The 72089-nt window shown below is 34.6% G+C and overlaps 1 protein-coding gene across 1 annotated transcript; it reads left to right on the top strand.

Annotated features, from left to right (window-relative positions):
• The first annotated feature begins 40593 nt into the window (after positions 1-40593).
• On the top strand, positions 40594-41179 carry LOC109277913 (interferon-induced transmembrane protein 1-like). The gene has a single exon (XM_053896130.1). The coding sequence runs from the start codon at positions 40643-40645 to the stop codon at positions 41021-41023; it is 381 nt and encodes a 126-aa protein (XP_053752105.1). The 5' UTR covers positions 40594-40642; the 3' UTR covers positions 41024-41179.
• Positions 41180-72089: the final 30910 nt, after the last annotated feature.

The raw sequence follows: 72089 nt of genomic DNA, 5'->3' as shown, positions 1-72089 counted from the left end.
GAATGCAGGCGCACACACATAATCACACAAGAATAGAAATATCATTATCTTATTTTTGTAGAAAGAAACCAAGCCATAGACAAGTAAGTGATTTGCCAAAGATAAAAAGATACATAAATGGAGAACAAAAGTCCAAACAGTACATTCTTGTTACCAAAATGGGCACCCTTTCTGTTACAGAAAACTGTTTTTGCTTTGGGAGAAAAACCCAGAGACCAGGGTGAAGCATATTATATATGATCCAGAATGGTTTGAAAAGAGTTTGTAAACAGGATTAAGGAAATCTTTGAGGCTTATGTGTGACTTCAAAGTGGCTTGTAAGTGACAGGGATACCTATGAAAGATTTGCACATCTGAAAGAGATACTGGCCATGAAATGGCCAGAATGCAGACTATTCCAATAGACCATAAAATAAAGGCATAAGATCATACTCATTGTATAATCACATGCATAGAGAAGGGAGAATGAATTCCAGAAAGTGCATCATCTTTCCTGAGACATGAGGGCAAAGGGGAGAGAGAAAAAGGTATAATATTCAGTTCCAAATTATGAAATTGGGAGACTTAGGGGATATGTTATCAAGATCAAAACCAGAGTCGGTTTGGATTTTTAAAAAATGGTGGGGCTATCTTAAAAATAGTTTTATAACATAGACAAATATTTAAAACATAAGAATGGAAGTCAGGAGACGGATCCTAATGGTAAATGCAACTTAAGATGTCATGTGCATGAAATTAATATCCATTAATTAATTCATTCAGAAATATTTCATCATCTGCTCTCCTGTGAGCAGAGTCAGGTATAGCAAGTATAGGATTGAAATAGATAGAGACCTAGTCTGCTCTCAGCAGTTTTACTGCAAAATAAAAAATATATATAAATGCATAAACAAGTAATTAAAATACATTGTGGTAGGGCACCTGGGTGGCTCAGTTGGTTGACCGTTTGACTTTTCATTTTGGCTCAGGTCATGATCTCACAGTTTGTGAGCAGCATGGAGCCTGCTTAAGAGATTCTTTCTTTCTCCCTCTCCGTCTGCCCCTGCAATGCCAGCTCACACACACTCTCTCTCTCTCTTAAGTCAATCAAACAAGCAAGCAAGCAATAAAATTGTGGTAATTGCTAAAAAACCAAGGTAGATATTGTATTACTGTATGTGAGAGGCCCTAATCTAAATTTGAAGATGAACACCAGGGAAGGCTTTCAGAGTACATAAAATTTTCATGAGAGAAACAAGAAAATGTTCAAAATATAGAAATTTGGAAAACATCTGAAAATAATGACAAGAGAGTCAAAGAAGTAACACTTTCCTAGATAGAAGCCAAGCCAATGTATAGATTCTTTTTTTTTTTTTTTTTGGTAAGAACTTTCAAATAGTTATTTAAGAGGAGATGTTTAACAATTTCCAGCTAAAGCTTTCTGATATAAAACTAAAAGAATGCATATGACTTGTAACTGAGTAGCTCGTCTCAGACAGAGGGAAGACAGCTCTCTGAACATGTTAAATTAAAGAACATAGGTCTATTTAGCAAGCAAAGACAGGAAACAAGGGCTGACACCCTCAGAAAGGAGAAAGGGAAAGCACAATAGTGAGAGAAAAATATAAAGATTTTGGCATGCAGGCAGAGAGATTTCTTATACTGATCAGAATCTAACAGACCAAGATAAAGCCAGTCCCTGAACACTGAATGAATGTAAATACAGGGAAGGGTTAGTGAACACAAGCATCAAACATCAGAAGGAATTTCAAATGTGTGTCATTCTGTTTTTGTTCTTGTTTCTTTTCTTTTCTTTTCTTTTCTTTTCTTTTCTTTTCTTTTTTCTTTTCTTTTCTTTTTTCTTTTCTTTTCTTTCTTTTCTTTTTCCTGATGTCTCTTCAATTGCATGATTTTCCATTATATTGGACAAAGACTTCTGGCCCCTTTCCAATGGACAGGAGTCACCTAGATAAGTGATCTGTTATACAGATAATTCCACCTTCTCCCTTTCCTCTCGTTCACGTCCATAGTTTCTCAAAATCTAACAAATGCTGATTTACAGTGTCTACAGTCTGTCCGTTCACAGTCAAAGGACCTATGTTTGGAACCAGAAAGAAACAATGTGCCAGTCCATGAGAGACCTCATGCTTGCTTTCAACTATCATGCAGTGTTTTTTGTTCTATGACCAGCTTATTTCACTTAGCATAATAATGTCCTTCAGGTTCATCAATGTTGCAAATGGCAGGATTTCCTTCATTTTTAAGGCTGAGTAATACTCCATTGTATGCATATTCTGTTCATCTCTTGGTGGATACTTTGGTTGTTTCCATATCTTGGCTATTGTGAATAGTGCTGCTATGAACATGGGAATACAAATATCTTGTTGAGATTCTAATTTCAATTTTATTTGGATCCAAGTATAGTTTGGGATTGCTGGATCATTTGGCGATTCTATTTTTAACTTTTTGAGAAATTGCTATACTGTTTTCTATAGCTGTTGCACCATTTTACAATCCCATCAACATGAATTCTTACATGCTATTGGTTGAAGTTTCATTTGCAAAAAGTTGCTGTGTGGAACTTTTGACTTCTCTTTCAACATCTTCAGTTTGCAGCAAACCCTCTCATCTCTATTTGGGCATTTCTTACCACCTCCATCGTTTCATCTTCAGACCAAACTGCCAATGTCTCTTACCCTAATTTTCCCCCAGCTGTCTCCAATTGGCTTTTCCTTCTTCCACCCCTTTATTTTCCTTTTATTCTCCACAGTAGGTAGAGTGATCCTGTTAAATGAAAAATATATCATTGTAGTCTTCTCCAAAATTTGCAATGCCTTCACATCTCATTCAAAATAAAGTTGAAGTTCTTATAATAGTAGATACCTTTCTATGAGACCATAACACCTGCCCCTTCCTCATCTTTCTCATCTGATTCAAGCATAATCCCATTTCTGAGCCTTTTATTCATTGTCCTTTATGACAGGTGTACTCTTCACCCAAATTTCATTATGTTTAATTTCTTCCCCCATATCCTTCAGACTGTTATTTACATGTCATCTTCCCTGTGTGGCCAGCGCACGCACACACACACACACACACACCCCCTTCCATTAGCTTTCAGAACTTTACTGGTTGTCTTCCTATGCGCTAGTCACATCAGATATATCACTTGTTTAGTCTTTTTGTCTTTCCTATAAAAAGTAAGCCCTATATGGACAAGGATGTTTGGTTTTGGTCATCGATGTATTCCCAGTGTCATAAAAGTGTTGGACACATAGAAAGTACTTCGTAACTATATATTGAATTATAAATGTTACATTAAATTATATATATATATATAATATCTACTTTATAATATGTATTTATATTACATATATTTAATTTATATGTATTACATATTAAACGTTATAATTGTACTGAGCACATTAAAATGTTACATTACGGGGTGCCTGGGTGGCTCAATCAGTTGAGCATTCGACTTCGACTCAGATCATGATCTCGCAGTACATGAGTTCAAGCTCTGTTTGATACCTGTTCAAGCCCCACAGCAGGCTCTGTGCTGACAGCTCAGAGCCTGGAGGCTGCTTCAGATTCTGTGTCTTCCTTTCTCTCTGCCCCTCCCCCACTTGCACTGTGTCTCTCTCAAAAATAAATAAAAATTTAAAACAATTAAAGTGTTTACATTAAAAGTGATGAATAGAATTGTGGTTCAGAATTGCCTATACTGCTTATATTGTTCTCTCCTGTTTCTAAACTTCTCTCCCACTCACTTTTGTTCTCTCTGTCTTCCAATGTGAATTATTAACGTATGATAGTCCTTAATTTTACCCCTTTAGTAGTCATGAGAAATAGATCGCTTCTTTACCTGCTCCAATATATTTTCTTCTCCCCTATCCTCTTAGCTCTATTCTCAGTTGTGATACCTGTTCATATGGACTATTGTGATACGGGATTAGGAAGAAAAAATAAACATATAGGAGAATGAGAGGTACTGGATTTATTCCACGACTTAACTTGTTCTTTTAAGTATTTAGTTGCAGTTGACCCATTTTTTGTTTTCATACCAGCATTTTAATCATATTCAAGGGGCAGTCTATAATTATACAATATCATAAGAATGATTATTACTGAAGATATACATATAAGAATACATTCAAAATATATTCTATTTTATACATTTGTAAGATAAACTCCACAAGAAAATATCAATAAAATGGATATAAAATCTGAATATTTATTATATTCTATTAGTAAAGTACTTAATATTATATAAATACATTAATTTTAATAAATACATTTTTTCTATTCAGAGAAATGCATTCCTCCTTCAGATAAAATAGCTCAAACTGTTATATATATATATGGAAGTATAATATTTTTTAATAAATTACAAATTAATTTTTAATGTTTTAATGTAAAGTATTTTTCATCCTACATGGCATTGATAAAGTTATGGCTTTTTTTTTTTTTGCTAGAAATAGAAAACAAATATGGTTTAAAGAGAGAGCTGTTTACTTCAGAGTGTCCAAAAACTATGTATACAGCTATCCCTGTGAGTTCTTCTCTTGAACATTCATACTTTTTACATATTTCTTGACATTAAGTAAAAGACACAGGAAATCTCCCAGAAGTTACTAAGCTTGCCTTCATTTGCCTTTTGATGAACTATTCATATATTTTGTAAGAGCAGAAGAAAAATAAAATATGAGAATTTCACTTTTATAAAACAGATGATCTGTGGAAAAAATGCGGCATACCTATAAATGTAGATCTTTTTCAGGCATATGTAAGTCTATGTGATTGAACATATGGGTTTATGGTTGAGAACAAGTCATAACAATTTTTTTCAGAGTAGTGCATGCTCTCATAATATTAAAAATTTGTATTTTCTGGTTCTGATGAGTAATACTATCAAGATAAACAGTAGACAAAAATGTAGTATTTGATTGGAGGTCATAAGTTAATCTGCCTACTATATTGGAAACTCCTTGTAGTTTTTTTTTTTTTTTTTTTTTTTCCCCTGGGAAAGGAATGCAATAGAGATAATATCTTTTCAAATCCATAATGTCCCTGATTTGTAAAGGTATCATAAAGGATTGTCTTGAATATGTTCTGCTTATCAGAAAATTAAAAAACCTGGAAGGAAAATATAGAATTTCCTGTTTTATCCAAATAAAGAAAAAACAATACTTATATTTATTTTTATAGCTCTAGCATTCTGTGGCATATTAAGAACTGAGGCATTTTGGGGCGCCTGAGTGGCTAAGTTGGTTAAGCGTCCAACTTCATCTCAGGTGATGATCTTGCAGTCCATGAGTTTGAGCCCCATGTCGGGATCTGTGCTGACAGTTCAGAGCCTGGAGCCTGTTTCAGATTCTGTGTCTCCTTCTCTCTCTTCCCCTCCCCCAGTCACACTCTGGCTCTGTCTCTTAAAAAATGAATAAATGTTAAAAAAAATTTTTTTAAAGAACTGAGGCATTTTAACAAATAAGAAGATGAGTGTTAAATGTATCAGGTAAAAATTCCTATATTTCACCAATGATTTAAAAAGTGAAATTTTCTTTGTGTATAGACCATGAAGGCTTAAAAAAAATTATAAAAGATGAGAAATGCTAAGAAATCTGTCTGAATACAATAAATAGTTTGGCCTTCACTAACATGTATTTGATTTGGTTAAGTTATGTATTCATTGAGTCTGGTAATTTCTTCATCTGTAAAATATAAACAACTTTGATCTTTGTGTTGGCCACTAATATTTTAATCACAAGCATCAGCATACAATCCAAAATATCTCAAGGGAAGAAAGGAGATGTTGATTTTTATAATTGGCAGGTACAATCAGAGAAGCTGGATTCATGCACAACTGGATTCATACATTCAAATGTGACCAGCTATCTGTCTTCTTTTATTGATCACTTATTTTTATTCTTAAATAGACTTTCTCCATGCAACGCAAATATTGGTTCTTGGAATTCCAAGCTTACTTAATCTATCCTTAACATGAATTAGTGATGCATATTGAAATTGAAAGATATATAGGTATCTGTATGTGTATATACATATATCTCTCTCCAAAGTTTAGGTCAGTTCCAGGAAAACAAAAACAAAATACGCTGATTGTTTGACTATATGTTAAATTCATGCATTTTGGATAATATAAAATATATTGATTGGGAAGCATATGTTTAAAGTTTTTTAATGTTTATTTATTTTTGAGAGAGAGAGACAGAGCATGAGCAGGGGAGGAGCAAAGAGAGAGGGAGCTACAGAATCTACAGCAGGCGCCAGTCTCTGAGCTGTCAGCACAGAACTTGACATGGGGCTCGAACTCAGGAACTGTGAGATCATGACCTGAGCCAAAGTCAGGTGCTCAACCGACTAAGTCAACCAGGCACCCCTAGTGGGAGGCATATGTTAGCACCATAGTTCTAATAGAGAAGTTAAAAACGAAAGGAAGGTGGAGCACCTGGGTGGCTGTCGGTTGAGCATCGGACTCTTGATTTCAGTTCACGTCATGATCCTAGGGTCGTGGGATCAGGCCCCATGTCCATCTCTGTCCTGAGGGTGGAGTCCACTTGGGATTCTCTCTCTCCTCTCTCTGTTTCTCCCCCAGTCAGATGCATGTGCTCTCATTCACTCTCTCTCTGAAATAAAAAATAATAAAAATAAATGTATAAATCAATTAGATAAAAATGAAAGAAAAGCTCTATTTGTGTATATATTTTCTTTTTCTACTAAGAATAAAATTCAAATTTATACTTGTGTTTCCTTAGCTAAAATTCCTGGACATGGAGATTATCCTTTTAAAAGAGATACCATTATTATTTTCATATTTTTTGACAATGCTGAATAAATAAAAATAACATTGTTTCAGTTATGTAGTAAATAAATAAAAATATGAATGCCCAAACCATTTGACCTTTAAACATACCTTTTTTGGGGGCGCCTGGTGGCTGCGTCAAATAAGTGTACAACTTCGCTTGGGTCATGGTCTTATGAGTCGATTCGTGGGTTCAAGCCCTGCTTCGGGCTCTATGCTGACAGCTCAGAGCCTGGACCCTGCTTCTGATTCTGTGTCTGCCTCTCTCTCTGTCACCCCCATCCCCCACCGTGTACTCTCTGTCTCTCAAAGGTGAATTAATGTTAAATTTTTTTTTAAATACCTTTTTAAAAAAATAAATTACCCTCTAAAAATTTAATACTCAGTTATAACATTACTGTTTTGTACATTAATATATTTGTATAATATTTCTTTAATCCAGTCATCCAAACAACTAATTATGATTATAAGTGTAATTTTTTAAATAATACCTTATATATTCTCCTGTATGATGGTTAGAATTGAATAAATCCAAATATATACAGTGTCATTCTAATATACTACTATTATTTGTTTTAACTCATTAGCTGTTCTTTTTTTCCTAATAACTTAATGCATGAGAACAAGGCTTAGAAGGCTGTTCTCAGTCACACAGCAGTGTTATATCCTGTAAGGCATTCAATTATTGATTCTTGAACATGATATATCAACAGATATATTTTTATTCACAATCCTCAGAAATAGTGTGTACTCTTCTTTGTCAGAACCCATTCACTGCTTTGGTGATAGAAGTTATGCCTGAAATTATGTTTGTGAACACTGTAGCATTTGCCTATGAATTGGCTTATGTAAAATTATTTAACGAAATGATAATACTTAGATAACAATGCCCTTATTAATTATTACATTATGTCTTCGGAGACTTGTCAGGATTTTAGTTACCTTGTATTTTTCTTGGAAATAGCATCCTAATTATAAATGAAAATTTAAAATTTTAATACCATTTTGCAAAGTATCAAATTGTAACTGTTGCAAAAATCAGTGCTTTTTAAAATACCTCTGGACTAATAAATTTAAATTTATTGTATAAAACAATATCTTTAAATCCTAAAGTTTCTATTTAGATTGTACATTTTCTTTTTGGCACCCCTGAGTAAAAACAAAACAATTTATAAACATTATGACTCTGAAATCTGTGTAACTTAAGAAGGACCCAATTATTCTGGTTAAAAGTTTATAATGGAAAAATAAAGAAAGTTCATAAGCTGGTGTATAAGATCTACTAAGGATTTATTGGCCATGCCCTATTACACTTGAGAAAAATTGCTACTGTCAGTTTTATAAAAAACAACAAAAAAAGTGATGTGAACCATCCTCATGCTATATTTCTGGATGAATGCCTAATTTTAAAAGCATAGCACAAAAGCTAGGAGAATTATTTGTGTTGTCTGCAGCATTGACATTGAGTTTTATTTATGTAAGTAATTTCAAATAAAGGGTGAATAATTCAAAATAGACACAAGGAAAAAACTGAGATTTTAAAACAATTGAATATCAAAATGCAATTAAAACTTCATGAATCCCTCATATTCCCCATTGATCATATTCCTATCATCTCTCTTTGGATTTGGTGTCTTTTTAACTGCTCTCCCTCTTCCTCTTCTCTCTTTCTCTCCTTCCCTCTTTCTTCTCTCTGATAAAGGATGTAATCCAGATCTTAAAAAAAAAAATCTATCTCAAATCATAAAGACAAAAAAGCAAGCTAATAGAAGCGAGGCAAAAGTTACAATAGACAATTCACTGATATTTTACAGCATTTAGAAATTATAATATAGAAACCATAAAGATATTATCCTATATATTCTTATAATATTTTAAATTATTGTTTAATCTCCATTGAATTAATTTATACATTGTATCTACATAGATGATTTTTATAAATTGTGTTAGATAAGAATCGAATTTTATCTTGTTTTATATGGATTATCTATCATTCCACAACCAAGTATTAAGTAGTTGGTAACTTCCAAAAGAGTATCAATTTTATCTGTACCATACACCATGCATGAAATTTCTATATTGGTGTTGGTATTTTCTGGAATCTTCATTTTATTCTGTTGGTCCATTTGACTTGTTCATGTGCCAGTACCACATTTTCTTCAGTTATATAATTATACATAATTTTCTAAAATGTCATGGATGTGTCTTTGCACATCGTCTATTCACTTATTTCTGTCTCATATATGTGTGTATATAATATATACATATGCATGTTTTATATAATTATTAAATGCATAATATATGTGCTGTATGTATATATACCCACATATATGCATATATTATATATTTACATTATATGTGTGTGTGTGTATAGGACACGCACACACATCTCTCCTTATTCAAATATATTCTATTCAGTATCCTTGTTGGCTTTTAAAACACATAGTGACAAGTTGATTCTAAAATTTTAACGAAATACAAATGTCTTAGGACTGCTGGAACTACTTGGAAAATGAGAATAAAATAGAAACTTTAAAATCATTGTTTTCAAGTTTTACAACAAAGCTATACTTATCAAAACAGTGCAATATTGGCTTAAGAATTTGTTTTTTATTTTGGGGCACCTGGGTGGCTCAGTTGGTTAAGCATCCGACATCGGCTCAGGTCATGATCTCACAGTTCATGGGTTTGAACCCCACTTCAGGCTCTGTGCTGATGGCTCAGAGCCTGGAGCCTGCTTGGGATTCTGTGTCTCTCTCTCTCTCTGCCCCTTCCCCACCCTGCTTTCACTCTCTTCTCTCTGTGTCTCTCAAAACCAAATACAATATTTAAAACATTTTTAATTAAAAAATTATTTTATATTTTTAAGTTTTATTTATTTATTTTCAGAGAGAGAGAACATGAGTGTGGAAGGGGCAGAGACAGAGTGAGAGAGAATTCTAAGCAGGCTCTGTGCTGTCAGTGCAGAGCTCAGCATGGGGCTCAATCCCACAAACCATGAGATCATGACCTAAGAATTGCATGCTCAACTGACTGGGCCACCCACTGGCCCCATTCAGAATTTTTTTTTAATAATTTGGCTCTTGTTGAAAGTGCTGCTATAAACTTTGGGGTACAAGTGCCCCTATGCATCAGCACTCCTGTATCCCTTGGGTAAATTCCTAGCAGTGCTATTGCTGGGTCATAGACTAGATCTATTTTTAATTTTTTGAGAGCCTAAATGTCCATCAACTGATGAATGGATACAGAAATTGTGGTTTATATACACAATGGAATACTATGTGGCAATGAGAAAGAATGAAATATAGCCTTTTGTAGCAACGTGGATGGAACTGGAGAGTGTTATGCTAAGTGAAATAAGTCATACAAAGAAAGACAGATACCATATGTTTTCACTCTTATGTGGATCCTGAGAAACTTAACAGAAGACCATGGGGGAGGGAAGGAAAAAAAAAAGGTTAAGAAAGGAAAGGAGCCAAACCATAAGAGACTCTTAAAAACTGAGAACACACTGAGGGTTTATGGGGGGTGGGAGGGAAAGGAGGGGTGGTGATGGGTATTGAGGAGGGCACCTGTTGGGTTGAGCACTGGGTGCTGTATGGAAACCAATTTGATAATAAATTTCATATTAAAAAAAAAGAATTATTTTTAAATGCAGTAAGATAGGTCTAAACACACATCCACTTACAAAGTTGTTTTACTTAATTTTTAGCACGCTACTGAAATAAATCAAAGGGAAGGTAAAATTATTTTCAAGAAATGAGATAGGAAAACTGAGTAAGTACATGGAAATAGTAAATCCAGAATTTACTTCATACCATACAACAAAACTATTTTGAGATGGCTCACAGTCCTAAACCTAAAAATTAAACCTACAAGCTACTAGAAGAAAACTTCCAATAATTTTCTTTTAAATATTGTGTCAGTGGTTTCTTGTAACAACTGAAAAATCTGAACCATGACTTTAAAAATTAATAAAACTTTCTTCATTAAAATTAAAACCATGTAGTTCACAAAAGACACATTTAAGAACATGAAAATACCATTAAAAAGCTGAGATAAATTTTAAAATAATATGTAACGGCAAAAGGTTTACTCCAAGTAAGAATTTCTATAACAATAATAAAAAGAACATCTCAATGAAAAAAAAATCTTTAAAAAGAATAGATAAATGGCCAATATGCATGTGAAAAGGTATTCATTATTATGAGTAAACATGGAAATGTACATAAAAATTATCACTTCACACCATTTGAATGATTAAAATTAAAAAGTCTGACATTGATTGCCAATTATCATTAAAAATATGGAGAAACTGGAAGTCTTAATACGTTGCTGTATGTAGTATAAAATTATTGAACCATTTGGGGATACAGTTCATGATATTTTTTATTAAGTTAAATATACACCTATCTTATGACCATGCAATTTCAGATAGAGGAAGTTGCTCATGCTAAATATAATAGGAAAATAGCAGTAGAATTACTGAGTGATTGAGTAAGTATATTTTACTTTTATAATAAACTGCCAAGGAATTTTACAATGTGACTGTACCATTTTACATCCCACCAAAAGTGAATGAGCACAGTGAAAGACAATAGCAGGGAAACATCTGTTTATATTGAAATATTAAGGAGAAGTCTCTGGGGAGGTGCAATTTAAACATAGACATGAAACATGAAGAAAAGCCAGTCATACGAAGAGATACAAACGTGTACATTTTATGTTAAAGCCACAAGGTAGGAAAGAACTCTCTATGTTTGAAGAACTGAAAGAAACTCAGTGTAAATGAACTGAGCACCAATGACAAAATCTAAGGTTGGAAACAGCAGATTGATTGTATTATATGTGCAGTGAAGATACGTTGAAATGCCTCAACCGGAGTAACATAAAAATAATACATGAGTCAAAAAGATCTTCCATGTTATTACATAATAGATTATAGGTACAGAATCCGAAAATAAGCAAACCATGTAGAAAAGAAATATGGAGGGGCACCTGGGTGGCTCAGTTGAGTAAGTGTCCGACTTTGCCTCTGGTCACAAACTTACAGCTCATGAGTTAGAGCCCCACATTATTAGGCTCTGTGCTGACAGTGTGGAGTGTGCTTGTGATTCTGTCTCCCTCTCTCTCTTCCCCCCCAAAAATAAATAAATAAATAAGCATTTTTTTAAAAAACAAAAGAAATATGGAAAAGCAAACAAGATATTGTCAAATGGGGAAAATGTATGTGAGAAAGAACTAGAGTTCTGTGTGTTCTTCATTGTGTCAATAAAGCCATAGCCATTTAGATTTACTTCTCCAATTTTTTTTTTTAATTTTATTTTTTATTTTTAAAAGTTTATATCCAAATTAGTTAGCATATAGTGCAACGATGATTTCAGGAGTAGATTCCTTAGTGCCCCTTACCCGTTTACCCCATCCCCCCTCCCACAAACCCTCCCGTAACCCTCAGTTTGTTCTCCATATTTACGAGTCTCTTCTATTTTGTCCTCCACCCTGTTTTTATATTATTTTTCTTTCCATTCCCTTATGTTCATCTGTTTTTTCTCTTAAAGTCTTCATACGAATGAAGTCCTATGATTTTTGTCTTTTTCTGACTAATGTCACTTAGCATCATACCCTCTAGTTCCCTCCATGTAGTTGCAAGTGGCAAGATTTCATTCTTTTTGATTGCTGAGTAATACTCCATTATATATATATACCACTTTTCTTTATCCATTAATCCATCGATGGGCATTTGGGCTCTTTCCATACTTTGGCTATTGTTGATAGTGCTGCTGTAAACATTGGGGTGCACATGTCTCTTCAAAACAGCACACCTGTATCCCTTGGATAAATACCTAGTAGTGCAATTGCTGGGTCGTAGGGTAGTTCTGTTTTTAATTTTTTGAGGAACCAACATAATGTTTTCCAGAGTGGCTACACCAGCTTGCATTCCCACCAACAATGCAAAAGAGATCCTCTTTCTCCGCATCTTCACCAACATCTGTTGTTGCCTGAGTTGTTAATGTTAGCCATTCTGACAGGTGTGAGGTGGTATCTCATTGTGGTTTTGATTTGTATTTCCCTGATGATGAGTGAGGTTGAGCATTTTTTCATGTGTCAGTTGGCCATCTGGAAGTCTTCTTTGGAGAAGTGTCTATTCATGTCTTTTGCCAATTTCTTCACTGGGTTATTTGTTTTTTGGGTGTTGAGTTTGGTAAGTTCTTTGTAGATTTTGGAGATTAACACTTTATCGGATATGTCGTTTGCAAACATCTCTCATTCTGTCGATTGCCTTTTAGTTTTGCTGATTGTTTCCTTTGCTGTGCAGAAGCTTTTTATTTTGATGAGGTCCCAGTAGTTCATTTTTGCTTTTGTTTCCCTTGCCTCTGGAGATGTGGTGAGTAAGAAGTTGCTGTGGCCTAGATCAAAGAGGTTTTTGTCTGCTTTCTCCTCGAGGATTTTGATGGCTTCCTGTCTTACATTTAGGTCTTTCATCTGTTTTGGGTTTATTTTTGTGTATAGTGTAAGAAAGTCGTCCAGATTCATTCTTCTGTGTGTCACTGTCCAGTTTTCCCAGCACCACTTGCTGAAGAGACTGTCTTTATTCCATTGGGTATTCTTTCCTGCTTTGTCAAAGATTAGTTGGCCATACATTTGTGGATCCATTTCTGGGTTCTCTATTCTGTTCCATTGACCTAAGTGTCTGTTCATGTGCCAGTAACATACTGTCTTGATGATTATAACTTTGTAGTATAGCTTGAAGTCCAGGATTATGATGCCTCCTGCTTTGGTTTCTTTTTTCAAGATCGCTTTGGCTATTCGGGGTCTTTTCTGGTTCCATACACATTTTAGGATTATTTGTTCTAGCTCTGTGAAGAATGCTGGTGTTACTATGATAAGGATTGCATTGAATATGTAGGTTGCTTTGGGTAGTATCAACATTTTAACAATATTTGTTCTTCCCTTACTTGGGGCTGATTTGTGTCCCAGTATATGGTCTATTCTGGAGAATGTTCCATGTACACTGGAGAAGAATGTATATTCTGCTGCTTTAGGATGAAATGTTCTGAATATACCTGTTAAGTCCATCTGGTCCAGTGTGTCATTCAAAGCCATTGTTTCCTTGTTGATTTTTTGATTAGATAATCTGTCCATTGTTGTGAGTGGGGTGTTGAAGTTTCCTACTCTTATGGTATTACTATCGATGAGTTTCTTTACATTTGTGATTAATTGATATATATATTTGGGTGCTTTCACATTTGGTGCATAAATGTTTACAATTGTTAGGTCTTCTTGGTGGATAGACCCCTTGATTATGATATAATACCCTTCTGCATCTTTTGATACAGTCTTTATTTTAAAGTCTAGATTGTCTGATGTAAGTATGGTTACTCCGGCTTTCTTTTGTTGACCATTAGCATGATAGATGGTTCTCTATCCCCTTATTTTCAATCTGAAGGTGTCTTTAGGTCTGAAGTGGGTCTCTCGTAAACAGCGTATAGATGGATCTTGTTTTCTTATCTATTCTGTTACCCTGTATCTTTTGATTGGAGCATTGAGTCCATTGACTTTTTGAGTACTGAAAGATATGAATTTACTGCCATTATGATGCTTGCAGAGTTGGAGTTTCTGGTGGTTTTCTCTGGTCCTTTCTAATCTTTGTTGCTTTTGGTATACACGCGCACACACACACACACACACACACACATATGTTTTCACCTTTTCTCCCCTCAGAGATTCCCCCTTAAAATTTCTTGCAGGGCTGGTTTAGTTGTCACAAACCCCTTTAATTTTTGTTTGTCTGGGAAACTTTTTATCTCTCCTTCTATTTTGAATGACAGCCTTGCTGGATAAAGAATTCTTGGCTGCATATTTTTCTGATTCAGCACACTGAATATATTCTGCCACTCCTTTCTGGCCTGCCAGGTTTCTGTGGATAGTCCTGCTGCAAACCTGATCTGTCTTCCCTTGTAGGTTAGGGACTCTTTTTTCCCTTGCTGCTTTCATGATTCTCTCTTTGCCTATTTTGTGAATTTCACTATGATATGCCTTGTTGATGGTCTGTTTTTGTTGAATCTAATGGGGGTCCTCTGTGTTTCCTGGATCTTGATGTCTTGTCTTTCTCCAGGTTAGGAAAGTTTTCCACTATGATTTGCTCACATAACCCTTCTACCCCTATTTCTCTTCCTCTTCTGGGACCCTTATGATTCTGATGTTGTTCCTTTTTAATGAGTCACTGATTTCTCTAATTCTTAAATCGTGCTCTTTGCCTTAATCTCGCTCTTCTTTTCTGCTTCATTACTCTCTATAAGTTTGTCCTCTATATCGCTGATTCTCTCATCCATCCTTGCTGCCACTGCATCCATCCATGATTGCAGCTCAGTTATAGCATTTTTAATTTCATTCTATTTTTTACTTCTCTGCAGAAAGGATTCTAATCTGTTTTCAACTCCAGCTAGTATTATTATCGTGATTCTAAATTCTGCTTTAGACATCTTGCTTGTATCTGTGTTGGTTAAATCCCTGGATGTCGTTTCTTCATGCCCTTTCTTTGGGGTGAATTCCTTCATTTTGTCATTTTGAAGGGAGAAAAGGAATTAATGAGGTAGAAAAATTAAAATTAAAAAAATAAAATTAAAAAATACTAGAATTAAAAAATTAGACACACACACACACACACACACACACAAATCAAATGATGCTAGATCCTAGGTGCATTTTGGCCTGGGTGTTGAAAGTGGTTTGACAGATTACAGGAAAAAAAAAAGGGGGGGAGGGGAAGAAAAGAAAAAAAAAAGGAAATCGTTTGAGAATTTGAAAAACTGAATACACTGAAGTAGTCTAAATTGAGCTGAAGGGAGTATAATAGGATTTGAAAAAATATACACAAAAGTAAAGAATATAGTAGAAAAAATTAAAGAAAAATATTTTTAATAAAAATTAAAATAAAAATGAATTTTTTCTCTTTCTGTATTCAAGAAAAAGAAAAGAAACAAAAAAGAAAAAATATTTGAAAAAGGGAAATTGTTTGAAAATTTGAAAAAGTGAATATACTGTAGTAGACTAAAATAAAATTATGGAAATAAAATCGAATTTGAAAAAAAATTACATAAAAGAAAATATATAGTAAAAAAATTAAAAATATTTTAGTAGAAATTGAATGTAAAGATGAATTTTTTCTCTTTCTGCAGTCAAGAAAAAGAAAAGAAATGAAAAAGAGAGAAAAAGAAAAAAAAGAAATCGTTTGAAAATTTGAAAAGGTGAATACACTGAAGTAGACTAAAATAAAATGATGGAAGTAAAATAGAACTTGAAAAAATTTACACAAAAGTAAAAAATATAGTAATAAAAATTAAAGAAAATATTTTTAATAAAAATTGATAATAAAAATGAATTTTTTCTCTTTTCTGTATCCAAGAAAAAGAAAAGAAGTGTAAAAAAGAAAAAAAAAAGAAAGAAAAAAAAATTGAATAGATGGACCTGCTAACAGAGTGAAGTAGGACGGAAATTACTTCGTTTTCCCCTAGAAGTCAGACTATGCAACGCTTTATAGTCCATAGACTAAGCAGGTGGTGAGATTTGTGTTCTTGAAGAGTGAAGTAGGCCCGGTTGGGCAGGGCTCAGTGTAACAGCTCAGCTCTCCACTAGATGGCGCTGCTAGCCTGCCAGGGTGGAGTGGTGTGGCACTAGTAGGTATGTATGTGCATGCATGGGAGTGGTGAAAATGGTGCCACTCAGCTACCCAGTCTGTTCTCCTGGATCAGCAATCGCGCATCCATCCTCTGTCTTCAACTTTCGTCCACTCCCTGCTTTTTCACTCTCCGTGACCAGGCCCCCAGGCAGTACCTCTCTCCCGAGTTTTGTCTCAGATGCGGCTATTTTCCCCAGCCCTTTACTTCGGAAGGACTGTGTCTTTGACCCGTTCGGTGCCTCTGGGGGAGGGTCTCACCGAGCAATGGCTGAATGAGAATTGGGTGAATGTTGGCTGCACCCAGGAACACTTGCTGGACCCTGCTGCTGCCAGTGCCCCGAGACTGTGGCCAGGTGCCAGCCGGCCCCAGAAAAAGTTTGGGAGATAGTGTAGCAGCAGCTTTTCAGGGATTATGGAAAACCACAACACACGTCTGGCACCAGGCTTCACCCTTAACGACCTTGTTCCAATACCAGCAAATGTGACTGTTTTCTGGGGTCTGCTGGGACCAGGTGGCTTCAACACTGTCTACCAAATGTCCTTCCAGCAGTGGAACTGCTTTTCCCTGTGTGGCTCGAGAACCTCCCAGACCCCACTCTGCTCCTGGGGATTTGCCCTTCCCACCAGAGCACTGCCAGGTATCGAGCTGCAGAGCTGCAGACTTTGCACTCCCCATGTTTACAGTCTTAATGGAATTTAAACCCTCTACTTTCTCCCTTTTTAGTTTAGTCCCTGCGGCGTTTCCAATTTTCTACTTTCTCTCCAGCTGCTTTTGGGGAGGGGTGCTTTTCCTGTATTGTCACCCCCTCCCAGTCTCCGTCCTCTCTCCGCTTGCAAAAACACCTCTCTTCCTACCCCTTCTCACTCCCTAAGTTCGCCCCTCCGCGCTGTGTACCTACTGAATTCTGTGGTTCAGGTTGTGCAGATTGTTGTGTTAATCCTCCTATGAGTTTTCCAGGTGTGTAGGATGGTTTAGTGTTGGTCTGGCTGTATTTCATGGACACAAGACACACAAAAAACTTCCATGCTGTTCTGCCATCTTGGCTTCTCCTCCAGAGAGCTTCTCCAATTTGTTTTACTCATATACTTTGACTTTTAATTTTTTTTAATATACATATTGTAGATTTAACTTTTTCTTCAAAAATCCCTATTGGATTTTATTCTGAAAATCACATATGTGTTTCTTAACTTCAACAGTGTTTACTTTTTCTCTGAGGTTCTTTCTGCAAGCATCCTTTCTTGATTTGAGGATGCTTTGCCTTCTTGAGTATCTCTCATTTTGTTAATTAGAATTTTAATTCTAATCTCCTTCTTCCATTCAGTTACCTCTCCATGCTATCGTTTTCTACTCATTACTTGCGATTCTGGGCTTGATCAATTTTATTTGTAGTGTAACTACTGGTAATGTTGAATATGGATGTAACTACTGCCAGTGTTGAATATGAATGAATACTACACTCCATTGTCATATAAGAAAATTCTGGCTGTGTGACAGCTACCTAATTCAGCATTTTCTTTCTTATTGAGTAATTAGACATGTAGAAAAAGTGTCTGTACCTGAACATGCCCAACTGCAGTGCTTTGTTTAATGGAGGGGATTATAGGTCACTAAAATTGCTTCATGCTGAAAGGCCTCCTGTTTATGCACCCATCTGTAGTTAACTCTATAGCTCAGGGTGGAAGAAACCACTGCTTGTCTCCTACTTCCCTCAACTATATCTTATTACTTGAAATGATTGCCTCTAAACCAATTTATTAGGTTAAATAAGCTAATTGAGTAATATGAGTCTTCAGTACAGCTTCTCTACTGTAAGCTGGTAAGTGAAAATTGGACATCTGGGATCTTCTCTCTAAGGAAGAAGTAATCAGATTAGCTAAATTCTTCTTGCTACTTGCTGTTATCTTTACTATCTTAATCGTTTTCAAGGACAAGATCTTATGTTAAAAATTAGTTTTTAAATGTTTATTTTGAGAGATAGAGAGCGAGCATGAGTGGGGGAGGGGCAGATAGAGAGAGTGAGAGAAAGCATCCCAGGCAGGCTCCACACTGTCAGCACAGAGCCTGACATGAGGCTCAATGTCATGAATAGCCACCCAGGTGCCTCCTAATCATGAAATAACTTATCATCTGTTAGGAAGAAATTATTCTATAAGGTTTCACACTATGATTAGTTTCTCCAACAAGTAATGTCATTGTAATTGTGGCCATTTTGATGGGCTCAGGAGCAGGATGAGCCAGTTATCATTGTTTAGCTAACAGCAAAATATGTTAAGTCCAATGTCAACATTTTCTTATGAGCAAGATCATGCCTTTCAGGGACACCTGGGTGGCTCAGTTGGTTAAGTATCTAACTCTTGCATTTTGGCTCAGGTCATGATTTCATGGTTTGTGAAATGGAGCCCAGCATCCCTGTTTGGGATTCTCTCTCTCTTTCTCTGCCCCTTCCCTGCTCTCTCACTCTGTCTCAAAATAAATAAAGAAACTTAAAAAAAAGGAAAAGAAAAGCTTGGATTTGATGTGAAAAGAGTGTTTAGGAGGTTGGAATGATATATTGGCTATTATTTTTCCCCAGTCATTTCCTTTCCAATCATTTGAGTAGTGGACACCATCCTCTCATGCTCAAAGACTTTGAGGAAAGAAGATAACATGATGAATATACTTTGTGCCAGCAAATTACAAACTTTGCTTAAGTGCCAAATTAGAAAGTAAAAAACAATTTTCTGTTAAAGGTGTGCTGTCATTTACTATCCTACAGTTAGGATTATTGAAATGTGTTTAAGATCAGACTAATGAATTATTACATATTTTGAAATGGATCTTGTCACAAACAAAATTGTTCTTACTAACAGTTTGCCTTCAGCATATTTCACTGAGTAACCCAACCTTTCTATGACACTTAACAATCTTTCCAAACATTTTGGATTCTTGAAACAACACAGTTTATCCATTCAACAGAAATATATTGTCAGGAGCACGTGGGTGGCTCAGTCGGTTAAGCAAACCACTCTTGATTTCAGCTCAGGTCATGATCACATAGTTCATGGGATCCAGCCCCAAACAGCTCTATGCTGACAGTGCAGAGAGCTTGGGATTCTCTCTTTCCCTTTCTCTCTGCCTTTGCCCCACTCGTGTGCTCTGTCTCTCTGTCTCTCTCTCTCAAAATAAATAAATAAACTTAATATATGTGTATATATTGGCCATCAGCATCAGGCAGCATCAGGCAGTGTTCTAAGTACTCGAAACACAGCAAGAAATAAAAGCAAAGCCCCTGTTCTTATGGATTGTAAATTCCTGCAGAATGTACAGCAGACAAACACACACACACAAAGTGGCAGCTAGAGAGAGTTAGGGACCATATTATATAGTGTACTATAGTATAGGGTATATGAAACTGACTCAGTATCAACTGAATTTACGTTGGAAATTGATTTAAAGATTCAGAGTGCAATATGTTCTCACTTCTAGTCTACTTAACTTAAAAAGATACAAAGGTGGCATTGAAGCACATAGCCAAACAGCAGTCACACTGAAAGGTATGAGGACATGTCAGGTAGAGACTCCAACTTCTTCCCCTAAATTGGAATTACTTTTATTTGCAACATGTCAAAAAATAATAAATTCCAGGAGGACAATGTTGACAGGTAAAAAAAGAAAATAATACAAATTTTGGATGGTCCATCATACAATTCTTAGAGCAGTTTAGGCATTAGTAATTACTGTATGAGCACACACTAAACTTTACTGCCAAAAAATATATAATAGGGTCTAAACCTTTTTCTAACAGTATTGTTGTCACCACTTTTCATGATAACCATTTTGTATCAAATTTGTATTGTTGAAATTGAATGCATATTATTTTGCTCATATTCTGTTCTACAAGTAATACATTTACATCTTGTCACTGAGGAATCATCAAACATCATGAACCAAGAAAAAGTATATATAAATAAATTTTTCATTTGGTTTTGTTTTACTATGCTCCTGGCCCAAAGTTGTGTTTTATAATATTGATTTTATTGTAAGTATATATTAAATTCCAAGGATGACATACTATATATGTAGTTATAAGAACATGTATAAAAATAATAGAAGATACACATTGGTTAAAATTATGTGGTTTGTCTGATATGATCAGGTGGAGGTGGAGTGAACTGCTTGAAATAGGAGATATGTCTATACATATATAAAATAATTGCTCTAAAACCTTCACCATATTTTTTAAATCTCACAACTGTATAAGTACATGTGTGTGTGTTCAGTGAAAATATATGTTACATTTTCATTATTAGGAATGTAAATATATAGTATTAAACATAATGATCACAGAAAAATGTAAATAGTATGATATTTTTCTATAAAAATAAACAAAATTCTATATGCATTTACCTCTGCTAGTATATGCATGCATGAGCAGGGAGAAATATGCAGAAATATACCTGCAAGACTGTTGATCTAGTAAATGAGAAGGAAAATGGAGGTGGGGTTTCAATAGTTTTTTCTTTAAAATGTGTTTTTCTGTTCATTTACCTGCTTATAAATAACTATCATAGGTTGTTTTTAAATTTTGAAATGAAGTAAAGTAAGCATATGTTTTAAAAACAATACAACTCATATATATATATATATATATTATACTTCTGGTTACAGAAAAACTTGAGTGCCCTTTTATAGGGTATTTACTGAGTATGGAACATATAATATTTTAGCCTACTTTTGAAATAATACCATGTTTTTTACTCAGAATTATATTTCACTGAAATAAAAAAATCATGATCAATACTTTCAATATACCTTGACTTCTCAAAAAGTTTTATAAAGCACCTATGTTTATGACCAATTTACTAAATAAGACACCTGGAAATCTTATACTGTTGATCATTGTTTTTCTCATATTCACATTTTTATTCTATACTACCAACTTCTACCCACCACCAGCTACTTAACTAAAGTAAGGCCATCTTTTAGTACCTATTTCCTTCATATTTGTTTGTTAAATAAGTACCAAATAACAGTCTAACATTGCAGAGAAAAGGGGACAGAGGAAAGGGGACAGAGGAAAGGGGACAGAGGATCCAAACCAGGCTCTGCATGGAAGGGAGCCCAATGTGGGGATGGAAGTCATGAATCGGGAGATCATGACCTGAGCCAAAGTCAGACTTTCAATCTAATGAGACACCCAGGAGTCACTAGCATTGCATTCTTTTGGCATAATTAAAAATATAGGCATATTATCACAAGTATACATTCTTCCCCGGTAACACTATCTAAATATTTTATAAAATAAAGAAACAGATATTTGAATAGGTTTAAAATTATAATCTTAAATGTCAACTGTTACTTACTTCGTACTCAGAAAATTGTAATCAAATATTCTTGTTCCACTCTGGAGATTGCCACATCTGCTTTCCCATTGTGGCACTTTTAAGGAAAAGATTTATTACATTGTCAGTAATATAAAGTCTATTTCACTTGATTTCTTTGTTTTTGATATGTAAGTGTGAAAAAGCCTTTCTCATGTCTGTGTATGTTTCTTTGTAAGCAATTTTTAAGTATTATTCTGAAAATTGGTATGTGCCATATTTGCTTGTTTTCATAGCATATCTTAATTTTTTTAAAAAAATCCGTATCTCCGACAATGCATTATTATTCTTATACTACGTGACTGCATTTAGTGTTATTAATTTTCAGTCCCTGAGACAGGCCTTACACCTGGCAATTCTTTAAAAAATAAGATATTATAGATGTAGATTTTTATATTATCTTGTCACAAATTCCATAGCTTTACTTGGGAGCTAAGGAAAAGTATCTGGCTTTTATGGGCCACATTTTTTAGCAGTGTTCACCAGTTCAATATGAATAATTCTAAAGCTCATGAATCGAACATACTACTTGCAGTAGCTTTGGTGGATTTAACAAAACAAGGTATTCTTAACATTATTTCAGACACATTGAGGATAAAACCTCTCTCTGGCTTATAAATTGCAGGCAAGAAATGTAACACAGAAGCTGCGTTTTGATGATGAAGTAACATACAAACAATCTGACTTCAGTTTGGCAACTTGACTTATTTTTGAAGTACCTATAAACATATAACATCGTTTCCTCTTTGGAAATACCTGTTAGAGGTTACAAAGGAATTACATCTTCTTGTAGCCAATTAATTACGAGAACATAAACTACATGGATCTTCTCTTTTCTCTACTACCCACGCCATGTTTCCCAGATCCTTCTCAAACACTTATATCTGTGTAACTGGCTAGTGGCAAACTGGCACTGCCCATGTCCTCTGCTAATTATTCCTCATCACTTAGTTTCAGGACCTCTTGGGCTTTCAATGCCATTTATCTTTATTCCAGAACAATGCCACACTCGTAGCAACAGTGAGCAGAATAGAACAAGATATTATGGATAATTTCCATTTTCAGTCATGTCTAACATTTATTTCAATGGCTGCCTTTTTCATTATTTTCCAACAACTTTTGTGAGTCAGTATTTAGCATGCTAAAGTAAGCAACTAGTTTTTGTTGAAACTGAACCTCTAACAAATTTATACCTCAGAGCTGAAGCTTTCAAATCTATGTTTTCAGAGTTCCTCAAAAAGAAATGGAGGCATACATCTTCTGTCATTTACTTGTACAGGCAATCCTTCAAGAGGTCTATTCTGGGCTATATAATCCAGATTACCCACAAATCTGTCATATATCCTGCTGGCTCTCCTTTTGCATTTAGTCTGGAGACTTGTGGGGGCTGGAAAATAAGACATGCTACTCACAGACTAAGAGAGACAAGTCCAGGATTTGCAGGCTGGAGTTTCAAGAATACTTGATGTGGTAGAGGTATCATTTGATGAGCCATAAGCATGTTCAATGCCTAAGCTACTGAATACAGTTGAATTGCCCTGTAGTGTGATACACTGGGCTGTGATATATTCAGCCCAACTCTTTGCTGTTATTCAGACATTTCGCATCTGGCAGTAACAAGCCCAACAATTGGGGCCCTAATATTTCTCTTGGTCTATAGCATAAGTTTACTCTGCACTAGTATTGGGAGTATTTCTTCAGGACCTAGCCTGCGAACAATAAGCTTTTCAGTGGACCACCCCTACGATACAACACTGGGTCTGTTACAGGCTCTATTTTTGCTTGCTTCCTTGGAGCCCCTATAGGGCAAGGGATTAGGTTATTCCATGCTAATCTGGGATTTTCTCATTTTCCTTATTCATGTAAAATGTAGATTTCTTTAAAAAATTATATTGTATTTTGAGGTGTCAATTATAATTGAATTATACAATTCAATTTTTTTTTTAATGAGCTCAGAGATGATAGAACTTACACTATGTGGTATATGTGACAACATATGCTTTAGCTGAGATATTCACTGGGAGTACTGGTCAGATATGCAGAAAAGAGGCTACCACTCTTATCCTATCTCACACCTCCATTCTGTTTGCTTGATGCTAGTCTTCCACATTTCTTATCCCCTCAAAAAAATATCAAAATGAATTTATGCCATTAGGACTATCTCTTAGAGTGATACTGGACCTTCCATTCCAAGAGTCCCCCCAAAAAATGTCCTTGATTTTTACTACTCAAATTGTGGGCATGAATCAACATTGTTAGTAAATATCTGACCCTATCCCAGAATAACTAAAACAGAACCTATATTTTAGTAAGATACCAATATGATTCACATGCACATTAAAATTTAACAAGCACCCCTCTACAATATTCATAAATGAATAGAAATGATCCCCACAGCTCAAGAACTTGCAGGTGTCAGGGCTTTAATCAGACCTTGTGTAACCTTGGAGTACATATGTGTTCTGGGGAATAGGGTGTTGCTCATTTTTATCTAACTCCCTTATCCTTCCCACTTAAAAGAGGTCATCCTAAAATTAAATGAACAAGCCATACCTGTACTAGGTATGTACCAGGTTGAATCTGTACTAGGTACAAAGATTGCTAAATGATCTCTTGGATACACTTAATTTTTTTCCACTTTAATTTACTTCCAAACCAGTTTAATAAAAGAACATGTTGTAGACACATAAGAAGATGATACATATAAATAAGTAAATCTAGATCCCCATGGGTTCCTAATTTATATATATGATGGAGCTGGAATGGAGTGAGGAACCATGCATGAAAGGAGCTAGAACACCTTGTCCCATTGTTTGTATCTTGTTAGGATGGAATAGGTACCCTTCAACATGACATCTCTAAGGGATGAAAGTCTATACCATCACTTGACACAAAATAAGCTATTTCAGTCATAAAAAAATTCATCTTTTATAATCACATAATTGACCGAAATTTTACAGCAGGTCATGTCCCATAAATCTGTAAATTTCAGTTTGTCCATCATAAGCAATTACATATAGACAGTGTATATCTTGCTAAAAGCACTCAATTAGTAAAGACTCTGTATTTTTCTCATAATTTTTATCAGGAGATTTGTTGGGGATAGATCTTTTATGTTTTCTTTATTTCTCTGTCCTCCATATTATTGAGATACAAATGATGGGTTACAGAACACCTATTAATTCTTTCTCTCTCAGCCTGCCATTCCAATGCCTCCTTAGGCATGTGGCAGCTCTATCTACTAATGCCTAACAACCATGCCTGTTAGTGTTTTATGAGTAAGAGAAGCTATACATTATTTATCTTTCTTTCAGAACTGCAAAAAACTTACTGTGCCCAATATGTTCAGTTATGCTTTTGTACAATATCCCTGTATCCAAAGGATATATTATCAAGAAGATTATCTAGAGATCTAACGGTTGCCTCTACTTGTGGAATACTAAAGTTAACAGATGCACAAGTGAGTGGTTTTTCTATTTAATTACCCTATTGTGATCAATTGTAGTAAACTTTCTCAGACATCTGAGTGTTATAGTGCCTGACAGTGAACCCTCAAACATTTGCTTTACAGGGAGTTCTAACAGCCACTGTGACTTTCAACTCAGCCGATAATTAATTGTATAACCACCCATTTTTGCCCTTTTTAATCATGTTGCTATGGGGTTGAGCTTAAGAATAACACTATAAACAGAACTGTCTTAGAAAATGCTATATTTATTGCTCTTATTGCTTGTATGTTATCTATACATCGATGACATGTAATTAAAATTTTTATGTGTTGTTTTTAAAGGCAAATTTGAAATTAGAAGGGAAAAACAATCTGTTTCCATACAGCAATTAATTTCATACACCAATTCAATATGTCTCAATATGTCTATGATAAATAAGGATTCTGTACAGAGACACAGGAAAACCCACCTTGTAGAACTACAAGGATTTTGAGGTAAATTTATATTCACTATGGATTAATATTTTATGTGAGGAATAAACTCATTTTTGGTACTGAAACCTGTTAAAAGAGAATGCTTATAATGAGGCATCAAGTGAACCTAAAACCTGAGCTGCTAACATGATGTACCAAGCCATAACACTAATCATTGTGACAGGAATCCTCCAAATGAGAGAGAGAGAGAGAGAGAGAGAGAGAGAGAATCAGGCTAGAATAGTTAGGGAAGAAATAAATAGGTTGTGTGAGCAGGTCCAGACTCTCATCACATGTCCACTTCTTGGATCACCACCAGCTTCTATACATGAACATTGCTGAATGAAGAGTTCCCTAAGACTGGTGATCACAGAAGGAAAAACAATTGACCCTGTTCTATAGGCTATGCTGATACCAGCTGTAAGTGAACTTCTAGAGCATTACAGCTGCTCTCTGCAGTGGATCTGAAGGAGAGAAGAGAAACTCAAAATCTTTCTAGTGGAAAGAACTTTGTCAAAGACCCATCCAAATGACTACTTTGCCTGGAAGAAGGGATACTGTGGTTGACAGAATAATGCCGCTCAAAGATGCCTACATGCTAATCTTAGAAACTTGGGGATATGTTATCTTATATGGCAAAAGGGACTTTGCAGATGTGGTTAATTTAAGGGTGTCAAGCTGGGGAAATTATCCAGGACTTTTCAGGGGAGTCCAGTGTCATCACAAAGAGCTTCATAAGCCAGAAGCCACAAAGATGGATATGAAGATGGAGGAATGGTCCACAAGTAGCCTCTAGGAGCTGGAAAAGTTAAAACAAAAAAAGGAATTTCCCTCTAGAAAGAAGAAATAAAAACAGAAGAAAAGAAGTACTATTGACACATTGACTTTAGCCCCATAAAACTCATTTCAGGTTTCCAACATCCAGAACAATCAGACAATAAATCTGTATGGTTTAAGCCATTAAATTTCAGGTAATCTGTGTAAACAGCAATTGGGAACCTAATGCAGATACATAATTTTGAACCTTTGACAATGGTAATGGCTTTGTTGGTTGGTCAGGTACTTGGAAAACAAAACAAAACAAAACAAAACCTGTTACCATATTATATCATATCTATTATTTCTGGCCTGATTCTGTCGTTTGAATTTTCTTTTTTATGTGTTATATTTTCCTTTTTTGCATTCTTACTAATTTTTTTTTAAAAGTGTGATACCAGCTTTGCATGTTTTACCTTACTGAATGATTTTTATATTCCTATTCATGTTCTTGATCTTTATTGTGAGACACAATTACTGGAAAGTAGTTTGATCTTCTTGAGAGTTATTTGTAAGGTTTTTAGGTAGGAACCACTAACCTTTAGTAGAGCTAATTTTGACCCTCTCCTCAGGAAGTACCCTTCTGAGAACTCTATGCATTTGCCCCTGGAATCATGAGCTGATCTGCTTTGTCTGGTGAAACAGTGGAAAGTACTGGGTATTGTTCCCTCTACTGATTTTAGGTAGCATTCTGCCAGCCTCAAATAGTTTCACCACTGGCATTAACTGATAAGTACATAGCTGAAGAATTGAGGAGTACCCTCTATAGATCATTTTAGAACTCTCTGTACAACTTTCTCCTCTCCACTAGTATGCCCTACAGCTCAAGCTGCCTTCCTCTTCAAGACCCAGGTTGGGCCCTTTAACCCAGGAACACCCCTGGACTTCCACCTTGGCTCTGTCTTTTCCCTGTGCCTGGAAATTCTTTCCAGGAAATAAACTGAAACAAACATTAGTCTTAACTAATTTACTTTCCCTCCCTCATGGATTATTTCCTTTCACTTTTTGATGTCCAGTGTCTGAAAATTGATGTTCATATACACACACACATATAAGATATTCTAGTGGGCAGGAATATTGCTTTTCTGTTACGCTATCTTGAACAGCAAACAGTTTTGAAAGATTATTTTGAAATCCTTTTCATTACCTCACAAAAATCATCTTAGAAACTTCTGTTAACAAGGCCATCTTGTTACCAGGTTCTGTACTGATATGTTATCAACTCATGTCATTCATATTCATGAAGGTAGTACTAGTAATACTAATGTATTAGGAAGTGGGGTATTTGGAAGGTGTAATCTGTGGTAAATGTTTGGACTATTGCATACATATGCTTTGAAAATAACTATTTTACTGAACTGAAAGATACTAAGAGGGAAATTATATATAATTAATTATAGCCACCTCTTCCTTTCTGTGTATTTCCTTTCATTTCTTTCAGGGTCCAATTCAAACTGTATTTCTTTGCCCTGCAACTTATCAGGTCAGTCAGAAAAAAAAAACTAATATAATTTTCCTTACTAAAATCCATTCTTGTTAACATTTTATTTCTTCTAAGAAATATATTTTTCCCTGTGTGGTATAAGTTTAAGCATGTTGTCTTCTGTACTCATGAAATCGTAGGGTGGCAATCATTTTGATTAGAGATTTATAAAGATGTGGGTTTGAATCTCAGCTTACGTTTGCTGATTATGAAGTGTTTGGAAATTGCCTACTTTTAATTTGCTTACTTTTAAAGCTGGGGAGAAAGTACATATCTAGCAGATATGCTTTGAAAATTACAAATAACCTATGCACAAAGTCTGACAAAGCACAAGTGTTCTAGAAAAAAAATACCTTACTTTTGTGATTTGTCTATTATTGCTCACAAATATAATATCCTTTTGTTTTCTGGGGTATTATACACGTGTTGGTATTAAGGAGAATTTATGGTATATTTAATTTCTTTAATCTTAACTTTCTGCTAAAGAAAGACAAGAATGATTGTTTGGTAATTTACTCTAAGAGATTTGTCAGGTTGCCTGGCAACTAGCTAACTGGAAAATGGGGTTTTCTTGCACACAACATGGTGCCTGTGCCAAAGTGAACTTCTCTAAGGTTTCAGAGTTTGACTAGTAGCCATTTCAAGTAATTTGTGTGTATGTGTGTGAGTGTGTGTGTGTGTGTGTGTGTGTGTATTTATTTATTTATTTATTTATTTAAAAACATGTATCCTGCCAAAGGCTATAGGAGCAGATCAGAATCAGAATTACAGGCACAAACAATATTTTAGAAGAGATATCTAAACTCAGAAGGAAGAAGGCCAATATGTTTTTGAGTAAACAGTAATAATCCAAGAGCTCACATACACTGTAGGTCATCTCATGAAATATTTATAATTATGATGTGATATTAATATTTGTATTTTACAGAGGAGTTCAACAACATTATAAGATATGCTTGATTTGTTTCAAATAATAACTGGTTAAGCAGGAACACAAACTCAGTTCTATTTGATTTAAATTCCTGTATCTAGACACACACACACACACACACACACACACACACACACACTCCACATTTTGTAAATCAGGAAACTGAAGCAAAAACCTGTGAAGTGGCTATGCAAAAAAAAAAAAAAAAAAAAAGCCACAGTTCTACTTGAAATTCTGGGATATCCATATCAACTTACGGATTTAAAAAAAAAACAAAACACCTAAAGTGCATCATTTAGATGGAGTAAAAAAATGCACTTAAAGTTTCTCAGGTAGCTCTTAGACATAGAGAAAAAATTGAGTTATCTCAATAATATATTACTTTGATGTTTCAATATTAAATAAAATTTGGGGTAAAATACTCAGTATTTTCATATATGAGAGTCAAATCAAGAGGAAGAATGACTTGAATGTAGCTTTTCATAGCTTTATTTCTTCTGTTTACTTTTATTTGTTCTATAATAGTATCATACTGGTGTTAATTTAAAAGAAATGGCATATGGGGCACATGGGTGACTCAGTTGGTTAAGCATCGGACTCTTGATCTTAGCTCAGATCTTGATCTCAGGGTCATGAGTTCAAGCCCTGCACTGGGCTCTGCACTGGGTCTAAAGCCTACTTAAAAAAAAAAAAAAAAAAAAAAAATAGAAGACATGGTATATAATAAGTAAGTGTTTTTGATAATTATTTTGGAATATGGCTTTCTTCACACTTAAGACTTGTGAGAACATTTGTCTAAGCCATTCATCATTTTAAAAATGAACTGAGAATGGAAAAGTTTATGAAGAGAATACTGGTTAGTTGGGAGCAAGTAGGAAGAAGTATTCTGTACCACATGCAGTTCTTTTGACTCATCTTTGTGACAAGTGAAAAGATTTGTTGAACAGTGCAATGAAAATAGAAGAGCATAAAATCAGTGACACTCAATTCTTGTATTAGGGAATTTGATATTCTGTATACTCAGTGTATAACTCAGTGTTGTTCCAAATCTTGTGATGATGCCTCCAACTACTCTTTTAGTTAAGGGATTTTTTTGTCCTTAGGCTATTTTTCACTTTTCCAATTTGGTTTAGAAAATTTCTGACTTTACCTTTCAATCCAAAGCTGGGGAAAACTTGGCAGGTTTTGCTGACTTTTACTTTGCATTTGGGGATTCAGTTCAACAACAGTCTCAGGCAAAATGCAAGAATTGCAAATCTATCCAAACTAAAACAATAACATAATAGTTCACAAGCACCATGTAACTCTGGGACAGAAAAAATGATGAATTTTGTCCATCTTTGGATAGAGCTAAAAATTGACAAGTACACATAAGAAAAAAAAGAATGCCTCTAGGCTGTCTATGACAGCAAGATTTAAAAGCATATAATAAACGACTATTCTAATGTTTACACTGTTACTCTTTAGTGACACATATTTTACAAATATCAATAAATGGAGTGTAAGCATAATTATCCTTTTCTATACTATTTAACTATAATAAATCATGTTCTTAAACCTCTCAGATTAAAATATATTTTCTCTGATACAAAAATGATATAAGACCTATTAATTACTGTTGTTGAAAATTTAGAAATTATGACTTATAGAATTTTATATGATATTGAAGAATATATTATTAGAGGTTATTAGTTATCCAGATATTAGCCGCCAAATTATATAGACTAAAAAAAGGCACAACTATGCTTAGAATAAATACACGTAGTATTACTCTCTACTTAATGTGAAGTATGACTTCACCTGAGTTGAGGACATAGTTATAGGATATCTTATATTTTATTCAAAATAATGTATAAGTGCATTTTCTGGAGAAGAAGAAGCAAAATTTTAGAATCTCAACAAATTAATACACAATAGAAGAGGTTATTGTTTTAGATTTGGCCTCCAAAATGACAGAGTTTTCTCATTCTTTTCTATATAATTGTGTGGTATATGAACCGGTTTATTTTTAAATAACAGAGTAGTAACAGAGCACTTGTATGTCTCTCTTTTAAAGCATAAGCAGTTTAATGCAGCAGAATTATTTTGGGCCCATGAAGGCCCTCATGGATTGCAAGTATCCAAAGGTCAAGTGTAATACTGAAATTGTAATTATAACTTAGTAAATAATATTACACGAATGCTAGAGGGCTTCTACTGAATTTTTTTCAGCCTATTTGCATCAAATGGGAAACAACATATGAGAACCTGAACATTCTGAAGGGATTGGACACTGCAAGTGATTAGTATCAGAATGAATTTTATTTGTCCTTGAAAGCAGAGTTTCTTGAAACATTTGTGCTAGCTCACCTATACTTATTAAGATTCTTATTCAAGTTCAGTACATATGGAATGGGATCTGATATTCTGCATTTCTGGTGAACACCCAGATGATATTGAGGCTGCTGGTCTTTACACCATATTCTGAATAGCAAGTTTCTAAAGGACTTACCTAACATAAATTGACTTTAGATTTTTCCTAGTCCCCATAAAATTAACTGTGTGTCTATTTATGGTTGATCTGGAATGCAGAGATTCGAGTCATGAAAAAATATTCCAAAGCAGAAAAATGTCTATACCTTATTTATAATAAAATGGAGAAAAAGTTGATTCTGCTCCAAGCACTCAGGATATATATCCTTCTAAAAATTTTTAAGATCTATGTAAGATCATTCTTATCTGCAGCAAGTCCACTTGGAGAAATTCTACTTTATATATAAATATAAATATATTTATAGCAGAATAAGTTATCTATATATCTGATATATACCTAACATATGTATAAATATATATACATAATATATATGAGAATACACTTCCCATTTCTTTTATGTATCACTAAAGCCAAAACTTTGTGTCCAAGTATAGATAATTAAATTGCTTTCATTTTCCTTTTATTTTGAGAATATTTGAATGTCAGCTCCTAAACTGATTTACTCAAGTGTTTGAACTAAAGATCTAGTGGAAAGAATTTTGTGCCCATTTGCAGAATAAAAATTATTTGTATTAGTGCTCATTGTCCTATAAAAGATATTCAGCTTTCAAAATATATATGAAGTACACAAAAGAGCAAGGAGACAAATATACTTTCATAGAGAAAGCAATCATATGAATCAGTCCTAGATGAGGCCTTTAAAATACTATAATTAATATGTTAAAGGTAACTAATGGATAGGTTGACAACAAGCAAAAATGGATATATCCAGTTACAATTATAATTGCCAAATGTGTCCATATGTGTTATTGGATTACCAGAGGGAAAGATAGAATGAAAAAAACAAGAAATATTTGAAGTAATAGTGACTGATCTTGCTCCAAAATTAATGACAGGCATTAAGTCATAAATCTAGGAAGCTCAGGGAACACTAAGCAGGATAAATTATAAAAAATCTATACCTAGGTAAATCATATTTGAACAGCAGTAAATCAAAGACAAAGAGAAATTTGTGAAAGAAACAAGAGAAGGGAAACAAACAAATAACAACAACAGAACTTACTGTTGAGAATGAAGGACAAGAATTTTATCAGACTTCTGGAACTTCTTCTGGTACTTCTCAGTTACCATTAAGCCTGAGGAGGGTGGAGCGAAATGTTTAAAGTGGTTAAGGAAAACAATATCAACAACAGCTTTGAATTCTGTATCCAACATAATTGTCCTTCGAAAGTAAAGGACAGAAATTGGTTGCATTGCTATACACCAAAAATGAAGCAGCAGAAAGAGAAATCAAGGAATTGATCCCATTTATAATTGCACCAAAACCCATAAAATACCTAGGAATAAACCTAACCAGAGAGGTAAAAGTTCTATACCCTGAAGAATATATAAAGCTTATGAAAGAAATTGAAGAAGATATAAAGAAGTGGAAAAACATTCCATGCAGATGGATTAGAAGAACAAATATGACTAAAATGTCAATACTACCAAAAGCAGTCTACACATTCAATGAAATAAATCCCTGTCAAAATAACAGCAGTCTTCACAGATCTAGAACAAACAATCCTAATATGTGTATGAAACCACAAAAGACCCCAAATAGCCAAAGTAATGTTGAAAAAGAAAACCAAAGCTAGAGGTATCCCAATTCTGGACTTCAAGCTTTATTACAAAGCTGTAATCATCAAGACACTATGGTACTGGCTCAAAAACAGGCACACAGGTCAATGGAACAGAGTAGAGAACCCAGAAAAGAACCCACAAACATATCGCCAACTAATCTTTGACAAAGCAGGAAAGAGTATCCAACGGAAAAAAGTCTCTTCAGCAAATGGTGCTGGGAAAGCTGGACAGCGACATGCAGAAGAATGAATGAATCTGGACCACTTTCTTACACCATGCAGAAAGATAAACCCCAAATGGGTGAACGACCAAAATGTAAGACAGGAAACCATCAAAATTCTAGAGGAGAAAACAGGCAACAACTTCTTTAATCTCAGCTGCAGCAATTTCGTACTTGGCATGTCTCCAGAGGCAAAAATGAACTGTTTGGACCTCATCAAGACAAAAGCTTCTGCACAGCGAATGAAACACTCAGCAAAAATAAAAGGCAATGGACAAAATGGGAGAAGCTATTAGCAAATTATATATCAGATAAAAGATTAGTATCCAAAATCTACAAATAACTTAGCAAACTCAACACTCAGAAAACAAATAATCCAGTGAAGAAATGGGTAAAAGACATGAACAGACACTTCCAAAGAAGGCGTCCAGGTGTCTAACAGACACATGAAAACTATGCTCAACATCACTCTACCAATTCACACCTGTCAGAATGGTTAAAAGTAACAACTCATAAAACAATAGATGTTGGCAAATGCAGAGAAAGGGGAATCCTTTTGCACTGTTGGTGGGAATGCAAACTGGTGCAGCCTCTCTGGAAAACAGTATGGAGGTTCCTCAAAAAACTGAAAATAGAACTACCCTATGACTTGCAGTTACACTACTAGGTATTTATCCAAAGGATACAAAAATGCTGATTCGAAGGGGCACATGCACCCCAATGTTTATAGCAGCATTATCCACAATAGCCAAATTGTGGAAAGAGCCCAAATGCCCATTTACTAACAAATGGATAAAGAAGATGTGGTATAGGGGCATGTGGGTTGTTCAGTCAGTTAAGATCTTGGTTGACCCTTGGTTTTAGCACAGGTCATGATCTCGCAGTTTCATGAGTTCAAGGTTTCATGAGTTCAGCACATTGGGCTCTGTGCTGGCAGCATGGAGCCTGCCTGGGATTCTCTATCTCCTCATTCTCTGCCCCTCCTCCCCCACTTGCACTGCCTCAGTCTCTCGCAAATTAAATAAATAAACTTATTTTTAAAATGTGAAATATATGTATATATACAATGGAATATTTCTCAATGATCAAAAAGAATGAAATCTTGCCATTTGCAACAACGTGGATGGAACTGGAGTGTATTTTGCTGAGTGAAATAAGTCAGTCAGAGAAAGACAAATATATGATTTCACTCATGTGGAATTTAAGAAACAGAAGAGACAAACATAGGAGAAAGGAAGCAAAAATAAGATAAAAACAGAGAGGGAGGCAAACCATAAGAGACTCTTAAATACAGAGAACAAACAGGGTTGCTGGAGGGATATTGGGTGGGGATAAGGAGGAGTTACTTACAAAAATACATCATGAGTGGGTTTTTGGAGAGATGGAACTGTTTCATATGGAATTATGTTGGTAGATACATAATTCTCTGCATCTGTCAAAATTCATAAAATGTACAACACAAGTAAATTTTGTTATATGTGTATTTTGAATCAACTAGGATAGAATGAAGATTATTAAAAATGAATCTCATTGATTTAAAAATTGACAATGATGCTGATGGAATGCAAAAAAAAATGACTTTAGTAAATTGAAAACAGTGTTTCAACTAGATACTGTGAAACAATGAGGCACTATAAAAAGAAATACTTGCAAATAAGAAATATATCTTGGTTGTTAAAAATATAATAGCACCACAAAAAAACTTAGTAGAAATAGTAGGAAAAAATTGTGGAATTCCCTCTGAACTAGAAAAGTAAAAAAGAAAAGGAAAATGAGAGGCACAAATAAAATATTTGAGGAACTATCTAAGTGATTTCACAGAGACCCAGCAAAAAAGAACTACAGGCCAATATCCTTGATGAATATGGATGCAAAAATTCTCAACAAGATACTAGCAAATCGAATTCAACAGCATATAAAATTAATTCTTCACTATGATCAAGTAGGATTCATTCCTAGGCTTCAGGGCTGGTTCAATAATCGCAAATCAATCACATTAATAAAAGAAAAGATAAGAACAGTATGATCCTGTCAATCAATGCAGAAAAACCATTTGACAAAATTCAGCATCCTTTCTTAATAAAAACCCTCAAGAAAGCCGGGATAGAAGGAACATACTTAAGCATCATAAAAAGCCATTTATGAAAAGCCTCCAGCTAATATCATCCTCAATGGGAAAAACTGAGAGCATTCCCCCTGAGATCAGGAACACGACAGGGATGTCCACTGTCACCGCTGTTGTTTAACATAGTGTTGGATTTCTAGCATCAGCAATCAGACAACAGAAGGAAATCAAAGGCATCAAAATGGGCAAAGATGAAGTCAAGCTTTCACCTTTTGCAGATGACATGATATCATACATGGAAAACCCGATAGACTCCACCAAAATTCTGCTAGAACTGATACATGAATTCAGCAAAGTCGCAGGATACAAAATTATTGTACAGAAGTCAGTTGCTACACTAATAATGAAGCAGCAGAAAGACAAATAAAGAAACTGATCCCATTCACAATTGCACCAAGAAGCATAAAATACCTAGGAATCAACCTAACCAAAGATGTAAAAGATCTCTATGCTGGAAACTGTAGAAAGCTTATGAAGGAAATTGAAGTAGATACAAAGAAATGGAAAAACATTCCGTACTCATGGATTGGAAGAATAAATATTGTTAAAATGTCAATACTACCCAAAGCAATCTACACATTCAGTGCAATCCCAATGAAAATTGCACCAGCATTCTTCTCAAAGCTAGAACAAGCAATCCTAAAATTTATAGTGAACCACAAAAGACCCCAAATAGCCAAAGTAATATTGAGGAAGAAAACCAAAGCGGGAGGCATCACAATCCCAGACTTTAGCCTCTACTACAAAGCTGTAATCATCAAGACAGCATGGTATTGGCACAAAAACAGACACATAGACCAGTGGAATAGAATAGAGACTCCAGAATTGGACCCACAAAAGTATGGCCAACTAATCTTTGACAAAGCAGGAAAGAATATCCAATGGAAAAAAGACAGTCTCTGTAACAAATGGTGTTGGGTGAACTGGACAGCAACATGCAGAAGAATGAAACTAGACCATTTTCTTACACCATTCACAAAAATAAACTCAAAATTGATGAAGGACCTGAGCGTGAGTCAGGAAACCATCAAAACCCTAGAGGAGAAAGCAGGAAAAAACCTCTCTGACCTCAGCCGCAGCAATTTCTCACTTGACACATCTCTAAAGGCAAGGGAATTAAAAGCAAAAATGAACTATTGGGACCTCACGAAGATAAAAAGCTTCTGCACTGCAAAGGAAACATGCAACAAAACTAAAAGGCAACTGATGGAATGGGAAAAGATATTTGCAAATGACATATCAGACAAAGGGCTAGTATACAAGAACTATAAGTATACAAGTTCTATAAAGAACTCACCAAACTCCACACCTGAAAAACAAATAATCCAGTGAAGAAATGGACAGAAGACATGAATAGACCCTTTTCTAAAGAAGACATCCAGATGGCCAACAGGCACATGAAAAGATGCTCAACGTCACTCCTCATCAGGGAAATACAAATCAAAACCACACTCAGATACCACCTCACGCCAGTTAGAACGAATGAACAAATCAGGAGATTATAGATGCTGACGAGGATGTGGAGAAACGGGAACCTTCTTGCACTGTTGGTGGGAATGCAAACTGGTGCAGCGTCTCTGAAAAACAGTGTGGAGGTTCCTCCAAAAATTAAAAATAGATCTACCCTATGACCCAGCTAGAGCACTGCTAGGAATTTACCCAAGGGATACAGAAGTGCTGATGTATAGGGGCACTTGTACCCCACTGTTTATAGCAGCACTTTCAACAATAGCCAAATTATGGAAGGAGCCTAAATGTCCATCAACTGACAAATGGATAAAGAAGATGTGGTTTATATATACAATGGAATAATACTTGGCAATGAGAAAGAATGAAATCTGCCATTTGTAGCAACATGGATGGAACTGGGGAGTGTTATGCTAAGTGAAATAAGTCAGGGAGAGAAAGACAGATACCATATGTTTTCACTCCTATGTGGATTCTGAGAAACTCAACAGAAGACCAGGGGAGGAGGGAGGGGGGGGAGCTACAGAGAGGGAAGGAGGCAAACCATAAGAGACTCTTAAAAACTGAGAATAAACTGAGGGTTGATGGGGTGAGGGGGGAGGGGAAAGTGGGTGATTGACATTGAGGAGGTCACCTGTAAGGGTGAGCACTGGGTGTTGTATGGAAACCAATTTGACAATAAATTTCATTTAAAAGTGATTTCAACATTGGCTTAGCTCTAGACTACCTCCGTGAATTAATTTTCCACTACTCATGCCCTTTCCCACTGCCTACTCTTATGTCAGTCTCCTAAGTCTTCCAGAAATTTTTCAGTCCTGAGGATTTTGTGCTGGACATTCCTTCCCTGAGTCTAGAGCACTAACCCTGGGATTATTGTGCTGTTGTATTTCTTTCTTCAATGACGTATAATCTCAAACATTTAATCCAAACTAATCTAATACAGTTCTTCTCTTCTTCCAGTAATGATTTGTGATATTGGCGTATTTTATGTTCACCATAGCACTGTTCAGTTTCTGAAATAATCTTGCTATTATGTAAGTTTGTGGTTAGTCTTATGCACAGCTTTATAGCTAGATGAATTCTTGGCATATAATAATCCCACTGCCAAAAAAAAAAAAAAAAAAAAGAGGAGGATAGAAGAAAAAGAAGCAAGAGGAGAAAGGGAAGAAAGGGGAGAAGGAGCAGCAGGAAAGGGGGTGATGTGAAGGTGAAGAAAGAGAAGGAGGAGGAAGGGGGAAGAAGAGGAGGAAAGGAGGGAAAGAATGGATGAAAAGAGAAAGGAAGGAAAGAAGCAAGGAAGAATGGAAGAGAGGGAGAAAAAAGAAAGCAAGCTGACAAATGAAATGGCAATATATAATATATTTGTTTGTTTTGAAAAAATTCCACTTCCCTATTGTATTTTAATTGTACCATGTGTAAAATGTGTTATTCAGATTATGTTTTTATTATCTAATTAAATCAAATTTGTCTACCATGCATAGGCTTTTGGGAGCAATAATTAATTCATTTAATGAACATGTTTCTAATATTTTATGTATATTCACATTTGTTAATAGTAGTTCAAATAAAACAAATCTTCTAGATTACCTAAAAAAGTCTGAAAGACTTTGGCTTGATATCAATTAGTATATTAGTTTATGTTAATTTCTTAATTTAAATGTGGAAAAAGAAACATAATTCATATTAAAGTTTTCTTTAATTGAAAAACTAAACTATAATCATCATTCCCTTCTAAAATTGATTGCAATTACTTGGGAAATTTTGTTACATCTATTTTATGTGACATTTACAAATCAATACTCATTTGCAATAAATCATCATGTCTAATGAAACCAAAAGATGGTCTTTAGCATCCTGAATACAGTGCATTCAGAAGAATATATTGAGACAAGATATACCTTTGTAATTGTAATAAACTTCAGTGAATTTTGGAATTGTGTTGCTATGTTGTTAAAACATATAATTGGAAGAGATTTTGATAAGTCCATATAAATTTCTCATTACTCAATTAAACCTAGAGGATTTTTTGAGGGTTTTTTTTTCTGCCTCATTACATACAGATTTGAAGTTATACGGAGTATAAATGAAATTAGGTAAATGGTAGATTAGAGAAGTATAGACAAAAGAGGTAGGTAAATGGGTAGGTACATGATGATAGATTAGATAGAGAGATAGATAGACAGATAGACCTGTTCAAAGAAGGATAAACAGAGGTAAAGAAAATGAAGACCAATAAGGGTAATGGAAATATGTAATTAAGGACATTATAGTTGCATTGAATAAGCTTCAATTTGGGTTCTAAACTTCCAGATTACTTGACATCCAAGCGCTGGAAGCCGAGCTATCCAACCAGCCTGGTGGCAGGGCCCGGGCAGTGGACGGATCGGGACTGCAGGGCAGCCCACTGACAGTGAAGCTTCTTGTACTCCCACTTTTATGTAATTTGGCCTTAATAAAAGTACCTGGGGAATTGTCTGTTGGGGAATTGCCCTCGACAGGCCCCCTGGGAAAAGAACCGTCGGGGAAAGAAATAAGGTTCCGCAAGGAAATTGTGCGGCCCTACATTTAGCCCTTGCCACCCGCTATACAGACTCCTCTACCTAAAGGAAGGATAGCCTCATCCATTTCCCAGCCAAGGAAGGAACAAATGGATTTGAAAGCCCCACTTGGGTAACTAAGGAGTGTATCTATGGGCACAGGTTTCTCCAACCCCTAGGCCCACTTGGCCCCCAAGAGGCATTCCAGATGATGATTGAACCTAGTAGGTTAAGGTACAGAATGGTTCATTAGTTCCTAGGTGCATTATCTCTCTGAGAATGTATAAGGCATGGGTTTCTAAGGCCCTCTTGGCCCCCCTCCTGGAACCTCAGACTGAGGCGAACACTTCTGCTTTCAAACCACGAATGGTTCAGGGAAACAACTAAGAGGTCATGTCCCTGCAACTGTTCCACTTGCGGTGTTACCTTTCATGAAAACAGCAAAGCAAATGCTTTACAGATTATAGATAAACGTAGATACGTAATGAAAACAATGAAAGAAATTAATCAATAAGCGAAGGGCAGGAAGGAAGGTTACAAGAAAACAATCATGTTATTCCTTAATGGGTGATTACACGAAGGAGCAATTTTAGAATTAGGTAATGCCAGAAAACATAGATGATGCACGCTATAAGGAAATTGTTAGCAAATATAATGCTACATCTGCCACAGTAAAGCGGCCAGTTCAACACACTGCTGTTGTCTGTGTCCATTTTTATTTTTGTTTTATTTTATTTTCACTTTTTCACCTATGCCGTTCATCATTCGGGAATCCCTGGACCTGCCGGAGCTGGGCTCCAGCATCCAAGTATATATATGCTATGTGAACTTTTGCCTATTCCTCTGGAAACCTCCATATAGCATGACTTTTTCAAAGGCATGGGCAATTTAAAAGAAGAAAACAGATTTAAGCAAGTTAGCCTTTGAAATTATTATAAAATTTCCTTTGATCGCACAAAATACTGCTTTCTTTGATATATTAAAAGAAGGTTTTAATTAGCTACTTGTATGGTTTATTTGGTTTTATTTTGCATCTCAGGAAAAAAACAAATGCTGGAATTTAAATATTTATATAAAATTCATTAATGCCTCTGTTGCTTTGTAAGGATTGCTTCAAGGGAAATATTGAGCTCAGTTAACAAGCCAGTGCTCAGCACTTCCTGCCCCTCTTCCCTGGTGCCCACAAGGCATTTCCCCAACTTAAACATGATCAAGGAGGAGCACGATCTTCCTGTAATGGGGGCATCCCAAGGCCCAGCTCCCATGGCCACCACCGTGATCAACATCCAGACTGAGACGTCCGTGCCCGACCACATCGTCTGGTCCCTGTTCAACACAGTCTACATGAACTGGTGCTGCCTGGGCTTCGTGGCCTTTTCCTACTCCGTGAAGTCTAGGGACCGGAAGATGGTGGGTGACCTGATCGGGGCCCGGACCTATGCCTCCACCGCCAAGTGCCTGAACATCTGGGCCCTGGTCCTGGGCATCATTCTGACCCTTATATTCATCATTCTTTTCTTCACTGGCGCACTGGTGTTCTCAATAAACACATTTCATACTCTGAGGCAACAGAGAGGCTACCGCTAGCTGCTCATGGCGGGAGACACCAGTCCTCCAGCATCCATTGTGGCTGTGCTTCCCATGCTTCCTGGGCTGTTGTGTTGGGCCCGTCCCTCAGCACCCACCCCTGTACCCTGTGCTTAAGCAGACTTCCCTGACCACAACTGAACGCAATAAAGTACAAAAAAAAAAAAAAAAAAAAAAAAAACAAGCCAGTGCTACTTGTGAAAATAGAGAAAGGGACTCTTCTCAATTAAACCAGAGTATGTCAAATGCTCTCTGATTGTTAGCCCCCAAAGTAGTAAAAACTTCTGTTGAATTATCCAAAAAAGCAGTTTTGAAAAGGAATGGACATCCTTAACATTATATAGTTCTTAAATCAGAAAAAAAGTAATTTGTCAAGATTATAAACATTTTTTTAATTTTTAAAATAAATATTATTTCTGGACATAAAAATGATAAAATTAATATGGACAGTATTTTATTTTGATGATAATTATGGACAATTTTTCAGGGAAATCATTTTTTTACCTTTATTTTTATTTCTATTTTTTAGAGAGACAACACAAGCAGGGGCTAGGGGCAGAGGGAGGGAGAGAGAGAGAGAGAATCCCAAATGGAGCACCCTCCCACAATTCTGGGATCTTGACCTGAGCTGAAATCAGGAGTCGGATGCTCAACTTACTGAGCCACCCAGGCTTCCTAGGAAATCATTTTGATAACGAATCTATAGAAGACAAATCTCCATGCCACAGGTACATAAAACACCACAGTGTTTAATATATGGCTGTTTGCACCCAGGTAACCGATTTTAATGAACTGAAAAATGCTCTCCATTACTGCAACTTCTTTGGGAAATTTTAAGATAGGGATAACTAGATAATTGATACTTTAGAGATGAATGAAAATTTTATTAGCCTTTATGACATTTCTTTTCATTATTTTGCCATTCATTTGAGGACGCTATTTCCTCCCCATTGATTCTCTGTAAATCTCTGTAACATGATTTAAGCAATTGTGTTTCATTTACTATTTTCCTATAATTGATCATTACCAAAGTAATCAATTAAATTAAAAACCCATACTTCTAAAGGCTTAACATTGCTCACTATCAATAATAAAATAATGATTTAAAAAGTAAAAATGAAATTGTAGATACAAAGTGGCATTAATATTTAATGTACTGTGTTCTAATCTTTTATTTTCAAAGTAAACTTAGTTAAATACTTGGACTCTTCACCAAGTCATATAAACAGCACAGAGAACAACATAATATGTAGAGTGACCAAAGCAATTTTTTTTGGTAGATGGTTAAAATATGACATTGATTGTGACATAAATCATTATGTATACAGTATGATTAAAATAATATATATGATAGAGTAATACTAATGAAATATAAAGGTTAACATTAGTGGAATAGTAGAAACTGAAAAAGTGGAAAGTTGGTCCTAATGGATTATTTTGTATCAGGTGTAATAATGTAATTTAAGAGTTTTTAATTTTCCTGAAAGATACAATGCCTGAACCAGACATGTAAAAATAAATATCAATATGCATGAATCATCATTCTCAAAAGGAAAAATATAATGTAACCAAAAATGAATGAGTTAGAAGCATTAGATCTTATACTTCCTTCTTCACAACCCTCCAGTACTGGAAGTTATATATAGGCAAAGACTTTAATAAACAATTGCAACTGTTAGTATAGATTCTGAGAAAAGTTCAAGCTTATACATAAGACTCAAATTTTGCCTTGCTCTATCAAAGTAGAGACACCCATAATTGTAGAGAACTTATTGTAACATCCAGAACTGAATCTCTTTCTCTAACTAAAGAGACTGATTTCATTCCAGATATTGAGTAAAGGACCTGGTGTTGAATTGAAATTCCAGTTGTGGAGTTGAGATAATTAACCCATGTGTGTTCGTATCACAAAGAAAGGAATATAGCTAAAAGCCTCCCTTCCCCAAGGTAATCATGGAAATGAATATTGAGAATGTACCCAGGTCTCTCCAAATCTTGCAACTCTGGAAAATCAGGCTGCCAATTGTTTCAACATCACCACAATATATGTTATATTGATATAATTATCATTATTAAATTATCAGTTTTTCTGGTAGGATACAAGGAAGTATGGTTTTAATATAAGCATATAAGTAGTCAGTAGGATTATAATACTCTGTGTTTTTATGGTAACAAGTTATTCTTATCACTTTGATTTACATCCTCATGACTAATTATTATAGACAGATTGTTTTTGCTACCAATTCTTGATTAAGTCATAACCAGAATATACAATTTACTGTTTCAGTTAGGTTCAGAGGCCACTTAATTGATTGGCACATTTAAAGTATGAGGAAAATTTAGATTTAATTTTGGTGTAACTGAAAAATTAATAGATGGTTGTTTTTATAACCAAATCAAAACAAAACAAAATACACCTTTAAAACACTGTGATTTATTTAGTCCACTTATAATATGGGACTGGCATTTGACTAAAAAAGTGTCAGATTTGGGAGACTAAAAATAATCCACCCACTGAGAATGCTACTCCCCCTCTACTGAGGCACACACTAAATCTCCATACAAAGCCATGAGACGCTTACTTGGGAAACCTGTTTGTATTCATCAATAAGTAAGATTATCCAGAGAAAAATTACACTGGGTGAAATGAACTGTTAAAAGATTTGAATGTCTAAATGCACAAGTGACAAATAATTCAGAATAAGTGGATGGCTGGATTTAGGTTTATAAAGTACAGTAGTTACTGAATGAACAAAAAAAATTGCTGATTTTTGTAAAACAAAAAAAGTGAAGTTTAGATAAAATGCAAATAAAAACTAATAAAGTATTTGGTATAAGAACCAACACGTGGTTAATTTTATACAATGGTTCATAGCTCTGCATAAATCATATGATTAATCATATGGTTCAAAACTTTAATATCCTCTCTGTTTGTTGCTATAGTCTTTCTATCAGTTACTGAGAGAGGATGTCAAATAACACCCACTATGATTGCATTTTTATATTATGTTTTAATTTTTCTGGCATTATACCTTATTACTTAAAGAATTCAATTTGTTTATCTATAATGGAATTTATATTTGGCTTTGAATCTACTATCTTAACATTTCATTCTGTTTTTCCCAATTTCTTTTTCTTATTCTATCATTTCTTTTGGATGGATCAAGTATTTTTAAGCCCTTTTTTCTATATTAGCTTATTATTTTATTATTATTTTAGAAGTTATTCTAGTAATTATAGCATGTGCCTTTGACAAATAAGATCTTAATTTAAAGAATTGCTTTTATCACGTCTCTAATGGTGCCAGGAGCTTACAAACTTGAGCTGTATTTATGCTCTCTTACATTTTTTTTTTCTGTCATTGTTACCATGTATTATAATCCTACTTTTTTGTTCCATGGATGATATTTTTATTTTATAAAATTAGTATAAAAATAATATATTTCTCTAGATAATTATCTTCCTAGTGCTCTTTATTTTGCCTTGCATCTAGAATGATTATTTTTCTATCTAATGACATATCTTTAGTATTCCTTTCAGTATAGCTCCTCTGAGACTGTATGAATAAACAGCTGAAACTTAACACAGATTTGAACTGCATGGTTCCACTTATACGTGGATTTAAAGAAAAAAATACAGTCCACTAGTATAAATGTATTTTATTTTCTTTAAGATTTCTAATAACTTTTTCATTTCTCTAGATTCTTTTATTAAAACATATAAAACATACATATGAAACATACAAAATATGTGTTCTTTGCCTATTTATGTTACCGGTTTCTGGTCAACAGTAGGCTGTTGTTAGTTAAGTTTTTAGAGTCAAAAGTTGTCCATGTGTGGGGTTTTGGCGCCCCTAACCCCCATGTTGTTCAAGGGTCAACTGTATTTCCTTTGGTTTTTTTTTTTATTCTGAAAATAGTTTAATTTCACTTTCTAAGATTTTTAAAATACACGATCGTAGTCATTTCCTTTCAGCAATTTAAAGATAGAATTTCACTGTCTTTAGGCTTCCATTTCTTTTCTTCTGAAAAATCATATCTTAGAGTCATTATTTCTCTTTATGTATTGGGAGATATAGCTTTCTTTCTTCCTTTCTTTTACTTTTCTGTTGATACAGTAGTTTACTATTATGTTTTTAAATGTGATTTGCCTTACATATCTTTATATTTGCATATATCACTTAATATGTGATTTGATTTTTTTGCCAATATTTAAAAAGGGTTTTTTTGCCAATTTTAAAAAAAGTTAACTATTGCTTCCGCTCCATTCTGTACGTCCTGCAACTTTACTCACATGAAATGTTAAAGCTATTCACTATACAGCCTAATAAGCATTTTCACTATATTTGACATATTGTTTCTTATCTCTCTTCTCCAATTTGGATGTGTTTCTACTAATAATTTTTTTAGTTTATTCATTTATTTAGAGAGAGAGAGAAGGAACGCACGAGCAGAGGAGGGGCAGAAACTGATGTGAGGCTCAAACACACAGACTGGGAGATCATGACCTGAGCTGAAATCAAGAGTTGGTCACTTAACTGACAGAGCCACTCAGGCACCCCTGATTATTACTTTTTTTTTTAGCTCTTGCATTTTCCAAGTTTAGGTCTTCTTATTGGGTTTTTATATATTTATTTTATAAAACAAATTCTCTATACTTTATTTTATTGAACATTAAAGCCACAGTTATTTTAAAGTCTGTAAGTTGAATATAAAACCATAATTATTTTCTAGTTCATGGCTTAGATTATATGGTCTTTTTCTGTAGTCACTTTGCATTGAGTCACACGGTCCTATTTCTAACTTGCCTGGCAGTTGCTTTAGTAAATGTGTGTGTGTGTGTGTGTGTGTGTGTGTGTGTCCATGTGTGTGCATAACTTCAGAAGCCCTAGACATTGATACTTAATTTCTGAGATGATTCTGTTTTCTTCAGGCTGATAAATAAAGGATAGGAAGATCACTTTGATCCTGTCAAGTATGGTTGATTTTCTTTTATCTATTATTCCGAAGACACAGTAGTGTAAGGTTCTCCATTGAAAGTTTAGAGTATTAATCAAGGCTTTTCTTCATTGACAGTTCCTGAAATTCAATTTTTTTTTTTTACCATCACCATGAGATTGCCAAAATCTTCACTTAGATTTTTTGCCCTTTAGTAGCTGCTACACAAAAGGAGCCCTTTTGACTCTTCTGTTTTTCTACTCCCCATGTTGTTCCAGTATATTCTGTCACTTGGCAGCTTTTCTATACTCAGTGCCATAGTCCAAGGTCACAGAAGGAGAACTTACTGTCTATTCTCTACACTCTGTGATTCTCAGTAATCCTCCCCATTGAGCTAGCCCAGCTTGGTTACCATTATCACTGAAGATAATTGGTGTCTCACCATCATCATTCAATGTGATCCCTCTCCAGAAAATAATCATCACTGTATTTTTTTTGTTATTGTGGCTACCCCTTAAAATTTCAGCAAAAAGTATTATAATTATACACACATTGATTTATAAAATGTTGTTTGTAGGGAAAAAGAAAAGAGACATTTAAGACAATTAAACATTGTGTTTACCAAATTAGGAGACAAAAATCATTAAAATATAGCCCTTGTTACTAAAGGCTTAAAGAGCAATTCAAATATAAATGCAGATTATGTGTTTGTGGACTAAATGTTTGAGTTACCCCCAGATTTATATATTGAAACCTAACCTATTGATATATCAATATTCATATATTGATACCCAATGTGATGAATATTTGGAGGGCCTTTGTGAGGTGATTAGGTCATGAGGCTGAAGTCCTCATGCAGAGGATTAGTGCCCTTATAAAAGAGACCAGAGATAACTTCCTTGTCTCCTTCCACCATGTGAGGACACAGCAAATAGACAGCCTTCTAATGACCAGGAGGCAGGCCCTTAACAGTCATCAAATCTGGAAACAGTTAGACTGTGGAACTTGCCAGTCTCCAAATCAGTGAGAAATAAAATTGGGTTGCTTATAAGCTACCCAGTCTATGGTATTTTTGTTACAGTAGCTCAAAGACTCATGCCATGCACAATTTGAGGCATTGAGAAACTATAATAAGTAGGCAATTTTAATAGTGTTCTCTGCCTCTATCACAAACCACCCAAACACAGTGACTTAAGAGCATATATTTAATCTCACCCTGATGAGTCCCAGGTCTACTGCAATCATATGATCTATGCTAAACTCAACTGGGCTATTTCACCTCCAGGTACGGGGCTACCTTACATACTGGTTTCTCATTGCATATTGAGCTTTGTAATTTATGGATTTAAGTTACACACACACCATGAATATTTCTTTTAAGGCCCAGGCTTCAGGGACAGCAGATACCCAAAGGAAGCTTTTCTCATGGCATTGTCAGAAGGACAGATGGGCGAAAAGAAAAATGGGTTTAAACTAAGGCCTAGAGTTTAAACTAATACATGGCACTTCCATCAATGTTCTTTTTTAGCAAAAATAGTCTCACAGCTGAGATCAAACTCAAGTTTGAGGAAGAATTGCTCTATTCCTCTGGTGGGAGGAAATATAAAACGGTATAGCAAAGACCATGGATACAGGGATAAGTAAATAATAGAGGCCAATAATAATTCAGTCTACCATTTTCATACATTTGGTTATAATTACTTATATCCCATCCATATGCAAAGTATATTTATTCCCGTAATGAGGTCTCCTAAAATCTCATTCCTTCCTTGAAATTCAGCATACCATGCCCTACATTAGGGTTAGATTTATTCTCTTTTCTTTAATGTTTTTATTTAAATTCCAGTTAATTAACATACAGTGTAATATTAGTTTCAGTTATACAATATAGTGATTCAACACTTCTACAGAACATCTCATGCTCATCACCTGTTTCACCCATCCCCCTCACCCCTTTGGTAACCATCAGCTTCTTCTCTATTGTTAAGAGTCTGTTTCTTAGTTTGCCTCTCTTTTTTCACTTTTGCTCATTTGTTTTGTTTCTTAAATTCCACATATGAATGAAGTCCAATGGTATTATTCTTTCTCTGACTGACTTACTTCACTTTCGTAATGCTCTCTAGTTCCATCCATGCCAATGCAAATGGCAAGATTTCATTCTTTTTGTTGGCTGAATAATACTCCATTGTGTATATATACCACATTTTCTTTATTCAGTCATTAGTGTATGGACACTTGTACTATTTCCATAATTTGGCCATTGAAGATAATACAGCTATAAATGTCAGGGTGCATGTATCGCCTTGAATTAGTTGTATTTTGGGGGTAAATACCTAGTAGTGCAATTGTTGGGTCACAGGGTAGTTCTGTTTTTAACTATTTGAGGAAACTCCATACTGTTTTCCAGATGGGCTGACCCAGTTTGCATTCTCACAAACAGTGCAAGGTTTCCCTTTCTCCTCATCTTTGCCAGTTTCTTGTGTTGTTGGTTTAGTCATTCAGACAAGTATGAGGTGACATTTCATTGTAGTTTTGATTTGTATATCCCTGATTATGAGTGATGTTGTTGGCCATCTGTATGTCTTCATTGGAAACATGTCTATTCATGTCTTCTGCCCATTTCTTAACAGGATAATTTGTTTTTTGGATGTTGAGTTTGAAAAGTTCTTTGTATATTTTGGATATTAACCTTTTATCAGTTATGTCATTTACAAATATCTTCTCCCATACTGTAGGTTAACTTTTAGTTGTTGATTGTTTCCTTCATTGTACAGAAGCTTCTTATTTTGGTGTAGTCTCAATAGTTTATTCTCGCTTTTATTTCCCTTGCCTCAGGAGACATATCTAGAAGGAAGTTGCCATAGACAGTGTCAAAAAGGTAACTGCCTATGTTCTCCTCTAGGGTTTTAGTGGTTTCAGGTCTCACATTTAGGTCTTTCATCCATTTTGAATTTATTTTTGTGATTGGTATAAGAAAGTGGTCCAGTTTCATTCTTTTGCATGTTGCTGTCTAGTTTTCCCAACATCATTTGTTGAAGAGACTGTCTTTTTCCCATTGGATATTCTTTCCTGCTTTGTTGAAGGTTAATAGGCCGTATGGTTGTGGGTTCATTTCTGAGTTTTCTATTCTGTTCCATTGACCTATCTATTTTTGTGCCAGTACCATATTTTGATCACTGCAGCTTTGCAATATAACTTGAAGCCTGGAATTGATGCCTCCAGCTTTGCTTTTCTTTATCAAGGGTGTTTGGCTATTTGGGTTTTTTGTTGTTGTTGTTCCATATAAATTTGAGGATAGTTTGTTCTAGCTTTGTGAAAAATGCTGTTGGTGTTTTGACAGGGATTGCATTAAATGTGTATATTTCTCTGGATAGTATAGATATTTTAACAATATTTGTTCCCAATCTATTTAATAGATGCAGAAAAAGCTTTTGACAAAGTACCACATCCATTCATGATAAACACTCTAAACAAAATAGGTTTAGAGAAAACGTACCTCAACATAATAAAGACCATATATGAAAAACCCATAGCTAATATCATCCTCAGTGAGGAAAAACTGAGAGCTTTTCCTCTATAGTCAGGAATAAGACAGGGATGTCCACACTCACCACTGTTATTTAACATAGTACTGGAACTCCTAGCCACAGCAATAAGACAATGAAAAGAATTAAAAGCATCCAAATTGGCAAGGAAGAAGTCAAACTTTCACTATTTGTAAATGACAAGACACACTATATAGAAAATCCAAAAGATACCACCAAAAACCTGCTAGAACTGATAAATGTATTCAGTATCTTAATTTGAGAAGATTTTGTTGGCGTAAGCAATAAAATATAATTTATTAGCAATAGTCTTCCTTCTCCTTTCCTCTCCTTCCTTCTCTCTCTCTCTCTCTCTCTTGTTTCCCTCAGAATAGTAAGAGGTTTATTTTCATTCGGTATGAGTTGAAACTATCTTTATATCCAGTTTTCATTGCTCTATGCTTAATATAAGAAGAAGAAGGAGAGGAGGAGGAGGAGGAGAAGGAGGAGGAGGAGAAGGAGGAGGAGGAGGAGGAGGAGGAGGAGGAGGAAGAAGAAGAAGAAGAAGAAGAAGAAGAAGAAGAAGAAGATAGCATTGTGTTAGTTGCTGAAAGTCTTAAATAATAGCAGTTATTGAGTTTATAACATGTATAAACCTGTAAAAATGTTATGATAAATAATATTTATTACTTTACAACAGGCCCTATTCAGTAGGATCTATGTAAAATTATTTTTTTTCAACGTTTTTTATTTATTTTTGGGACAGAGAGAGACAGAGCATGAACGGGGGAGGGGCAGAGAGAGAGGGAGACACAGAATCGGAAACAGGCTCCAGGCTCCGAGCCATCAGCCCAGAGCCCGACGTGGGGCTCGAACTCACGGACCGCGAGATCGTGACCTGGCTGAAGTCGGACGCTTAACCGACTGCGCCACCCAGGCGCCCCTATGTAAAATTATTTTTGATGAAGATCCTCAGTAAGAATCATTTTATCTGATGCCTACTGACTGGATTGCATCTTTTCTTGAATTTATATTTTATGGTTAACCACATAATTTCTCTCTTATTAGCTATCTCAGTGCCAATATATTTTGTTATATTGTATCTCCTTTCCTCAAATAGCTACCCCAGGGTGAGTTCTAAAACCTCTGATTTTTTTTTTCAGGTACTTTGAGCCCTGGAAAAAAATCTTCTGGAGATAGGTACACAATTCTACAGAAAGGTATCATTAGAAATTCTTCATTTCCAATCTCATTTCCCCTTTATTCTTATCATTTGCTCCAATCCCACCATTAAGAAACATCATTTTCCTCCTCCTTTGCAAAGTCAGTCTCTCAATTTCTCCCTTTGACCATTGTCCAAACATTCAGAAATATATTTCCATAAACAATCCTCTTTTCTCTTCATTATTTTCTCTCCCTAGGCTCATTCAGCACTGTAATCACATATCCAAGCCTGTGGTATCCTACAAAGTAAAATAAAATTACTCTCTTTTGACACTATATTCTTATCTAACCATTGCTTAATATGTATCATCACTTTCAAATCTGAAATTTTCAAGAGTAGACTTATTTATTGTCACCACTTACTACATCACACTCATTGATCAATCCTGTGTAATCTGGCTTTTACCACAAGATGTCCATTGAGAATTTCCTGATTAAGATCATCTATGAAATGCCCGTTTCCAAGAAAAAGGATATTTTAAAAATTCAGTTTACTTAGCTATCTCCAAACCTTTGCCGCTTTAGCCACAAGACCCTTTCTTTGATCATGTCTTGATATATTTGATGACACACTCATGTATATCCCACAAACTAATTTATCTTAGTTTATAACTAGTCTTTCTAATGAAGAGCTTGATTTTGCAAGTTAGCATGATGAAATAGAAACAATGTTGAAGACTTGGCATCTAGTCATGTTTAAAATATCATAGCTGCCCCTTACAGAACTCAATATAAATCTAGTGTATATGAGAAGACCGGAGTATTTTGAAAACAGTCAACCTAGGTAGTAAGAATGAGAGATACTGTCTTTCTTTTCCATTTTCTTTCTAAGAGTATGTTAGATTGAGAAATCTGATAAGCTCCTATTTTCAGCCCAAGTCACTCAAAGGACACCCATTCAAAGTTGACCTTTGGAAAAAACTGATCATGTCCTTGGTTTCCAAACCTCAACAGGAAATTGGATTCTCTGCTCTGTCATGGAACTTAGTTCCTAAGGACTGCGGGTGTGTTCATTCTTTGTGGTTCAGATAGAAGGGCTCAAATTGAGAAAGAAAGAAGGAAATGTCAAACATCAGATGAATCCATGGGCACAAGCATAGTAAATTAAATTCAAGAGAAGTAATCTCAAGTTTTTAAATATGAATGTGGCTTTAAATCTTTCTGACCATGACAATTCTTAAGATATGTTGTTGGATATTGGCAATATTTTGAAATGTTTATGTTGCTCCTTCAGAAGTACCATATAGTCTCACATCTAATATCTCTTTTATATGTTAGTTTTATTTTCCAACAGTATTGTATGACTCTGATAAGACAGATCACTTTCATTATTGATCCATCTATTTTTTTTTAAATGCCTTCATTCTCTTTACTACTTGGCCTGTGTTTGCAAATAAAATAGATTCTTAATGAATTGATTTATGCTGACTTAATTAAATGCATATGATACTGAAAGATACACTAATGAAGCCTTAAATTTAGAATATTTTAATGCTTGTAAGGTTTGCAAATAGAATTTGATAAGTTATGTTTACCTAATTGTAGTACATGTGGACAGGTGTATATATTTTAAACTTATTGTGTTGTGCCTGGGAACTCTCCGGTGTATTCTCATCAATATATGTATTTTATTTTACTTTATTTTTTGAAGTAAAATCTAGTTTAATTTAATAATTTAATTTAATTTAATTAATTTTTTAGGTTTCTATTTTAATTCCAGTTAACATACAGAACATACAGTGTTATATTAGTTTAAGGTGTAAAATATAATGATTCAGCACTTCCATACATCACCTTGTGCTCCTCATGACAAGTGTACTCCTTAATCCCCATCATCAGGTATATATATTTCAAATTCATTGTTATGTTTAGAAGCATTAGCTATAGAAGACCTGTGGATATTTACTTTTAGTATAGTTTTTCTATTGAAAATCTCTTATCTACAATTACAATGTTTAATCTTCTCTGTAACTATTACCTTATTGTTATTTATTTTAATATATTTGAGATTTTATGCTACTCAGTACATAAAAGCACCAGCAAACCTTTTTATATTTTGAATATGAAAAACATTTTAAGTTAATTGAATTTATTTTTATATACTTTGTGTGGTTTATTGAATCATTTTATTAATTTACAAAGAAGTACACCATTATAAAAACCTCAGGAAAATTAAACATGATTAAATATAAAATTCCTCTACAAATGATTTTAAGTTGTAAAACATCATTCATGAAAACAATTAAAAATAGAAAAATTAGTATCAGACTTAATTTCAGTTTATTATTTTAAAATTATTTTGCATATAGAAGTGTTCTAATTTGATTTTGAAGGGTCAGTTGGTTAAAATGTACAGTTCAGGGAGCTAACCTATCTTTAGTTACATATAGCTCATACTCTTTTTGCAGTTCATAATTGAGAGACTATTCAGCTATGTTATCTTATTTGGAAACTACCATTATCACAATTTATAAATGTTAAATTAATAAGAGATATATAGGACCTGCTTTTCAAGCTTTCTTATATCTTTGATATTCTGACATAGATAGAAAATACTTTCCTGTACAGAACCCCCATAGTAGTTCTGCCCAGCAGCTTCCCTTAATCTTTGGAAGACGTGGGATGTTTAAACAGCTATATCACAATAGCACGGTAGATTTTGGAATTTCGGTATTAATAGAATCCCATTTTGTGTTTTTTCTAAGTAACTAAGAGAAACAAAACAAGCTGAAGAAGAGCCAATTTTTTCTAGGTCAGCAGCCTGGGACTTCTCCCCATGTCAGGAATCATTCATTTTAGTGATGCAATGTCAGCATAATGCTGATGTTCAAAACGGAACTGTCACAGATGGTACGCTTTAAAATAGAACCTGTGTTGAATACCAATCAGGTTTTATCTTACTGTGGAAAAAATATATAAGAGTAGATCTACTTGAGGCCAAGATTTGAATTCCCACTGATAAAAAGTGGTAAAGGAGTGGTTTGGGTGGCATTTTAAAAACGTCTTTCTATTTATAACACTAATCTCTAGTGATAATATGCATATGTGATGCATTCTGTTAATGTAGGAAATGAAAGAAATATAAGAAAAATGCTTTTTTTAATGTTTATAATTAATAAAATAAAACTATGAACCTTCATAAAGGTTTATATTTAACCACAAGAAAGGAAGCAAAATGAATAAAAACAATTATATATATTTATATTCCTTTTTCAATTGTTATATACTTCCCAGTATTTTTTTTTTTTATTCACTTAAGTCCTAGAAATAGCCAAGGAAAATATCTAAAGATCTAATTAGATGCCTAATTTACAGAAACAAAGATAGTCCACTTTTAACTCTTGCCTATGGAGATCATAGTTGTAAACTCAGTACACCTTCTTTCCAAATCAAATATTGTTTTTTTCCATTTAAAAAAATTATGGCAGTGTTGTTCATACTGACCTAATAATCTGTGCTTTTAAGAAAAGGAATGCAATGTATCTGAAATGCTTTTAAGCATATAATTGAAGGAATTATATTAAATTCCCAATTTAATATATAAATTATGCTAATTTATATATTATAAATTATATTAATGTAATTAATACAAATTATATTAAATTCCCAATGTAACCTTTATTGTCTATCGTGATTTTTTTTGGACAAATAATTTATACTTTATGATCTTTTACTTTTCTATAGAATAAGAAACCAATATCTTTTTGGCTCAAATAGTTATTTTGCATTGAAAATAAAAGACAGTATATAAAATTCCATTAATTAATGTAATAAATCACCAAATTATTATTTGTATGACTATTATTATTCCCATTACATGTTTTTCCTTCTTAACAATTCACTTAAGGTATATTAACTGGTGTATTTTGAGATACAGATTCAAGGAATGCTTATTCCTTATTGTAGCTAGTTATAGGTGTAAAAGAAGAGGGCATTAAAGAATAAGATTTATACAAATAAAACTGCAGAGGTAAACGAATGAATGAATGAATGAATGAATGAAACCGCAAAGGCTCACTTAAGAGAAACAGCCTGAGTTTGGGTCACAGTATGCAAAAAGGGAATGTCACAATCAATCATAAATCATATCACAGTTAACTCAGAAATCATAAATTTTGATAGGCTTTTTATATTTTACAACTAATTTGGAAATTGGGATGGAGTTGGCAATATAATGAAATAAAGAATCTTACGCATCTTGCTCACTGCCATGTGCTTAGTGTATAACACAGTACTTGGTATATAAAAGGTATTCAATAAAATATTGTCTAAATGAATAAGGGAATCAGTAAGTAAATGACTAAAAATACAAATAAATCAATAGGCCCAAATAAGAACAACTGGAAATGGTGATAAGAAAACCATCCTTACCTCCTCTTTCTTCTTTTCTACTCAAATCCATCCAGAATGCTTTGACTATTCTACTTTATGTATCACGAATTCATTCATTCCTTTCTTTTTCCATTGCTATGGTCTTGACTCAGACATAATATTTCTGAACCACTGTATTTCAGTGGTTTCCTAATTGATTTTATTTTTGGCTCCCTTTTTTATTCATCCCATCAAATGCATTCACACAGTTAATATAATTCTTTGTATAATGTTGATCATTTAAGTTATGCCTATGCCTAAAATCTCTCAATAACACCTCATAAGGAGTCCCAAACCTCTGCAAATTTCACTGATTTATTCAAACATTTTCTCAGGCTTTACTCTCAATCTCAGTGGCACCATTTTCCCATCATACTTTAGAACAAACTGCTGGGGTACTTGCATGGCTCAGTTCGTTAGCCGTCCACTTCAGCTCAGGGTTTGTGAGTTTAAGCCCTGCATCAGGCTCTCTGCTGTCATCATAGAGCCTGCTTCAGATCCTCTGCCCCCCTCTTTCTCTGCCACTCCTCTGCTCATGCTCTCTCTCTCCCCCTAAATAAATAAATTTAAAAAAGAAAGAACAAACTGCTTGCAGACACACAAATGTGCCAAGCTTTTCCATTCCTTATTTTTCTATTAATTTCCGTTCCCAAGTATTATCTTCCTCTATACCTTTATCCTTTTCCAGACTATCCCTAATACATTCTTCAAAAAGCATGTCAGATGCTATACATGGATAACATTTAGATCATCCCAAAAGACTCCCTTAATCTTTTGTAAACTTAATATTTTTAAATGACGGGCATCTGGGTGGCTCAGTTGGTTGAGCATTGGACTTTTGATTTTGTGCTCTGCACTGAGGGTGGAGCCTGCTTGAGATTCTCTCTGTCTTCCTCTGCCCCTGCGCCTCTCACCCATTCACACTTGCTCTCTTGTTCTCTGTGATGTGTGTGTGTGTGTATGTGTGTATATATATACACATATGTATATATACACACATATATATATATAGAGAGAGAGACAGAGAGAGAGAGAGAGGGAGGGAGAGAGAGGGAGAGAGAACCATTTAAAATATTCGCAATTGTTCTTGTTTTCTAGTGTGTGTGTGTGTGTGTGTGTGTGTGTGTGTGTGTGTGTTGAGCACCATTTAAAACAGATTTAAAATATCAAAGAAAATCAGGCACAATATGTAAAATAAATTAGTCCTGACTCCTGGGTGCTCAGTTGGTTGAGCACCCAACTCTTGATTTCAGGTTGGGTCATGATCCCAGGGTCATGGGATAGAGCACTGCATCAGGCACCACATTGAACATGGAGCCTGCTTAAGATTCTCCTCTCTCTCTCTCTCTCTTTTTCCCTCTGCCCCCTCCCTTGCTTGCACTCTCTCTAAAATAAGTTTTAAAAATTAATTAATTAATTAATAATTTAAATAGTCCAATTTTTCACATACAGTCTGTACAATGCACATGAACAATGAAGTATTTCTAATAAGCTCTAAATCCTAGTTGATAACACCTATTATGTCACTCTTCATAATATGATAGAATATTAAGTTGTTCTGTTACAAACACAGTTTTCAGTGATTCAGAAATCAGAAGCGAGGTCACCATGCTAAAACCATGCTCAGTCATTGGTTTTGTTATTTTAGCAGAAAAATATCTTTAGTTTCTAGTTTCTTTTCTGTATCTTTAAGCTACTCTGATAGCAGAATGACAAATTTTATATTTGAAGATATGTGAAGAATCTATGAGTAATGGAGAATTTCTAGTAAAATGAGCAAATTTTGTAGTTACCATTTTATTTATATCATGTGATTGTTTACATCAAAAATTGAATGACTTAACTATCCAATTTTTATCCTTATAAAGAAAACCAAAAAATCCCCAATTAAGAGGCCCCCCCAAAGACCCATTTCTAGGAAATTAAGTGGTTAAAATGGATGGAATACAAAAGGATAGGTGTATTCTGGAGAATCATGACAATTAACATGGACATATGATTACATGTAAAATGGTTAGTACAGATAATTATAAAGTTAATATCAGTTTTTTAGGGGCACCTGAGTGGCTCATTTGGTTGAGCATCTGACTCTTGATTTTGATTCAGATCGTGATCCCAGAATTGTGGGGTCAAGGCCCATGTCAGTCTCCGCTATGAACATGGAGCTGCTTAGGATTCTCTCTCTCCCTGTGCCCCTCTCCCCCGCTCATTCTCTCCCTCTCTCTTGAATAAAAATTAAATTAAATAAAAATATAAAAACATTAATATCACCTTTTTAAATGGATCATTTTCATCATAAAAATAGCAAAAGAATTGAAGGAATAAATAAAGTAAAAGTGGTTTATGAGCATCAATAGATGACGAACAAATCAAGAATTATAATTTGAAGCCTTCCTGTCTTACATTTAGGTCTTTCATCCATTCTGAGTTTATTTTTGTGTCAAATATCTGATTATCTGGATTCCAAATTAAACTTGTTTTCTGTTATTGGATTAAAGAAATTTAAAGGAGTAAAAAGGTATTTGAAGAGGGTTAAGAAAATGACATACAAAGTTAAAATCAAGGCACTTATAGTTGAAAACATTTTGGAATATGACATAAAAAATGTATTAAAAGAAAGACAACATCAAAAATGCATAGAACAGAATGTTGTAAAAAGGATATGTAACAGTAATGATATATCAGCTATGAGATAAGAATTACATATCTGTTATAGATTCCCATGACTGTTAAGATAATGGTAATTAATTGAAAGATTGATAAAAAACGAAAAGATTTACGTTTCCTTAATGTAATAAAGGATAAAGGATAATGTAATAGTGTAATAAAGGAGCTTTTCTTCCCAGAAAATTCTGTAAAGAATGGACAATATAACAAAATACTCCAGGCAGAGATGTAAGCTTAGCTAACCCTAAAATCCCTGCATGTTCAAAAACAGCTGATTGTATGGCCTGATGGTATAAAGCATCCTCAGGACTCGTAGGAACTTGAGATCTTCCTCTCAATGGTTCCTTTAACCTTCCTGGTACTTCCTGACTGTTTTGGAAACCAACTGTCTATAATTCTGCTTGTACAGTAGGCACAAAAAAATTTCATATGAAAACCTTCTATATATTCCTAAGTGTTTACTATTAGGCTAGATGAATCATGGGTCAGACCAAGCAGGACAAAGCGTCAGGCTTCAACCTGGGCCTTTTACCTTTATCATTAAAATATCATTATACTACCAAAGGAAATCCTCACATTCTGTCTTATACTGTGCATTCTTTTTTTTTTTTTTTTCTTTTATGGACCTTACATAAAAATAATAATAAAAAAGCATCTTAAGAAGCATAGATTTTTCCTGTTTGGGTAACATGGAGTTGTCAAGTTATTTCCATTTTTTAAGAAACTGCCCTAATAATAACTAATTTAATAAACATATACACATTTCTATTACAGTACTTTTTGTAGTAGCCCAGTCACATTATACGTGATATGTTTTTACATTTTGTCAAAACTCAGGTATGAGATATAAACCATGTTTTTCTTTTTTAGAATTTTTATAAAACATTTATTTCTGGGGTAATTTTTGAAAATATTTTTTACATTGCATTTCACTATTTGGATACTTTTGAGGTTATGTTTCATTTTTTAAAAATATCAACCTTCAGTAAATATTCATATTCTTTAAGCAATTTCTCTCTTTAAAGATTATTTAAAGTAGAAAATTACTATGGTACTCATAAACCTGTAAGTCTTATGTAATTGATGAGTATGCCTGAAGGTTCTTAGTTTCTTCCTTTCACTAACTTAAAGCTTTTCGCTGTAGGAAAATATGGCATGCAAATTTCAGCCAGGAATATAGCTTGCAGGGACCTGAAAATGTATCCAATTTATCAACAAAAAGTATATATTGTGATATTAACCCCTCTTTTTGGGTCACTTCAGAAAACTGACACTAATTGCAATGTTATTGAAATTTTCCATTAGTGTTTCATATTTGAAATCTTTTAGTTCACAGATAATGCATTTTTAAGCTATAAAGAAGTCATATGACTAGAGTCTTATAAAAGTTAAGAATCTTAAAATTACATTAGATTTCCAACATGTAAAACAAAGATATTTTGATGGAAATCTGACAGACAAGCAGTTATCATTCTGTGACCAGTGTGCCGGGGTATAATGGGTGAAGTTGAGAAATAGTGACTCAGAGTGAATGAATGTGTGTATGTGTGAAGCTTATGAAATTATAAGCCTTTTAGTTAGGTTAAAGTTTGATATTTAGTATGGCTTGAATGTAAATTTCTGACTTGACAACCTTTAAGCTAATTGCTTTTGTAGTCTACTATATTTAAAGCAGACTTTATGAATAAAGTTCTTTCACCTATTCTGAGTCAGTCACCTGTTTATTTGTCAAGTAAACCTGTTGATTTTAGGCAAATTTTAGATGTGTGTGGGTACATATGTGTATAGACTACCGTAAAGGCAGATTGTAACATTTTAACATTGTGTCAGTTTAAATTTTGATTCCAGAGGAATTTTAGTCTCTCAATAGTAAGGATATAAAAGCATATAACATATTTTCTAAAGAAGCTTGTCATTTTAATAGGATATATGTAAAACAAAATGTATAAACATGTCAAGAATAAATTTTAGGTGAGGTTGGAAGGAGAAAGACAAAGCTAGATATTTTTTAGTAAGAGTGATATTTGTGTGCATATGTAATTTATGGATTTGAAGGCTGAGTGATTAATGTAAATAAGTACTTATAAAATTATTCTGGCAAACATGATTATTAAAAACTAGGCAACATTAAATGCAGGATTATTAAAAACATTGCTTTATAAATTAGAATATGTATGTGAATATTTGTGTAAAGTTGAATAAAATAAGATGGTTAAAACAATTATTGCCCTCTAAAACTGCATGAATATGGTATAATTGGTTACTTGTGGGTGATGGAAGTTTGTTTTTTTTTTTTTTTTATTTTGAGATGCTTAATATTTTCTGACTTTCAAAATTGCTTTAATGAGCTTGTGTTACATAAAAAAAAATTTCAAAAAGAGTTAGAAACCAATTTTTTTTTAAATCTGGTCAATAATGTAAAGTTTTTTTTTTTCCCCTTTCCCTAAATGATAGATAACTTCTATAATATGGAGCAAATATAGCAGAAAGAATTTATAAAAATGTTCTTACAAACATCATTATCAAATACCTAGAAATATTAGGGATTGGTTTATTAGAATATTGTATGTAATACAAAATAAGATACTTGTATGTGGTTGCACATGAATTTGTATAAGAGTAGAATAGAATAAAGTGAATGGAAAAAAGTATTATTGTGGGCACCTGGGTAGCTCAGTTGGTTAAGTGTCTGACTCTTGATTTCAGCTCAAGTCATGATCTCACAGTTCATGAGTTTGAGCCCTGCATCGGGCTCTGTGCTGTCAGCAGGGAGCCTGCTTGAGATCCTCTCTCCCTCTCTCTCTGCCCCTCCCCCCCCCGCTCATGTGCTTTCTATCTCAAAATAAATATTTTTTTAAAAAGAAAAAAAATATTATTGTAAAGTAGATTTATGTGTGTATAGACTTATAGTATTAGTTATTTCTCAGTGGTGGAGTTGATGTGACTTTTGGTACTTATATACTGTATTCTAAGTTTTACAAAATTGCCACAACGAAATGGTATTTCATGTCATTAGAAACATATCAAGTTAAAAGTTTGTGCCCAGATGATTTTAAACGTTTTTTATTTAAATTTTACTTAGTTAACATGCAATGCAATATTAGTTTCAGGAGTAGGATTCAGTGATTCCTCACTTACATACAACACATAGTGCTCATCACAACAAATGCCCTCCTTAATATCCATTACCTGTCTTGCCCATCTCCCACCCAACTCCCTCCATTAACCCTTCAGTTCATTCTCTATCATTAAGAGTCTTTTGTGGTTTGTTTCCCTCTCATCTCTCCCCTGCCCCTTCCCATATGTTCATCTATTTTGTTTCATAAATTCCACATGAGTGAAATCATATGGTATTTGTCTTTCTCTGATTGACTTTGCTTACTATAATACATTCTAGTTCCATCCACTTCATTGCAAATGGCAAGGTTTCATTATTTTTGATGGCTGAGTAATATTCACCACCTCACAAGTAACAGATAACTCTCATACTATGACACACTGTGACAATCCACCAACCAAATTCCCTTTTTCTACTCCAGGGTTCATCTTTAGACACTTCCCTTACATACTCAGTACCTTCTGTGTTACTCCACCTAACGATTTCTGGCTAAGGAAGCTATGCAGGACTTGTGTAGGACAGCTGGAAAGTGCAAGATATTAATGTTTTAGAGATTAGTCACTAAGGGGTAGGGATCGGTAAGTAACTTTTCTCTTCCTCACCCCTCCAGGAACAAATCTGAGCTGTTTCAGAAGTTTCTCAGAGAGTCCCCAGCAGGATTGAGCCTAATTACCATAGGGGAAACCTCGTTATACTTTTAATTAGCTTGTTTCCTTTCTCTTTGCTGCTTTTTTTACTCCATCATAGTATTTCCTGAATTTACCTTACAAAAGACTTCTTGACTCAGGATCTACTTTAACACACCCCAAACTAAGATACATACTACACAATGTCAATCTGGTTTTGGTCTTTTACAAATATGCTCTTCAGTAGCTGAATGGGTATACAAACTGGTACATCCAGACAATAAAATATTCGTCTGTGCTAAAAAGAAATGAGCTATCATGACATGCAAAGGCATGGAAGAATCTTAAATGCATATTAGTAAGTGAAAGAAGCCAATCTGAAAAGGCTATATACTTTATGATCCCAACTATATGACACTTTGGAAAAGCTGAAACTATAGAGACAATAAAAAGATAAGTGGATGCTAGGGTTTGAGGGGGAAGGATGAATAGGTGGAGAACAGACAATTTTTAGGTCAGTGAAAATACTCTCTGTGGTGATACTATAATGGTCTATACACGTGATTATATATTGTCTAAAACCATAAAATGTACACCATCAAGAGTGAACACTAATGTTAACTATGGACTTTGGGTGACATGATAAAAGTCATTGGAACAAAGTACCATCCTGACTGGGGACATGTATAATGGGAGAGTCTATGTATATGTGGGAGCAAGGAGCACATGGGACATCTCTGTACATTCCTCTCAATTTTGCTGTGAACCTAAAACTACTCTAAAATATTTTTCCTTAAAAAACAAGAAAAAATTACAAAAAACAAATTTCAGTGTTCTGTATCATTAGTCCACCTAAGTCACCAATACATACAGCCATACTTTATATATTCTTCATGGCTCAGAACTGCCCTATCTCTGAAATTATACCCCCACACTGTACCCTTCAGTCTTAACTGGTTTTTTTTTTTCTGATAAAAATATAGATACTTCTGACCATAGTTTGTGATGCTCTTAAAAAGGTATTTGCAGAAGTTTTTTAAAGATGAGATTGTGGGGAAGAAATGATACATTGAAGTCCATAAAATGTTTCTCTTAGTTACTTTGGACTAGTTGACATTTGAGATTTTCTTTATTTGAACTACTCTGATATAAAAATAACAACACACAGGTAACCACTGTCCAGAATTATCAAAAGAGCTATGAACTTTTTCCATGTTTTATTCATATAGCATGTTCATAAAATGTACATCTAGATAATTTGGTTTTTCCATTGTTATTTTTTTATTATTCTACATGTGAAATATACAATGTTAGATAAAATGTATTTTCCTTATTTTCCATTATTACTCTATATGTGAAATATGCAGTATTAGGGGCACCTGGATGGCTCAGTCGGTTAAGCAGCCAACTCTTGATTTTGGCTCAGGTCATGATCTCAGGCTCAAGCCCCATGTCAGCCTCTGTCCTGGGCATGGAGCCTGCTTAAGATTCTCTCTCTCCCTCTCCCTCTGTCCTTTCCCCACTCGCATGCACACACACATGCGGTCTTTCTCTCTCTCTCTCTCACTCTCTCTTTAAAAAAAGTGAAAGAAATATGTGATTTTAGATAAAATTCATCTCCTATTTCCCCCAAAAGCAAATGTAGTTTATTTGTGTGACTTTGATAGATGTTCCTTAAGCTTCACTGGAGGTATATGATTTCCTTTTCTCTGAATTCTCAGTCTTGTTTCACTTTGTAATTATTTGGGGTCAGAACACTGACAAAATTGAATTATTTGGGACCTTGATTCTTTCCCAAAACTGAAGAAAAATTTTGATCTTAAGAAAGATAGCTACTTAACTATAAAGGATATTTTATTTATGGTCCATGGATTCATAGCCTCTAGTATCTCTTTCAGGTCTTTGCTTTCTGTAATGCATGATCTTTTGAAAGTTATTGCAACCTTCAACCTAACAGATTTTATTTTTACTTGTAGTCCTTCTGATTCAACTAACATGAATGTAATAATTTGAAGTGCATGTCAGGCATTATTCCTTGAATTATCAGATATGCCAGGCAAGTATAGGGATTAGAATGTGAACCTTTGTTGTAGTAGTGAACAGGTGACCTTTCTTTACCATGTTATACAATAATTTAAAACCTTAATTTAAATACTAAAACAAACAAATAATAAAATGTACGTGTTGCTACATGTGTCTACTTGCTTTTCTTTTCAACCAAATGAACCTATATAAAGATATTTATATCATGTTTGCATCATTTAGATTGAAATGCAGATATAGAGTAAGGAAAACTTTATGAAAATGTAAATATAACCAAAATCTTATATATACAGCATTTATGTAATTGCAAAAGTGCTAATATTTATATGGAGTGTTATATGTTAAATTGTGTCCCCCAAAAGAGAGCCTAAATCCCCGTACAAGTCTATGAGCTTAATATAAAAAAGGGTCTTTGGAGATGATCAAAAAAAGATGAAGTTGTTAGGTAGGTCTATCCTGATACTGGTTTCATTACAGGGGAAATTTGCACACAAAGGTAGACATGGATAGAGGGAAACTGAGGTGAAGACACACAGCAGACATCATCTGTAAGCCAAGGAATGCCTAAGGCTACCAGAAACTAGGAAAACAGGCATGGGTCAGTGTCTCCCTCACAACCCTGATAAGGAACCAACCCTGCTGATACCCCGATTTCAGACCCAGTCTCCAGAACTGTGTGACAATAAATTTCCAGTGTTTAATTATTTTTAATGTTTATTTTTGAGAGAGAGACACACACAGATTGCGAGTGGGGGAGGAGCAGAGAGAGGGAGACAGAATCTGAAGCAGGCCCCAGGCTCTGAGCTGTCAGCACAGAGCCCAACATGGGGCTGGAACTCATGAACCAGGAAATCATGACCTGAGCGGAAGTTGGACTCTTAACTGACTGAGTCACCCAGACGCCCATAAATTTCCATTTTTTAAACCACCCAGTTTATAGTATTTTATTACAACAGTTCCAGGAAACTAATATATAGACTCATGTTAAATAAATTTCCTATTAATGGAATTTATGTGTAGCAACCTTAGGAGGAGATTATGTGCAGATTAAGTTTAAATGTACATACTTATTTTATGCTATACTATATAACTATACTTCTACTATACATTTACTATATAATATGCTTATACACTATAAGTGTATGTATATGTGATATGATTATATTACTTTACATTTTTATATATATACATACACATATAGGGTCACATTTTTTGTGTTCGTATTCTGTTCCACAGTGCTGGCTGCTATTAAAACATGTATTAAGATAAAAGTTAAGGGGCACCTGGTGGCTCAGTTGGTTAAGCATCTGACTGGGTCATGATCTCACATTCCTGAGTTCAAGCCCCACATCAGGCTCTCTGGTGTCAGCACAGAACCCACTTCAGATCCTCTGTCCCCCTCTTTTTCTACCCCTTCCCCCCATCAAAAATAAATAAATATTTTTTTAAAAAAGATATGACTTAGGACTAGAATCAAGAATCTAAGTGCTTATGTGAAAATACTGAGAAAATTTAATATTGTTATTCAACTTTCCCTAATATAACCTTTATGGGGTGGATATTCTTATTTTCCATTTGTCAGTGTAGAAACTGAGGCATAAAAAAAAACACCTTAAACTCTTCAAAATAACTTAGTTTATATTAAGTGGCAAAGTTAATGTCCTCACATGGTGTAATTTCAAAAGCTTCCATTATGTATAAGAACCTATTTGTAAATATGCTTAGTGAAAATTCTGAAAAAAAATTATAAAACAGCATCTTTACTCCTAAAGTCCAAGAAATCCATTTCCTAATTTCCCACCCCACAAGAAATGGCAGCTTTTTTTATACTTATAGATGATTCATTCAACACAGTCATCACAGACAAGTGCTTTTGAGCCATTCCCTAATTTAACTTTCCTAATTAATATTGTACATCAATACAATAACTTTGTATATGTTGTATATTACAGTAAGGTCAACTATCTCTTTAAAAAGTCATACTCTTTTGTGTTGGGCCTTTAGACCTGCCTGGGGAAGTATCATCTTTATTTCATGGAGTTTGTACATGTACTTTACATTTGATGTTTCTTACCTTACGGCTTCAATATTCATAACATTTTAGTTAGTGCTGCACACTTTTTAACTACAACACATTTATCACATGCTTTGATTACAATATTTATAAGTATATTCTGTTTCACAAAACTATCTTCTACTAAAACATGATTTAGGAGTGATAGGACCAGAAATCTAATCCTGAAAAGTGGAAGAGGACAGCTAACCTTCAGCAGTGGCAAGGCACAACTAAGAACTCTTGTGTATGAAGCAGGAATATTCCACCACTCTTCGTGTGCTCTTGATACTTCCCTGTAGAGTCCAAGATCAGCTATATATCATATCAAGCAAAAGTGACCTTTTAATATAAAATAATACATTTTTCCATTTACTCAATATATGTTGGGTATAGCACTTAGGAGTCATTTACCAATTAATAAAATGGATTTTATGGCACACAATATAAATGAGCTTTAAAAATAGTATTATAATAATTAAATTATTTGTTCTATTTGAATCTGAGAAATCTTACATAAAAAATATTTTTAGAAATGCTATTTTGTTTTCCTGATGCACTGAAGAGTACTATTTAAAACTTAAAAATCACTTAGAATGCTGTAAATTGCACAATTAACTAAGAGCAATAACATGAAAAACACATTAAAAGTATGATAATATTTATGTGAGTAAACTTAAATGAATTTCTTATAATGGAATTTAGACATAAATCTAAAGAAGAGAAAATGTGGTCATGGGGAATATGATACTAATTAATGAATATAGAAGATACTTACCTTCTTCAAAATGATTCCAAGAATTTTGGTGCAGAGGAAATTAATTCTACATATAGAGAGAATATATAGATACAAGTAAATATATATGTTAAAGGAAATTTTTCTGCCTAGAGCAATTAAATATGGAATATTAAAGTAATTTTATACCTTACATAATATTCTCTAATATCAAACATATTTGTATATTTATAAGTTTATTTATTTATTTTGAGGGGAGAGGAGCAGAGAAATAGGGAGAGAAAGAATCCCAAGCAGGTTCCACACTGTTAGCACAGAGCCTGACACAGGACTCGATCTTGAGCACTGTGAGATCATGTCCTGAGCCGAAATCAAGAGTTGGACACTTAACTGACTGAGCCACCCAGGTGCCCCATGTATATTTATAAACTTTATTTAGTAAGGGATAGAATAGGCTTCATAGCTCAGGGGTTAGAGCACTGCTCTTGTAATAAGGGACAGAATAGGAAATATGAGAATGCAGTTAAAATTAGTAAGATTAAATACTAAGATAGTCTATTTTTATTTAATTGAGCAATTATCTACTTTCAAGTTTGTTTGTTTTCTACCCTGTGCAATCATCATGTCCAATTCATGCATGGAATATTTGGAACATGTGGTACCTTTTAAGTTAATGTATCCTCTAGTGTTTAGGGGCTATAGTCATCTCTCTTCTGGAGACAGAGGGAATAGAGGTTTGTTTTTGTTTTTTTAATCTTCAAATATACCAGTTTAAAAGTTGGATATTATTTTTTATTGTACCTAAGCACTAGCATCATCTAATAATTAAAAATTACATTCTCTTCTGCATAGCAAAACCTCTACTCACCACTTTATCATCTTTCTTTTCTCTATACTCCCCTTCTCCATCGAGGAAGTCACCCTTTCTGACCCTGAAAGTTTTTAATGTACCTTCTACAGATAATCTGTTATTGTTCCCTCAGTTTACTGAAAGTTTTTAAAGTTTACTTCCTATGCTTTACCACAGCATCAATTCCCATGGTATTTAAGAGACCTCATTTTCATGGCCTCTCCTACCTTGGAGAAAACACATATGCCTCTAATATATGCACTGACAATGAGGAACTGGATAGTTCACAGAACATTGGCAAATATGCTACTGTATTTCAGCTTCTTCAGGTTTAAACAGAGAACAGGAGAAAAGTTGTTCCATTGTCTATTCTGTTTCTCATAATCAATTATGAACAGAGGGTTATGCAACAATAACAGAACAGTCACAAAGTACATTTTAGTCATCTCCAAAGTCTTGAGAGACTCTGGAATATAGAAACTGACAAGGCCACATGATGTATAAAAATAAACTCCGACCTCTGCAGCAACCAGTGCAAGAAGCCAAACTACCAGCTATGCAGCAGTCAGCCCCATGTGGCCATGATGGTCAATAACTTTCAGTCGCTCTAATTTTTTCCCCTACTTCCATCATAGGACCAACCAAGAGAGAGCAAAACATGCACCTCTACCAATAACATAAGATCCCCCTTTTAGTTAGTCCACATTCAGCTTCCCCATCCCAACAATCTTCAATTAGAGCATATCTAAAGCTCTCTCTTTCTGCCATGAAACTCTCACACTTTCCTGCTTGCCTATGGGTCTCTTTCATATGCAAGTGATGGTGTCTGACTCCCTTTCTGCGGTAAGGTCTGAGAAAATACTTTCGATTGTTTTCATTTGCATAATTTTCATTTATTTCCACAGTTTTCCTGTTGGTTCCAGCAGGATGTGGTCTACATTGCCATTGTTGGGGATCCCAGCTTTCAACCAAATGCAGTACCCACAGACATCCCCTGTGTCTTGTGGTAAGTCGGCACCAGATCTGGAACTTGTTCTCTTTGCATTGAATTTCTTGTGTATTTTTTTTTTCAGTTTGGTGCTCAGTTTTGATTACTTGTTTTTATCTGTTTGGCATCCTTGGTAGAATCGGGCCATTCCTTTTAACACCTTTTTGCTATTGTGTGTGTGTGTGTGTGTGTGTGTGTTACTGTTTTGTGTTGTGCTGTGTGTGCTGTGTGTCATAAAAGAAGAATCACAGAGTGAAACACAGATAAGGTACTATAAACCTGTTGTTTCAAGCCAGCATCTAAGACCAGTGAGTTTGCCATTCTTACTGGATCTATATCTACTTGGACAAACTTTGCTGTGGGTCGTTTTTAAAACTAGATGTGTTTCTCCTTCTTCCTTGATTTTTTTGGGGGTCCTGAGAACTTGGTAGTGATCCAGAGAGAGATTACAGTTTTCCATCTCTCAGAGAAGCACAGATTTGGGGGTATACAGTAGGAAATGACCACTGTCAGGTTGGGGGCCTGAACCAAGCCTGAGAACCACAGGAGCTGATGGTAAGAGTCAAAAGGCCTGAGAATGGGAGGGTCAATTATGTATAAGTCTTGGCCCAAGTCCAAAGGCCAGAGAACCAGAAGCACTGATGTCTGAGTACAGGAGAAAGTGGATGTTCCAATTTAGGCCGAGAGGATGAATTCATCCTTCCTCTGCTTTTTTATTCTATTCAGGCCCTCAGTGGATTGGATGATGCCCACCACATTGGTGAGGACATAGCCTCTTTATTCATTCTACAGATTCAAGTGCTAGTATCTTCTGGAAACACTCTTACAGTTTCATCAGCTGTCTGGGCATCCCTTAGCCCACTCAAGTAGACACATAAAATTAACCATCACACTGAACTATATACATCAACATATACACATGTTGGTCAGAATGTAAGATACTAAATCCAGGATGACAAAAGCTGATTGGACTATCCCAAAAAGAGACCTACAGGATCCCTTTTTGACAATAAACCTGATTATTTAAAGAAAAGAAAAAGAAAAAGAAAAGAAAAGAAAAGAAAAGAAAAGAAAAGAAAAGAAAAGAAAAAGATCCCAAAATAGAGCAAAGTCTCCTAAAAGCCATATCCAAAACATTTCTAGAAAAGATCAATTGGATCATAATACAGTCATATAAACAGAGAAAAGATCAAACTAAAGGAGATATTCAGGATAAACTAGAATTTTTCTCACAACATTTGGGAGTTAAAGAGGTAACGTTATAACAGGAGTCCTTTCATCTCATTTTGTCAGTGGAGTTAAACCTTGAATTGAAGACCTAATTGGAGAACAGGAATTAAAATGGGAAACAGATCTTTAGCTGAACTAAAACACCTAGCAGAACAAAAATTAAGCAGAACCTGAAATAATGTAGATGTCCCTGTAGATCACACAGTTAGGTGGCCCACTTCCTAAACAACCACCTATTGTCAAAGACTTTGGAGGGATTATAAACAGAAGGGATATTGGAAAAAAGACTGTCCCCTCTTACGGAAGAAAAACTAAGACAAAGAAACATTGCCCAGTTCCGATTAATAAGGGTACTCAAAGGAAGGAAAACATCCAATATTCTGTCCTACCCTTAAACATTCAAGATGAATTAATTATAAATATAGAGGGCACAATGCACTGAACTGTGCCCCCCAATCCATATATTTAATGCTCTAACCCCAATGTAACTATATTTGGAGATAGCAGGTTTTAAATTTATATTACTTATAAGGAGGTATTAAAAGTCAAGTGAGGTCAAGAGAGTTTGGCCCTAATCAGGTAGGATTAGTATCCTTATAAAAAGATACACCAGGGAGTTCTTTTATCCTACCCCTACTAATCCCTCCCCCTACATTCATACCACCCTATGAACACACCAAAAAAAGGCCATGTGAACACAGCGGGCAAGTGGCTGACTACAAACCAGAGAGATAACTGTCACCAGAAACTGAATTTGCAGGTACCTTGATTATGGATGGCCCAGCCTCCAGAACTGTGAGAAATAAATTTCTGTTAAGTCATTCAGCCCATGATGTTTTGTTATGACGGCACACGCTCACTAGTACAGAGTCTAGCTCATTGACTCCTGGTAGATACAGGTGCTATTCTTTCCACATTAAACCTTGCCACCTTTGCACAACCTTCCTGAATAAGCATTACACACAAATGATAGGTATTTCAAATAACCCACAGATTTTCCCTATTGATCTTAACTGTGACCCTATGTCCTTGACTGGAAAACATTCCTTCTAGCTCTGTGTTATGTTACCTGCAATTTTAATAGCAAGAGACTTTCTTTGCAAATGGAATTTTAATCTTAAATGTACATCAGTGAGACTATTTCTTGTGGTTCCCAAGGACTTACTTATTAATAATCAAGTTGTGTCTGCCCTGTATATACCTTTGCCTTCTCCATTATATTTGATGCATACCACAAATAAATATATCTTGCCTTGTACCCAACACTCTGTAGGCTAAAAATTCCAGTGGCATTGGAAACAAACAACCCATTAAATTTCAGATAAATTCTACAAAACAGTTACCAAAATATTCCTTGAATAGAACTTCCCCAATATTTCTTGAAGCCAGAACAAAATGAAGGGCTCAAACCTACAGATGAAAGGCGTATATAAAAAGGTCTTTTCTTACCTTATACTAACCCTTGTAACATCCCCATCCTTCCAGTAAATAAAACAAATGGACAAGATATCAATTTGTTGAAGACCCCAAAGCCATCGATAAATTTGTTATCCATCTCTTCCCAGTAGTACCTAACCCAAATAGCATCCTTTCATTAATTCCTCCTTAAGCAATTTGTAGGGATTGAGTCACAGAGCAGGAATGAATGTTTTCCAGTCAAAGGTTGAGGGGTTCAGTTAAGGTCAATAGAGAAAAATATGTGAGTTACTTGAAATACCTATCACCTACATGGAATGTTTTTGAGCAAAGGTGGAAGGGTTTAATAGCATCCTTCCATCAATTCCTTCAGTAGTCAACTTGTTTCACTGCATCTTTTCTCTGACTTTATTGGTGTGTCTCTACACTAAGAGAGTCAGCACCTGTTTGCATTCTCCTGAATGACCTGGACAGTCATGCTACAGGTGTTCACTGAAGAACATTCTTTTTTCTAAGTTCTCAATTAAGATTTAAAAGATCTAATTTTTTCATGTGATTCAGTTATGATACAACATGTACCTATTCTCTTACTTTGTTCATAAAACAAGGAAACCCCTTAAAAATATCCAATTTATTTGCTCTTAGCCTTAGCAGAAAAGAGGCATAAAGTTTCAAAAGATAAATTACAGTTACCCCAAGACATATTCCATTATTTAGGGTATGACATATCTCAGCAGGGAAGAGCATTCTATCTTGATAGACTGAAAACTATCCAATCTCATCCTACGCTTCTTACAAAATGATCACTGAAAAGATATTTAGGTTTAACAGGAATTGCAGACAATGTGTGCCATTTTTTTGCTTGAGATTGAAATAGTTTATGAATTGACTAAGTCTTCAATAACAGAGCCTCTCTTCTAAAGCCCAAACATGAATAGGTATTCTGTAGCCTAAAGAAGCCTCTTCAACAGACTCCTCTAAGTATTACTACTATGAGCCATTTTGTCTATTTGTGCATAAGATATCTGGAAAAGTCTTTGGGGGTTCAACTTGACTTCATGGGAAATATAAAAAAACTCATTGCTTACTGTAACTTTACCCTTGGCCTAGTTGCAAAGGTTTATCCATCTGTTTTAAAACACTGGTTATCTCTATAAAACATGTTGATGCTATGCTTCTGCTGAACTAGTTTTAGATTCCTTGCTTGGATTCATGGTTCCTCATGCAGCACACATATTAATGCTAATTTAGAATGTACAACATTTTTAGTCAACCAATTAATT

The sequence above is a fragment of the Panthera pardus genome, unplaced genomic scaffold (assembly GCF_024362965.1).
Source record: "Panthera pardus isolate Hobbes unplaced genomic scaffold, ASM2436296v1 HiC_scaffold_7, whole genome shotgun sequence".
NCBI classification, from domain to species: domain Eukaryota; kingdom Metazoa; phylum Chordata; class Mammalia; order Carnivora; family Felidae; genus Panthera; species Panthera pardus.
Note: the sequence above shows the minus strand (reverse complement) of the source record. Positions and strands in the feature narration are given on the sequence as shown.

Coding starts and splice junctions, on each gene's coding strand:
- LOC109277913 (XM_053896130.1), top strand. CDS start 40,643: ATGATCAAGGAGGAGCACGATCTTCCTGTAATGGGGGCATCCCAAGGC.